Below are 71,306 nucleotides of genomic sequence, written 5' to 3'. Positions count from 1 at the left end.
TAAAATATAAAGCTGAAAAAATGTAATTGGAGCCAGGCTATTGATCAAGTAATTGCGATTAATCACAATTAATATCGATTAATAAAAGAAAATTGTGAGATTAGTTAGTAGCTATAAGACCCTTTAGATTTACACAAAATGATAGCAACAGTGATAACTGTTTTATTAGACACTAGTTCAGATCAGACAAATGAGCTACTTACTAAAGACAGCCTGTAACATCCTCCTCTCCTGTCCACAGATTGACTGTTCAGAGAATCTTTAATATTATTTAGATGAATTACAGTGGCACCTGAACCCACAGTCAGTGAAGCTCTGCAGCCAGATGTGTACAGCTGTGTTTGACTGATCAAAGTGCACTCAAAGGCAGCATCATAGTAATAATAAGTTTATGCACTTTTTTCTTCTTTTAATGTTGTTCTTTTTTTTCTTTTTAGGAATTATGCATTCTTCTTATTACAGTGACTTTTCTAAATCACAAGAGCTATGTTGTACACCAGATTAAGCGGACAGTTTAAAAGATTTGTTCAGCAGTAAAGTAATCCAGTGAGAGTTATCTGTATTTCCACTGCTACAAAGGAAATGAATAACTGTTGATAACTATTTGGCAAACAATTTTTCAAATTAAAAGCAAATAGCAGTGTATGCAAAGCAGACAATCTTTGTGTCGAATGGCTTCTTTATGCACATTCTAAGCACGTGGGTTTCTTTAAATTTAGAAGCGATGAATTTAACTGCGCCTGTGAAATTACATCATTTGCTCGCATTATGTTTTTTCTCGCGTGCGAACTATGACATAAAAATAATTTCATAGTTTATTTCTAAAATATGCAAATAAAAAATTGTGGTTCAAAACTGAAATGTTTTCTCTTCATGTTAAACAGACCTTCCTCTCTGATATCACCACAAAAGAAACTTTTGTGTGAACATGTGTGTGTGTGTGTGTGTGTGTGTGTGTGTGTGTGTGTGTGTGTGTGTGTGTGTGTACGGGTTCGTACTATCCTGGTGGGGACCAAAATCTGACTTTTACTATCCTGGTGGGGACTTTCTGCACCGTGGGGACCAAAATCCAGGTCCCCTCGGGGTTGAAAGCAATTTTCACACTCAAAATGCGGTTTTACTGTCAGGGTTACAATTAGGTTATGGTTAGGTTTAGGGTAAGGGTTAGGGTTAGGCATTCATTTTTAATGGTTAGGGTTAGGGTAAGGGGCTAGGGAAAGCATTATGTCAATGGGATGTCCCCACGAGGATAGCAAACCAGACATGTGTGTGTGTGTGTGTGTGTGTGTGTGAAACAGAGGTGAGCATTCTTGCTAATTATCTAATAATCTTGCACAATGACAACCATATTGATCCACAATTCTCTAACACTGCATAGACTAAAATTGTGGTTTTAAAGTAAAATAAAAAGATTTTTCTTCATATTAAACAGAACTTCCTCTCTACGATCACCACAGAAGAAGTTTGGATTGGTTTAAATGACAAAGAACAGGAGGGAACATGGAAATGGGTAGATGGGACTCCACTGACTCTGATGTAAGCCTTCACTTGGTTCAGTTCATTACTTTTATTAAATTTCCAAAATATTTCCCAAATTTGTTAAACCCACAGATGCATGCAGATTGTTCAGCTTGCATATTGGTTGAGCCAAATGGCTTCCCAAAGCTTAAAGATGCATGCAAATGACTTGTTTTTTGCCACACTGAGCCAAGGCAGTAATTATATCAGTCAAGATGTCTGTGTAATCTGGGCTTATGTGTTTGTCTGTATACTTTGTGTAGTCCTGTCTAACAAACACCATGTACTGAAAAAAGTAAAATAAAATATATATTATTTCCATTGTTATCTGTAATTTGGTGATCTTATTGTACAGTGTGTTTATAAAAACTCAAAGCTGCTGATGGAAAATTTGTTTGACAAAATTCCTCACACAAACACCAAAGGCTCATTTTTTTCTCAATAATAATAAAATAATGTTGTTGTCACTGACCTGCTAGGTACTGGGGAATAAGACAACCTGATAATGGTGGAGAAGATAATGATGGAGAAGAAGACTGTGTTTATGTCAGAACGGAATGGGGAAGGTTTTGGAATGATCATTTTTGTTCATATTCTCATCAATGGATCTGTGAAAATACACCAAACCACAGTACAGTTTCTTTAAGATCATTTATTCATAAATGTTTTGTAGTTTTATCTATGATTATAATTCTAGATTTTAATTGTTCTGTTTTATTTTATAATTATGATGTGTTTAGTTGTGGCTAAAAATTTGCATTTGTTTTTTCCTTTTATCTTAGTGGAGACTTCAGAAAGTGGTTAAGTTTGGGGTTTCTGACAGTTTTTTATTGTGGTGTTTATTGTTTAAATTGTTGTATTTGTTAAAAGTTTTCTATTAGTTTTACTACATTATAAATAATGACACGCAAGTAAATAAACTGTTTAGATCTTTGTGATCAAGTCTTTGGAGGATTTTAATTAATTAAACAGAATTCATTGTTATACAGTTCAGAAAAGATCATTCATAAACTGAAATGTTATTTGTTTGTAATTTCTTCCAGATAAAACATGTCCTGTAGGATCGAGCTTCAACCATAGCTGCTATCTCATCTCTAAAAGCTCTGCTTCCTGGGATGCAGCCAGAATGGACTGCAGAGACAGAGGAGCAGATCTGGTGGTTATTAACAGCCCTGAAGAAAAGGTATAGTGTTTATGTACGTGTGTGTTATTGAGCTGTAAAAAAAATTCAAACTACCATTTTTAATGTAAATAGCCTTTTATTTCAGACTTTTTTAAGTGTTAACACATTCAAAATAAAGTAAAAAAAATCATTATGCATGATGTGTATGAGCGTTTTAAAACATGTTTAATGTTCTAGAGCAGGGGTGCCCAATCCCAGTCCTCGAGAGCTACCGTCCTGCAGCTTTTAGATGGATCCTTGTTCCGACACACCTGAATCAAATGAATGGCTTGTTATCAGGCATTTGCCAAACTTGATGGCATGCTGAAGAGGCAATCAAACCATTTGATTCAGCTGTGTTGGAGTAGGGATACATCTAAAAGCTGCAGGACAGTAGCTCTCGAGGACTGGGATTGGGCACCCCTGTTCTAGAGTGTATCAAAGAAATCTGTTTAGACAAAAATTGTATGGGGGGAAACAACTTGTCAATAGAAGAAGCGGAAGAAGAATAAGGAAGTGTGGCAGTGTAGCAAGGATAAGGAAAACATGATATGGGAAAGATGCCTGCAGTCCTGTTTCACTGCAGGTAACATGTACGTGTAACATTGTAGTGACAAATAAAGGCTCATCATCATGATGCCAACAAATGCAGGGGATGCAGCATACATTGCAGGAGAGAGCATTTGCTATGAGGCAAGGGGCAGGAGTGACAGGCAGTCCAGTAACTTACAGAATACTATTGCACTATGTTTCCACAGCACATGATTTTTAGTTCTGATATTCTGTGTTTTAGTAAAAATTATGTTTTAGTAAAAATATGAGTCCACTGACAAAATATATTAACATTTTGACTACATTTGTTTAGACAGTATGAATAGATTTTGGTGCCAATGACATACTGATTGTTGAAAAAACATATCACAAATCAATTACAGATTTGAATGACTGCTATTGAGATTTGAGTGAGTGTTTTGCTGTGTGAGCTGTCAGGAAATGCATCTTCACTGTTGCACAAAATGTGTCAAAGCATTAAAGAAAATTCAAAGTTTTAATTATTGCTGGCTTTGGATTTTTAAAAGAAACTTAGATAAAATAAACTGCATGTTGGGTCTAACACTTAAACCCCACTGACTCACAGACCAGTCACTTGTGTACAAAAGCAAGACTACAGCGCTTTCTGTCTTTAACTTGCTACAAAGGGAGAAGCTCCTTATCTGATCTAAGCCAACTACAAACTCGGGCCTTCCCTCGCAGCCCTTCAGTGGCTACACAAACATCTCATTAATCATGCGACAGATAAGACACTCACATGTGAACATGTGTCGTGTGTGTCTGCAACAGTGAACATGTGTGTGTGTGTGTGTGTGTGTGTGTGTGTGTGTGTGTGTGTGTGTGTGTGTGTGTGTGTGTGTGTGTGTGTGAAACAGAGGTGAGCATTCTTGCTAATTATCTAATCATCTTGCACAATGACAACAATATTGATCCACAATTCTCTAACACTGCATAGACTAAAATTGTGGTTTTAAAGTAAAATAAAAAGATTTTTCTTCATATTAAACAGAACTTCCTCTCTACGATCACCACAGAAGAAGTTTGGATTGGTTTAAATGACAAAGAACAGGAGGGATCATGGAAATGGGTAGACGGGACTCCACTGACTCTGATGTAAGCCTTCACTTTGGTTCAGTTTATTTCTTTACATAGGAAATTTGTTAAACCCACAGATGCATGCAGATATAAACACAAAGGCTTACATGTCAGTGGTTGACTGCTAATAGCGTAAAGATGTGTACTAATGACTTGTTTTGGGCAAGTGGGAGCAAAAGAAGTTTATTATATCAGTCAAAACAACAATTCTTTTGTTCAGAGCTGGTGTGTTTTGCCATCTGCACACTTTATGCAAGCCTGTTTAAAAACCACCTGAAAAGAAAAATGTTATTGTTATTTGAAATTTGGTGATCTTAATGTACAGTGTATAATATATATACACTGTATAATTCTTAATAATAATAAGATAATGTATTTGTCGCTGACCTGGTAGGTACTGGGCAACAGATGAGCCTAATAATGGTGGCGAAGAGGACTGTGTTTCTCTCAGAAGTGAAAAAAACACTTGGTTTGATCATCGATGTTCATCTTCTTGTCACTGGATCTGTGAAAAAGTTCCAGAAAACAACTGATTCAGAAAGATGATCTATTCATCAATGTTTTGCAGTTTTTTCTTTGATTACAATAATTGTACTTCTGTATTTCAGTTTTATCCTAAAAGGCCTAGATATGTTTTTTTGTTCATATATAAGTGGTTAAGTTTTGGGTTTCTGTTTGATTTTTATTCTACTGTTTGAATTTTTGTTTTTGTTCTTTTTTCTTGTGATATTGCTTTTATTATCATTATTATTATTTTTATTGAGTGTTTCTGTTTTGACTTTATGGTTGTTCTGGTGGTAACTGTCAGTTTGTGATCCTTATTTTTGTTTCAAGACTCAAGTCTAGTTTTACTTCCTGCAGGGTTTCTCAGTTCCTCCCTGATTCGTATTTCTTTGTAGTTGAGTGTTTATATTCATGTCTGTGTTCATTATTTTCCTTATTTACTGTTTTACTTTGAAACAAATGTCTGTTTCTGACCTGCATGAGTTTTAATTCCTGCATCTGTTTTCCCCTGATTTGAACATTGTTTTCATCTGTGTTGTTACTGCAGGTGTCTCGTTTCTCTTCTGTTTGTCACTCCCTGATCAGTCATCGGTATATAAATAATCTTCTCTCCCTCTCAGTCCTCATCAGTTTGTTCAGACTCCCTGACTACATTTTAATAGTCAAAAAATGCCTCCCACATCTTTGTTGTATCACTGTTCCTTAACTTCAGTGAAAAGCATCATGTGGTAAAGGAAAGGTGTCAAGGAGGTGAAGGAGAATTCACCACAACAGCAAAACAGCAGACATAGAAAAGCAAACTGAGCTACTGTAAACCTTAAATACACTTTGATCTCTTAATATAACTCATAACTAATAATATTAACTTTATGTTCTATGTTCTCCACATAAAGCAACACCTAGGGATGTCACCCCTACTTGCGGCCTGTATATTGACATGAAGAAATATAATGCAATTTGGCTCTTGAAGTTACTTTTTTGTTAGAGAGATTTGTTTGTTGTTAAGTACAATGTTAAAATAAGTTCTTTTAAAAGCAAAAAAAATATTTAATATGGGGGCAATATGAGCAGAGAGCACAAACGTTGGCTGTGTTAGTTCAGTGAGAATTATTTGTAAAGAAAACCGTTTTCACTAACAGTCAAAAACTAATATGTACACTTCTGCATTTTGATTTTGTTAAATACAAACAAAATTATTGCAGAAGTGCTGCCATGTGTCTGGCCAGAAAGACAGTAGTTTAATGAAAGGCTTCAATTAGTTAAGAGTGAGAGAAAATTGGATCCATGTTTGCAGTTTTGTCCTGTTATACAATATTTGAAATTAAAAAACAAACAAAGAAAACACAACATTTTTGAAATATTAGAAGGTGTTTGTTTGTTTGTTTGTTTGGGGTTTTTTGTACTATTTGAACACTAAAGAGGCCCTCCAATGAGATGACAGTGGCTGTGTCTCAATTAAGAGACTGCACGCTTGAAGTACGCATTTTGAGTGCGATTACGTCACAGCCAGGCGACGAAGGCTGTCCCAAGTCATCGACTCCTTCAAATGCGGCCGACAAATGCGTCCTTCATTTCCCCGAATTTGAAGGATGGGTCGGGTGTGTCCTTCGTGGCCCACCATATCCCAGAATTCATAGTGCGGCCCAGCCAAATTTCAGCTGCCAACAATGGCGGCTGCTACTAAGTTTTAAAATTAGTCTTATTAATCTTTCTGGGTCACAAAATAAACTTTTAACATATTTTCAGGCGAGAAAGTAGCTGTGTAAATTTCAAATATCTGCTTGGTTTATCAAGACATCGCATATTTGCAAAAGTGCGCCGACGTTTTCGGAGACGTCTGTTACCCACCCGCTCAATAGTAAGCCGGGGGGTTCAATTGGTTGCTCGAGCCGGCGAGAGCAGCTGACTCCCGGCTTCATCGTTTTCCCCCACTCTTTCGCTACTCAGGTTAAACATGATATATAAGTCACTCGGATGACTTAAAAATGTAATTATTTGCCTTTTTTCGGTGTTTTATTTGTTCCCGAGTAAATCGGGTTGGCTGAGATCAAAGTTATTAGATTATTAGATTAAATAAAACTTTATTAATCCATCGGGTGGGTTCCTCTGGGATTTTCACACAGCTGAATAAACGTCAAACAGAAAACTGATTAAACAGAAGTGTGAGACGGTCGAGAATTTACGCCAGTGTCCTGTTATATTTTAGATAGCAAGGAGCAGACGGCCGAGTTTAAAAACTCCACCGACACAGCGGTGACGCAAATCTGAAGGCTAGACTGTCCCATTTCACAGCCTCGCACTTTCGGCCTTCTCGGTCTTCGAAGGACCCGGCCCACGTAGACCGCGAAGGCCAGGTCCTCCGAAGGATGCAGCCGACGTTTTGGGACACAGCAGAAGTGTACTCCAAATGCGCTGTCGATTTCCCCAAATATCAAGCGCGGTCCGGTGCACGCTTCGTGGTCCCATATATCCCACAATTCATAGCGCGGCGTTGGGTGTGGATAATTTTGCCGCAAAATACGGCAGAAGGGAGCGGCAGAAGAGTGAACTGTCAAAAGTAAGTACTGAATATGTCACTTATTTATGTGCGAATGTTTAATAATGAAGAACATTAAAACGTTACTGTTGGCCACATGTCGGCAAAGTTATGTGACATTAGTGATGTTTGTACTTTCAGCGTTAACTTGGTTTTAAAGCCTCTACTTCAAAATATATATATATATAGTCGACCTTATCTTACAGAGAATCTGATGATTTTATGGATAATTAAAGTCAGTCATATATCCACAAACACAACAAGCTGAAAGTCAGTGATGCTGCTCGGTTTGCAGTCCTGAATATCACGGCACAAGCAGGATTCACTGCACTGTTAATGTTAGCTATGTTATATTGCTGCCTCTGTTCGGTGGTGTCGAGCCAAACGGACTTTAACGTGTGTTTGAACGAGCTGACGGTTCACTCGTCAAGCTGAAAGAAAGATGCTTTAATCACAGGAGTCACACATGTGTCCACTGTACCATCTGGGAACTCTTGGTGTTTAGCACTCGTAATAACACAAACACTAAATCCTCCTTCTCTTGTGCTGTTGAATCCTGCAGCTTATCACACATTTGATTTCCATGTGTGACGACTACAAGTGTCCAGAGTGAGGACAGACTGAGGGACCCACTGCTGCACATCGTCTGTGAGGCTTTGCACCCCTGATGATCCACCAGGACAAACTCAGCAGTGTGTGAGGAAGAGGAAGAGCCAGCACCAGCAGCTGACAGATGGAGAGAATAGACAGACTGTTCCCTTTTTTGTGAAGGACTGCTAGGAAAGTTTAAAATAACTAATTGTCTGTCCTGAATCAGTCTTATTAGGTAATGTTCAAATAATGTTATCATTCCAGTGTTTTCAGTGTGGGAGAAAGTACTCAGGGCTTTCAAGTTAAACACTATGAAAGGCAGAAACAAGTTTAATGTTCAGAAACCTAAAGTATGTATCAGCAGCAGAATGGAGCTAAAAATAAATGTTTGTTTCAGTTCTATGAAGCTTTGAGTATTTTGGATTAGTAGTACTGCTGTCAGGGTTCCTGGGTCGGTGACCCAGTGTTTTCAGTTCTGTCACGTTTTGTTTCTGTTGCCACATCAATGTCTTCACTTCCTGTTTTGTTCCCATGTCAGCTTGTATCATTAGTCAGATTATGTTCAGCCCTCTACTCACCCATTTCCAATCATTGTCATCATTCCACCTGTGTATTTAAGCTCCTCTGTTTCACCACTTCTCTGTCGTGTCATTGATGTTCCTGAGATGTTGATGTTAATGTCGTCTCTCCGCATGTATGTTCAGATCAGTCAGCCAGCCTTTCAGTCCTTCAGTCAGTCAGTCCTTCATTCGTCCATCCAGTCAGCCATTTCAGTTCATGTTCTGTTCATCCAACCTACTTACAATAAACACCATTATCCTGCACCGTGAGTCCAGCGTTTGGGTCGTCTCTTCCTCGCCTCCACACACGACACTCCTGACAGAATGACACGACCCGTGCCAAAAAGACACGCTTTTGACCCAGCGGACTCGGACCTTTCCGAGCGGCAGGACGCAGCGCTCTCCATTTGGGCGGAGAAGCTCAGGTGGAGACAACGGCTCTTCTCAGAAAGGGAGCACGTCTTTGAGGGGACTCGTCTGGCTCTGGGCGGGCCTCGGAGACGCCGCGGTCCTCCACCTGCTGCCTCACCTGCACCGGAGCATTCGCCGCGGAGAGTGGACGTTTCACGCCGCGCTACGGCCGTTCCCTCTCTCGCGGGTCCGCTCCTCGCTCACACGCCATCTGCCTCATTCACCGGACCTTCAACCTCGCCCTGGCACAGCGGCTCCGCCTCCCAGATCGGCTCAACAGAGGCTCCCGCGCCAGAGGCTCGGATGTGTACACCGCCCACTTCCTCCTCCCGGAGAAAGCGGCGCACACGCCGCCATAAAATGGCCTATTTCCAGCAATTCCCGGTGGTGAGTTCCAGTGACTGTTTTCCACCCTCATTCGATTCCTCGTTTAAGACCACCGATGAACCCATCTCTGATTCATGGGATGTTTCCCTCCTGGAGGATTCTGTGGACTGGGAAGATTTTTTCTGTTCTGCTCCCCCAAAGACTGTAAATAGTGATGGCAGAGAGACCAGACTAAAACCCGTTAGACCTGTCAGTGTCACTAACCCAGTTGTTATTTCCACTCCTATCAGCCAGCCTACACCCACACCTGTGCCAGCTCCCAGGAGGAGGGCAGCTGCGACCCAGTCTACCTCCACACCCGCTCCTGTTTCTCGGGTGGGGGTGACTGGCGTCCAGCCACCTCCCGTGCCTGTCCCAGCGCCTAGGCTGAAGGCAGCTAGAACCCAGCCTGACCTCCCTAGAGTCTCGGAAGAGCTAGCCTCTCCATCTGCTACTTCACCTCTTCATCCACCTCCTGATCCAGCCTTTCACGCCCTCGCATTATCACTGGTTAGGCTAGCTGAGGTTTCTCCTGCTCAGGCACCAGCTTTACTAGCCCAGGCTGTAGCTTTATCTCCGTCACTAGCTCAGTCTGTAGCTCAGCCATTAGCCACGCTCACCTCAGCTCCGTCGTCAGCCACACCCACCTCTGTTCATCCCTTAGCATCCCCACTCCAGTCAGTTGATTCGCCTGCTGTTCAGCCTCCAGCCCAGTCAGTCCCCTCCCCTGCTGTTCAGCTTCCGGCCCAGTCAGCTCCCTCTCCTGCTGTTCAGCTCCCGGTCCAGCCAGTTCACTCTCCTGCTGTTCAGCTCCCGGTCCAGCCAGTTCACTCTCCTGCTGTTCAGCTCCCGGTCCAGCCAGTTCACTCTCCTGCTGTTCAGCTCCCGGTCCAGCCAGTTCACTCTCCTGCTGTTCAGCTCCCGGTCCAGCCAGTTCACTCTCCTGCTGTTCAGCTCCCGGTCCAGCCAGTTCACTCTCCTGCTGTTCAGCTCCCGGTCCAGCCAGTTCACTCTCCTGCTGTTCAGCTCCCGGTCCAGCCAGTTCACTCTCCTGCTGTTCAGCTCCCGGTCCAGCCAGTTCACTCTCCTGCTGTTCAGCTCCCGGTCCAGCCAGTTCACTCTCCTGCTGTTCAGCTCCCGGTCCAGCCAGTTCACTCTCCTGCTGTTCAGCTCCCGGTCCAGCCAGTTCACTCTCCTGCTGTTCAGCTCCCGGTCCAGCCAGTTCACTCTCCTGCTGTTCAGCTCCCGGTCCAGCCAGTTCACTCTCCTGCTGTTCAGCTCCCGGTCCAGCCAGTTCACTCTCCTGCTGTTCAGCTCCCGGTCCAGCCAGTTCACTCTCCTGCTGTTCAGCTCCCGGTCCAGCCAGTTCACTCTCCTGCTGTTCAGCTCCCGGTCCAGCCAGTTCACTCTCCTGCTGTTCAGCTCCCGGTCCAGCCAGTTCACTCTCCTGCTGTTCAGCTCCCGGTCCAGCCAGTTCACTCTCCTGCTGTTCAGCTCCCGGTCCAGCCAGTTCACTCTCCTGCTGTTCAGCTCCCGGTCCAGCCAGTTCACTCTCCTGCTGTTCAGCTCCCGGTCCAGCCAGTTCACTCTCCTGCTGTTCAGCTCCCAGTCCAGCCAGTTCACTCTCCTGCTGTTCAGCTCCCGGTCCAGCCTCCCGTCCTCCAGTCTCCCGTAGCCCAGTCTCCTCCCGTCCTCCAGTCTCCCGTAGCCCAGTCTCCTCCCGTCCTCCAGTCTCCCGTAGCCCAGTGTCCTGTTCCTCAGGCCCCTATAGCTCCGTCTCCTGTCCCCCAGTCTCGTCCTCTCCAGTCTTTTTCTGTTCCCCAGTCGCCCATCCTCCAGCCTGTCCAGTCTGTCCTCCGGCCTTCCGTAGCCCAGCCAGTTCAGTCTGTAGCCCAGCCTCCTGTAGCACAGCCTTCTGTCGCCCAGTCACTCATCCACCAACCTGTTCTGTTTCCGCGCCCGCTGGCCCGGCCGCTCCTCAGCCAGGGGTTTCCGCGCCCGCTGGCCCGGCCGCTCCTCAGCCAGGGGTTTCCGCGCCCGCTGGCCCGGCCGCTCCTCAGCCAGGGGTTTCCGCGCCCGCTGGCCCGGCCGCTCCTCAGCCAGGGGTTTCCGCGCCCGCTGGCCCTGCCTGTCTCCAGGCAGAGGCTTCCGCGCCCGCTGACTCTGCAGGTGTTGCTTCGCCTGGTCCGGCCTCGGCTTCGGCTTCTGCTTCGCCTGGTCCGGCCTCGGCTTCGGCTTCTGCTTCGCCTGGTCCGGCCTCGGCTTCGGCTTCTGCGTCGCCTGGTCCGGCCTCGGCTTCGGCTTCTGCGTCGCCTGGTCCGGCCTCGGCTTCGGCTTCTGCGTCGCCTGGTCCGGCCTCGGCTTCGGCTTCTGCGTCGCCTGGTCCGGCCTCGGCTTCGGCTTCTGCGTCGCCTGGTCCGGCCTCGGCTTCGGCTTCTGCGTCGCCTGGTCCGGCCTCGGCTTCGGCTTCTGCGTCGCCTGGTCCGGCCTCGGCTTCGGCTTCTGCGTCGCCTGGTCCGGCCTCGGCTTCGGCTTCTGCGTCGCCTGGTCCGGCCTCGGCTTCGGCTTCTGCGTCGCCTGGTCCGGCCTCGGCTTCGGCTTCTGCGTCGCCTGGTCCGGCCTCGGCTTCAGCTTTGCCTTCGCCTGGTCCGGCTTCTGCCACGCCGTCACCCAAGCCACGTTCTGGACGTCAACGTCGGCGCAGTCTTCCTCGCGGCCGCCCACCTGAACTCCTCAGTGGCCGCCGCCGCCTTCCTCGCGGCCGCCCACCTGAACTCCTCAGTGGCCGCCGCCGTCTTCCTCGCGGCCGCCCAACTGAACTGTCTCTGCTTGGACTCCGTCCCTCCGTCCTGGGCCCCCTCCGCCCGCCCTGTTCTGGTCTTTTTCTCTTTCGGCCGTCGGGTGCCGGCCTTTGAAGGGGGGGGTACTGTCAGGGTTCCTGGGTCGGTGACCCAGTGTTTTTAGTTCTGTCACGTTTTGTTTCTGTTGCCACATCAATGTCTTCACTTCCTGTTTTGTTCCCATGTCAGCTTGTATCATTAGTCAGATTATGTTCAGCCCTGTACTCACCCATTTCCAATCATTGTCATCATTCCACCTGTGTATTTAAGCTCCTCTGTTTCACCACTTCTCTGTCGTGTCATTGATGTTCCTGAGATGTTGATGTTAATGTCGTCTCTCCGCATGTATGTTCAGATCAGTCAGCCAGCCTTTCAGTCCTTCAGTCAGTCAGTCCTTCATTCGTCCATCCAGTCAGCCATTTCAGTTCATGTTCTGTTCATCCAACCTACTTACAATAAACACCATTATCCTGCACCGTGAGTCCAGCGTTTGGGTCGTCTCTTCCTCGCCTCCACACACGACACTCCTGACAACTGCTGTGTTTGTTGCATCATATTGTTGTAATTGTTTGTATGCTTTATATATTCTGAGGTAAGTTCATCTATAGTGTTACATCATATTCTATAAGGATGTTATGTGTTTGTATACTTTCTGCCCAGTTTGACCCATTTAGCAGAAGTCAGCCTGTTTAAGGCTCTGATGTCTATTCTGTATGACTTAAAGCAGTTATGACATGGTCTGATTTTCTCACCCAATAAAGGAATATTTAATATATCGGTCTACTCTTCATTTTATCAGAAACAGTTATCACAGCTCGTACATTTTCATTTTCTTTCACAGCCACAGACATACGGCTGTATCGAGACCTCAGCTGTACCAAGACCATCTAGTAAGTAAAAGAATCTTAAAATCAATACAAAAATGAACAGCCAGTATAAATTTGCTAAAACTGGAGTGATGTGATCATACCTTCTAACACCTGTTAAAAGATATGCTGCGGCATTTTGTACTAACTGCAACCAGTGGAGAGATAAGTGTTTGGGTTTTTTATGAGAGAAGACAAATATGCTCAAATTATAGGTTTTCACAATTTACTATCAAACAGAATGTCATATTAGTTTTACATGGCATCATAGTCCTCCGTCTCTCTGGCTGAGAGACAAAAGGCTGCTGCACCCAAGCAGTAAACACTTCTGGTATATAAGCATTTACAGATCATACATGTTTAATCTACTAGAGTGTACAGACTTTTGGTCAGCAGTTGGAGGAAAGCCTTTAGACCCCATGTCCCCCTATAAGGAAATGTCATTTCTCACATCACCATAGCAACCATCTTTTTTCCTCCGGTCAGGCCTGTAGAGTTAGAGAAGAGGGAAAAAGAGCTTTCCCTAACACCTGATTTATAGAGTTTTTGGTCTAATGGAGCCAAAGTAGCAGTCTACTCTAAGCACCATACAAAACAGAAAACACCGTGACACTATCAGTTTAAAGCACCCAAGCGGATTCTTATTGAACAAGGGAAGGTGTTTGTGAATGAAGTAAGTAGCAGTTACAACATGCAAAAGATAAATCCATAATTTACAGTGTAGATTATTCAGCTATAATTGAGCTCATTGACCAGTGCAGTTTAATCTTATTTTACCTGTATCATTACGTTTTCTTAATACAGATCAATAAAAAAAGTTGCAAAATTCTTAATATTGAAAGAGGTCTCTGTGCCCCATACGACATACAGACAAATGGGTTGTTTGAGAGGATGAATGAATGGTATGAGTGGTATTATGCAATTTACACTTATAGCTGTGTAAAATTAGAATGACAAGGTGGCTTTTAAAAGTTATTTAACCGATTAAATATTATGGACAATAGGGACAACATACTAAATGCTGAACCAGAGAAATCTCAGTATGTTTGAAAGTCTCTTGCTTTTACTTTACTGCATTGCCTCTCTTTCACACATAAACTATATCACTGCCCCAGTCCTCGGCAGAGCTGACCACAATCTAGTCCTGTTAACACAACATGAGAGTTGTTAGAAGGTGGGGTCTCCCTGAAATTTACATTTATGAACTAAATGGAGTGAATGAGGAAACTATTTCTTCAAAAGCTTTTGGTTTCAGACCTTTGCTACCTTCTTTACCACACAGTGCTTTTGCCCTTATTCCCCTCAGTAAACTCTGTGTATTACAATCTTCAAATTAGACTCGTATGTATATTGTACAGGAAACATTGTGTATACAGTGTATATAGTGTTCTTATATTGTTTTTCTTTTTTGTATATTGTTTACTTTTGCACATTTGTGTTCTTGCTGCCTAATTTCGTTGTGCAAGCAACTGTACAATGACAAAAAAAAGTTCAAAGTTCTAAGTTTTTAACTAAATATAGGATTATATATATCAACCCTGAAATATAAAACACAAATATATGCTGCCTTTGGGTCATTTTTAATTAAATGTTTTGTCTAAATTATTAGATAATCATTAAATGTTTTATTAGATCTAGGTAATTTTGAAGCCAAAACACTTGATTAGGGCCCTTTTTGGTACATTGTCACATGTCCAACAAATGTTGCCCAGTAATCCAAGTAATTCAACTGTCACGATGTGTGGAGATGAGAGGAGTGTGGACCGAAGTGCAGGCACTGACGAAGGACTTTTTGCGAGTGAGCTTTATTTACAGTGAGGAAAACTAAACACAAACAAAAGCTGAACATGGCAGCGGCAAAACTGAAACAAAACATAAACTGGGAGAAACTAAAAATGATACAAAGGAACAAAAGCCTGGGACCAGAAACCTGGAACATTACAACCTGAGGCGGGGAACACGGAACATGAAGACAAGCGATAAAGGAACATGGAGAAATACAACGAGTGAAATCCATAAAAAGTTCCTTTAAGATAAAACACAACAGAGTATAAGAGAGTATACTTTAAAATAATTTTGGTGAACTGCTGCTTTGCTTTGAAACTGAAAATCTTTAAAGCTCATGTTGGTTTGTTGTATGTATAATCTGGCACCTCTTAAACAGTAACCACAAGCACTTCTACTAGAGGGGACTGTTGTGCTAAACTTCAGTCAGTGCTATGTGGGAAAGCTGTTTTTCACTTAAGGCAGCTGTGTATTGTAACCAGGGCTAAAACTAAAACTAAATGAAGCAAAATGTGTCAAATTAACTAACATGTTAGCTGTCGGGGCTACTGCTGCTGCACTATCACAAGCAGTACCTGCAACAACTTGTAACAAGCCCTTGCAGTCACAGGAGTCTGCTGTTGTTAGCACTCGCCATGAATAAATGCAAGAGGAGGGACAGCAGTCCAAACAAGAGTATGAGGAAAAAAGAGTAAGCTGAAATTAACATAGTAAGAAAATAGATGGAGGAACATAATTAGGAAAGGAGAGATTCAAGGATTCAGGTAAAATGAATGGTGACTTTGATCGTGAGCGACTAATAGCTAACAGGTGACTTTTAATTGTCACATGCTGGAATGCCACAAGGAGGTCATTAGAAGGAAGTGAACATGATTTATTGATGTATTTGGCAGTTAGACTCTGATGGTCATCACAGCAGAATGGAATCCCAGCTTTGACAGGGATTAGGGCAGGATCCCTCTGTGTCTAGACGCTAGTGTGGAGATGAAGATGGAGGCTTGAATGAAGCCTGAATGACGAGGGAGAAGCGATGATGGGAAGGAGGGTTGCACAAGGTTTCTGCGAGGAAGAATGACAGAAGCACAGTGTATGCATTAATGTAAAACACTAACACAGTCACATTAATAGCTGCATTTAGACATTTCTGGTTTGTTACAGATTCAATAGAAAAAAAATTGGTTGCTGTCTGCACTGCCGATAAAGAAGTCTCCCAGGGAACATAATATCTGCTCCATTTCTCCAGAAATAAATTCAGTGGTGGGCTGAGCCACTAGTGTGTTTAGCCAAACAAAGACAGCAAAGGCTTCAAGATGCTGTAGTGTAACAGGCACTGTGTGTATGTGTTTGCACGTGTGTGTGTGTGTGTGTGTGTGTGTGTGTGTGTGTGTGTGTGTGTGTGTGTGTGTGTGTGTGTGTGTGTGTGTGTGCATGGACATTTTTCTGTGTGTCTCTGTGTATCTGGGTCAAACTGAACACCACACAGGAGTTAAGCCTTTGTGTTTTGTAATTAGAGAAATAAAGCTGTGCTCTTAATTCAGTTTTGTCTCAGAGTCCTGAACTCTGGGTCCTCACTCTGCCTGTTACACTCAGCTTATTGTGACAGAAGATAGTGAGCAGTAAGATCGACCCAGCAGAGTTGGTGAGAGATCGGCAGCGATCGATAATTTCTTTTATAGAAGAAAATAAGGGGTGGGGGTCTCAGCAAGCCCCAGACCATGCGCCCCCATAATATGGGACTTGGCTCTTGGGGACCCTCAGTGTCTCTGAACCTCCTCAGCTGCTGCCCTCCCTCGGCCCGATCTTCCGGTGATGAAAGTGGGCGGTCTCTGCTTCACATCTGCTGCTCATCTGCTGCCTCTTCATTCGTCTGCTCTCTTCAACCACCGCAGAAGTATCTGAGCGAAACGGCAGAAGATGGGGTATGTAGAGGTTTTTATTTCAGCCTTTTTGAGCCCTTGTATTTTTTCAGTGCTTAAAAACTAATTAAAAAAAATCCGGAGGGCCTTCTTTATAAAATTATCATTGAATACACACTTGAAAGGTCCATAACCATTTTTAATGTCACTTCAAATTTTGTAGTTTAAACCACAAGAGTATGTTACTACAGTCTGTTTGACATGCACTTCCTTTTACATCTTACATACAAAAACCCCAAAACAAAACATGTTACATGTGTTTATACTTTTATAAACAAACTGCTAAGTGATCTCATACTTAAAACCTGAGGAAACGCTCCATTTATTCAATCCATTGTGGATTGTAAATATATGCAAGTACAACAACATTCTAGAGTTTTTGATTTGTACTGTAGTTGTAACTGTAATTGTAACATAGGTACATATTTTTTGGAAGTGCTTGACTCAGTCTAGTAGATATCGAAAATCTCAAACACATCCCGCTATGCTTCATCAGGAAAGTATTTTACCAAACTAGCAGATAGTAAAACTAATGATAACATCTAAAAAAAATGTATTTTCTTTCCAAGGTTTTTTCTCATCTAGTTTTAGTTTTCTCTTAGAAAAGTTGCGAGAGAGATAAAGGTTATCTTATTTTAAAAGAAACTTAAAATGAATGTGGAATGTGTAAAAAATGAAGCAACATGTTAGCAGCTGCACTGTCGGCAGTAATGTCAGCGAGCTAGTAAGCCTTTGCAGTCACAGCGAGCTGCTGTTATTAGCATTAGCTGAGAAAAAGTGCAGGAGGAGGGATCGCATTTTCAAGACCAGCGTGAGGAACAGAGGAAAATAGAATCAATGTGGTAGGAAAATAGATAAAGAGACTTATTTAAGAACGGAGCAATTCAAGTAAAATGAACGGCTATTTTGATCATGAGCAGCTTCTAATAGCGAAAGTGTAACTTTTAAGTATCACATGCTGCGCTGGAGTGAAACTAAGATGTCCTAACTGAACAATAACTGTACCAACCTGATAAAAAAGAAACTTCAGTATCAATAATCAAAAAATTTGAAACATATAGGGAGAGAGCACAGAGCAAAGGACTGATTGTACTGGACGAAAAATACCAGGGCCAATTTCTTTTGTGTCCCATTCCAGACATGTCTGTCACTTTGCTGCAGAAACTGTGACTATATCCTGTCATTCATACTTGCTCAAAAATCATTGAGTGCCCATCTTATTAACAGATACACGACTAATATTGCCACAGATATCAATATAATAGTGCTTCTAAAAAGTTGCATTTACAACAAATATCTAGAGGAAAGAGGACGGAGAGGATCTGGAATACAGTCAGAACAATGTGTAATAAAAGGTTTTGTGTAGCTGAAGGATTACATGGAGCCAGAATAAGACGATATGGAGCATTTCACTCACTAAGGTTAGCTTGACACAGAAGTAACAGTCTTAAAAATATCCATTACACAGGGCTGACAAATCTTTAACAATGGAAAAGGTAAATAACTGAGAGTAAAACAGTTGAAAATAAACTCCTGAGAATTTTCTGTATTTATGTAGATTCCATCATATTGAGAAGCCAATTAAGCAGGCAAGGCAAAAAAAAAAAAGAAGAAAAAAAAAGAAACTATTATTATTAATATTTATTTTGGAAAGGGATCCAGTATTACATTAATATGTCTAACAAAAGTATACGTACTTCTAGTGTCTGGCATACAGCTTTTATCAGAATCAGAATACAGAATCAGCATACTTTATTAATCCCTAAATTAATTAATCCCTGAATGTTATGTAAACATTTCCGGTATCTGTCAATCTCCCTGCCAATCAGCTTGAACATTCAGTTAGACTTTGGAACTGATTGTTCCTTCAGAGCTGGTTGTCACACACTGTAAAATGTAATATTGTGTTTAATTAAAAATATTAAATAGGCTGAACTCAATTTTTATCAATTTGTTATTAGAACTCAATTTAAATAACTTACCAGTACTTTTTATGCAAAAATGCTGATAAACTCGATTAATTTGAGCTGTCCTAACTTAGAAAAACTAAGTAAGCTGGAAGTTTTGCTTCTCAGGGCGGAAGGATGAAAGATGTGTTTTGAAAATGCCACGTGACTACCGTCCTCCTCCCTCCCGGATCAGTCCGCATGTTCATGGCGCCAGCATTTGTTATGGAATATATTGAGCAAACCTGGAGATATTATTGTTGTCATTGCTGTGGATCTTTACTGACTTGGTGAGTAAATGTTTACTCTTATTCAAACTGATTTTGTGGCTTCTCTTAGTTTAGCACCAGGTTTATAATCTTGCTAGCTAGTTAGTGTTAGCCTAGCGTTGCTGCTGCCGCTGGGCTCATGTTACTTAAAAATTAACACCACAGCCTTAAAAACCTTACATAAAACTATGTCGGTGAATTTTTTTGTTGATTGTTTGAAATAAATAAGTGAGATAAGAGCCCAGACAAAATTCTTTGGGAGGTGCAGCCGTTAGGGGTGGGTGTGGGGGGTGGATAACGGAGCTCTCCGAAAACGTGGAAGCACTTTTGCAAATATGTGATATTTTGATAAATTAAGTAGATATTTGAGCATTACATAGCTACATTCTCGCCTGAAAATATCTTAAAAGGTTATTTTGTGACCCAGAAAGGGTAGTCTGGTGAAAAGGAGGATCGCATTTGTCGGCCATGGTTGTCGGAGCCTGTGCGCACTTGTAAGCGCGGCAATGGCGGAGGAGCACTGCTGAAAAACGTATTACTTTTTCTGGGTCACAAAATAAACTTTTAAGATATTTTCAGGCGAGAATGTAGCTGTGTAAATTTCAAATGTCTGCTCGATTTATCAAGACATCACATATTTGCAAAAATGCTCCGACGTTTTCGGAGACGTCTATTTTTTCATGCTTTGTGGCAGCTTTAGAACATCTGTGGCATCTATTAATGCCAAATCTAGCCTTTATTTAACAACATAAGCAAACTCTATGTTACAATGATTGCACAGCCATTAAGGATCAAATCAGTTTCTGAAAAATGTTCTGTTTTTTCTCCCTCTGCTTGCTTCTTTCTGTCTTTGAGGCTCGGGACCAGCACTCCTGTTGTTGGACAGGAAGACATCAACTCAGTGGTAAGTATTTTGGTTTTCCAATATATTAGCAACTGTCAGTGACATTTATATTAATCAGGCTGAACTTTAATCATACTTTAGATCAGCCTGTTTTACTTATTGTTTTGTTTGTGCTTTGGTTTGGGGAAGTTGTTTCTTTACTGATCTTTTCCTGTCTTCTGTTATTAGACTTGAGATATGACTGCACTGTGCTGTTGCTGTGACTCCAGTTAATTCTACAAGACATGCTGTGTAAGTAAACAAACAACAACAGTTTGGTCTGCATTTCTTGAAAGTTCACATCCCCCAAACTTAGTTTAGAGGGTCTACACTGTATGTAGTGAAGTCTGCAAGTTTTCTAACAGCAAAATTTGTTTTGTGCCCAAATCATTTTGCACATCATTAGAATGAAAGTTATTGCCCATGTTTGCATAGCCCTTTTTAAAATGATGCTTTCATGACAATATTGTGTGTTGCGTGGTGGTCACGGCTATCTAGACTGAGAATTTGGGACATTGAATGTCACCTCTCCGGTGGGGAGGGAGCCTGAGATTGTCTAAATTGGAGTCTGTTTTATACCAAATGCAGAAAAAAATGTTTTAAGAAAGCAATTAAGTTCATGTTCCAAAAAATATGATTGTTTGCTTGCAGGACACCAGGAGAGATGAGTCCTCCATCACAGATGGTGTGGTCAGTGAAGGTGGTCACCTGCAGGTTCAAGCTCATTGCATCTCCAACCCACATCCACTGCAACTGTACTTAAGGGAAGTTAAAGACTTTCTTCTGCACCTACATTTGGATCACCTCGATCCATGACAGTCATTCAGGCAGTAATGCCTGGACTGGAAACAAGCCATCCTTAAAATATTACAACATTCCAGCTCCTGTGTTGGAATGAAAAACAAATGTGTTGTTTAAATTAGAGACTGCACTTGTGACAGAACAACAAATATTTTTTTTTGATTATATAAGTAATGTTAGTACAAAACAAACTTGTGGTAGGCCTAAACTTATTTTCAGAATAATTACATCTGAGACTTTGTTTCATTGTAAGATTATAACAGTGATGGCAATATAATTGTTTGTTGTTCAGCAGAACAGTGTCCAGTATGTTGGCTGTTGTACTTTGTTGTGTTTGAAAATAAAAGTTGGGCTCATTTTAACATCATTACAAAAATTGTTGTTAATTATTTTTAATCATATTCATGGTACCACAAATTGTTTTTTCATTTAGTTGAACTTGAAATGTTTGTCAGTAGGTAAACAATTAGCATTGTACAGTCAGAAATATCAAGTTATTGTTAATACTGCAGACTTGCAATGAATAAGTTGTCCTAACAGTCATCCTAAGTAAGCTTTACTTAGTTTTTTTGAGGCAACGAGTTTCCATAATTTTTTTGAGTTCTGGGAACTAACACGGCTGTGTACATTTTGAGTACAGTGTACTCAAAATGAGTAAGTTGCCCTAACTTGGTCATCTTACGTAAACTTGATCCAATTTTTTTGAGTTCTGGGAACAAATGAGCTTGTACAGAGTACTCAAAATAAATACGTTGTCCTAACTTAGTCATTTTTAGCTAAGCTTTACTCAATTTTTTTGAGGCAACGAGTTTCCATAATTTTTTTGAGTTCTGGGAACTAATTAGATTTTACAGTGCAGTTAGTGAGCTGACAAAAAACTCAATACAAAAAAACAAATAAAACCAAGGACAGTCACAAGGAGAGAGCTGATAGGAAGCAAAACTCAAAGACAGGCACTAGAGAAACCATCTGTCAAAGTCAAGAAACATAAAAAATCCTAAGACCCGAACTCTTCCACGGCATGCATTTTTAATTTCTCTTTGATATTTGGGCAAATTGGGGCCCGATGAATGTAAAAACAAAGAATTACCAGATTTTTTCTTTTTACCTTATTTTTGTTTTTAAGAAAAATAAGAGCCACATATGAGGATATTCGTTTAAAATTTTGATAGAAGAGTAGCAGTATAATGTCCTCATAAGTGGATATCAGGCCCTTGTAGAGCAAAATTGAGTATTTTGGTCTAAATAACCCAAAATGTGATGTCCACATATGTGGATGCCAGGTCCTAGAAGGTTAAATATGAATATAATAAAATTTGGACTAAATATGAGACATGTTTAGTCTAAAGGGAAGGGAATGCCAAAGTTTACAGTTCTTGACTTAACTGTAAAAAAAAAAGTTGGACATCTGTATGCTTTGATCAGATATGACGTGATCACAATATATACACACCTTGAGAATATGTCCAGTTTCAGTGGTGACATAACTGCACAAACTACATATGGAATATGTAACTTCCACTGAAACCAGTGATACTTTGACATTTCGCATGTCCCCTGCTGCAGAGCTCTCAGAGATAATTCGTATCTGCATGCAATGGAGGAAATATATTTGAAACCTGATAACCCAACATCTTCAACAAATCACACGGGTAAGAAAGAAGTGACAGAAACAGGAAGAGGTTTGTTGATATCTCTTAGTACTCTTGTATATTTTGGGGGATTTTCAGATTCCTGGTTTTCCCCCCCTTTCCTCTTTTCAGGTCGAAGGAGCTCTAAGAGGAGTTTCTGTTTAGTTGGTATTCTCTCTCTTTGCCTGTTGGGTGCTTTCCTGCTGGCTCGACTGATCACTTTTGGTATTTACTGTGAGTTGGATTGTTCATCAATATTTCTTCTAATTTTCAGTCCCAAAATAATAAATATTTTTCTAATGAAATTCTACTGAAATTTAACAAACATGGTAATATTCAAATCAAGGAAGTCTCACAAGTTCAAAATTTGTAAATAATTTTAAGATGACGAGATCACAGTAATAATGGTTCTTTATTCACATGCCAGTATAAAACCGACGAACATATGTAACATGTTTCAAAGGCAAACTTTTTGTTTAACTCTAAAATAAATCTGAAACAGTCTCAGGATGAATGCATGAGGTTTTTTGAGTTTCAAATATGTGAATATTTATCTTTATTTCAGATCATAACTGCTTACATGATTCAGCTGATCATCTGGCAGAAATAAAGAAACAACTTTATTCTATGACTGAGGAGAGAGACCTGCTGACTGAAAAGACCAAAGAGCTGAAAACACTGCTATGTTTGTCCAATCAGTGTGAGTTGTAAAAAGCTTTAGTCAGGAATTCGGTGATTCAGTTTCCTAGCAAATTTTTTCCTGCTTAACATAAATTACTATTGGGAATCATTATTAATATGTATTTATATGAACAACTGTCAATACCTTTGCATCTATGCTTTTCAACATATAGCTTAATTGCATTACACTGTTAAAAAAAACATCTTAAAAAAACGGTAATATTCCGGCAGCTGGGGCGCCAAAATACTACCGTAAAATCACAGAAAATAACTTCCTCATAAAAATACGGTTATTTCCAGTAATGACAATACAGTTTGTTGCGCTAATTTTACATGGGATTCTGCTTTTCCAAGTGCTTTTAGACATTAAATTAGGAACATTTTAACGTGATCAAACAATGAAATTACCTATAAAAAAGGTCAATGAATGTGGCAATATGAATCATAATACGTAAATGTACAGGAATATACAGTTAACTTAAATAATAACGGATTGCATGCCCTGGGACAGACTGACAGAGGCAAGGCTGCCATATCGCACCATCGGCCCCTCTGGCCATCACCAGTAGGGTAGGTAGGTGAAGAGTCTTGACCACGGACACAACGACCGAGAGTGTCCGAGCCGGGGCTCGAACCAGCAACCTTCTGATCACAAGGCGAACTGCCAACTCTTGAGCTACGATCGCCCTACTAGTGATGATAATAATACTTATGTGATATAACACAACCTTATAGGAATCATGTTATATACTTTTCCATAGCATTACATTTGAATTCAACAGTTCAATCTTTCAAATAACGAACAGATATTTGTGAAATCATGATACATTTCTGAATGTATTTTTACAATCTAAATATGCATATGTACAAAAAAATATATTTAAAAAACAAGTAAATTGTGTTTTACTATATTTACAGTGATGTTATGTTATTTTACCTTTGACATGTACAATCACAGTCTCCTTATGTAAATTTAATGATATTCTAGAAAGACAGTACAAAACTGTAAAATATACAGTAAGATACTTTGAGATTACTATTTTTTGGAACAGTGTAGTGCATCTTATACTCATTACAAATTCACATTTATAAGGAAGTTATGACTGAACAAAATGACTGTACCGTCATTATTTAGTAATTTCAAAACTTTATGAATCCAAAATAGAACTTAATGTTTGTTAATGAATTTTATTCATTTTTAATCAAGTTTTCATGTGCAAACTTTCATTGTAGCAAAACAACATTTAACAAATACAACGAGCATTAAACCCCAGAAAGTTGATTCTGTTCATCTGGACGTAGCGTTTTTAGTGGGAGAATCTTTTTGTCACTGATCCAAGTGACTTCTTCTTCAGTCTCGGCTGATTGCAGGTTTCCCCAGCTTTATCAATAATGACCTAAACTAGTGCCACTGATTAAAAATGGGCCTTCAGGTCAGGTTCATGGTCATTAATATGCCACTGGTAATGACCATTGATCAGTGTGCACAAAAGAAAGCTGAAGTGTTTGTGTTAGCTGCCAGTTTTCTTACTCCTGTATTTTCTCCTTTTTAACTCTATATTTTTAAAACTGTTAACTATTCAGTTGCTCTTCTATTTGGTGATGATTTGTGTTTCAGTAGGGATACATCTATTCACTATCATATCTCTTTTGAACTACATGTTTCACCTTCCATCAGTTTTACCCAGTTATTAGACGTTTTCAGTTGAAAACTCAAAACTTTAAAGCAATAAAGTTTGAGTGAAATTAGCACTTTCTTTATTTGAACTCTATTAAATTTTCAATTACTAAATATAATAAATTATTATTATTATTAATTATAAACATTATATATATTTTAAATATGCATATAATGTCCCAATGACAGAAAAAGATTGACATATTACAATAGATTTCTATACTGACAATTTTGACATCAGCACAAACGTTCTATAAAATTAACTTAGATACCATTACTGGAGATTTCTTGGACTTTTCTTTTTGGACTGTGGGAGGAAACTGGATTACCCAGAAAGAACCCATGCAGGCTCAGGGAGAACATGCAAACTTGGTCTTTGCAGGTCTTGGGCAGATGTCTGGATTTGAGACCAGGACCTTCTTGCCCTGAGGAAAAAGTGCAAGACACCACCATGCTGCTCAGGGCGGGTTAAATCATGCAGGGACCATATCATCAGCAACGTGGTCACTCCAGCCAAGACCATAACATTTTAGTGGGAGAAAATAGGTCACAGCACATCACTTTTTTTGGTAAACAAAACAGGTTCACTTCATCTTTTGAATCCTCAGCAGGAAATGCGTCCCACACACTTTGTTTTTAGAATAACTTGTGAGAGTGGAACTGTTCTCTGTTAATATAAAATAAATTAGGTATTAAAACTGTCACCATGTTAAATACAAGCAGACAAATATAACAGTCAGTAAGTGAATAGACTGTGCAAAGATCTTTGTGATCAAGACTTTGGAGGATTGAAATTAAATAGAGATTGAATGAGCATCGTTATAGAGTTCTTAAAGGAGCTTTTCCTGACATGCTGTTTTTAATTTCCTCCAGACAAAACATGTCCTGTAGGATGGAACAAGTTCAATCATAGATGCTATCTCCAATCGGAAAGGTCTGATTCGTGGGATGCAGCCAGAAAGAACTGCACAGACGAAGAAGCCGATCTGATAGTCATTGACAGCCCTGAAGAAAAGGTACAGTGTGTTATTGTGTTTGTAAATAAACACAATAGTTCAAATTCTTATTTTTATTTATTTATTTATTAATTTTTTCCTTCCTAAAAGTGTTTATTATGAGCATTTGAGCGTTTAATCAACACATATCTAAACACAAAAACCTGAAATAACTGTAATTCTGTCTCAGTGCAGAAAACAACTAACTGACATTTTTCTGTGATTCTATATGGAATTTGTCTTAGCTGAATAGTTTTATTCTTCAAAAACTTTGATCAATATGTGAATTTTAAGACATATTTATAGAACTAAAATGTATAAGAGGAATCTGCGTAGACATAAATTTTAAGGGTTATATGGGTCCTTATTTAAAGAAAGAATAATGAAATGTGGTGGTTTAGCAAAGATAGGAAGAACAGAATATTATAAAATGCTAAAGAATGCAGGGGATGCAGCATACAAAGGTTCTTCCACTGTTACTTTGCAAGAGCAACAGTTACTACCAGGCGGATGGGAGTCTGTAGCCAAAGTGCCGGAGCAGCAGAAAGTCCAGGGATTTGAAGCATTGTTTTGCATGGTAAATGATGTCAGACAACTTTTGTACCACGGATTAGCAAGTCAGTGGTGTCACTTAATAAGCCATTTTTGAAACTTGGCAACGATGGAAATGACTGTACAAAAACCAACACCGTGGTCCAAGAGTCTGGCAAAAAGCAATAGACCAAGCACTTGGTATACTATCGCCTTGACATCCTCTATTGTTGTGTTGTGTTGCATACAAATGCAGCACTGCTATACAACCTCACTAATATTAAGGTGGTACTCAGTCAATAGTTTTTGCATGGCGTCAGAACTACTGGGACACCCCTGCCTGGAGGGGAAAACAATACAGGAACGATTTAACTGAAACTAGAAACAACTTGGTAAACTTTACTGTGTGATGCAACATTAATGTGACAACTTAATACCTTTTCTGGTCCTACAGTGTAAATAACCAGATAAATAAAAAGATAAGATTTGAGTGTGATAATTCATTTAAGTTAGCAATGTAGTGCTTACCTTCGCTTTAACCATGAACAATTTCTTGTTCTTCACTTCCCACAATGCAGCATTATTTACCCATCCAGATTGTATATCACAGAATAAAACTGGTTTAAAACTAAAATAAAATGTTTTATCCTCATGTTAAACAGACTTTCCTCTCTACAATCATCAATGAACAAACTTGGATTGGTTTGAATGACAAAGAACAGGAGGGAACATGGAAATGGGTAGATGGTACTCCACCGACTCTGATGTAAGTCTTCACTTTGGTTCAGTTTGTTACTCTAATTACATTTCCAAATCAAATTTGTTGAATCCACAGATGCATGCAGAATTGACATGAATGAAGTAATAAGATAATGTTGTTGTGACTGACCTGCTAGGCACTGGGCATCGAGTCAACCTGATGATGGTGGAGATGAGGACTGTGCTTGTGTCAGGAATCACGGCAAAACTTCTTGGATGGATTTTCGATGTTCAGCTTCTTTTCATTGGATCTGTGAAAAAACACTAAACTGCAGTACAGTTTACCGACAATGATCTATTATTACATTTTTTGCAGTTTTTTTTCTATCATTCTATTTTAAGTTTAGTCTGTTTTATTCTGTTATACTTTCAAATGAATACCATATGTGCATCTACTGGGAGGCTAAGGGGTAGCACTGGCAGCTGCCAGTATTTTTATTCTAGTGTTTAAAGTGTTGATTTTTGTGTTTCTTGAATTTTTGAATTGTATTTTTATTTAATTGGCATTGCTTTATTTTCTGTGATAAAAAAATAAATAGTTCTAATAAGAATTATTAGAAGAATAATTATAATTATTGAATCTCAAGAGAATAGATTTTGCACAGATCTTTATGATCAAGCCATTGGAGCAGTCCAGTTTATAGCTAGCTTAAATATATTGTTTGTAATTTCTTGTAGAAAATACATGTTCTGAAGGATGGAGCAAGTTCAACTGTAGCTGCTATATCCGGTCTCAAAGCTCTGGTTCCTGGGATGCAGCCAGAAAGGACTGCAGAGACAGAGGAGCAGATCTCATGGTTGTTGACAGCCCTGAAGAACAGGTACTGTGTTTATGCATGTGTGCGTTATTGTGTTTGTAAATTAATACTGAAATTCAAGCTCCTTATTTTATGTAAATAATGTCGCCCTCTTTTAAAATACATGACAACGATTCAACACATATATCATATCAGATCATAAACATAAAACCCTAAGTTGTTCTGTGGGAAACAACTCATATGACCACATAGTTTTCTGTGATTGTGTAAATGACATAATGGAACCTTCAATTTAACAAGTGTTACCACAATTAGGATGAAATAAAAAAAGATGAATATGAGGATTTCAAATCAAATTTATTGTACCAGAATGAATCAGAGAAATATCCAAAAGTTGAATCTGTTCATCTGGATGTAGCGTTTTGAGGGAGAAACGTTTCGTCACTCATCCAAGTGACTTCTTCAGTCTCAGCTGACTGCAGGTTTCCCCAAACCTTATAAACAGTACATTTGCATCAGTGGGCTGGTTTCACTCATTATGCAAATGTACTGTTTATAAGGTTTGAGGAAACCTGCAGTCAGCTGGGACTGAAGAAGTCACTTGGTCACTTACACTAATGACTTGTTTAGACAACATAGGTTAGAAGTTGCTATATCAACTAAGACGTCTTGCTTTGATCTCCATATGAAACTTTGTTATCTTAAAATAGCCCTGTCACTACACACCAAACATCTGATTTTTGTCTCAATAATAAAAACAACCTAATATTATGGTTATGGACTTACTAGGTACTGGGGATCGACTCAACCTGATAATGGTGGAGAAGAAGACTGTGCTCATGTCTACAGTGGTGAGGACATGAGCATGAATGACTAACTTTATGTTAGTCAAATGCTACATGAAAATGGACAATGAGACAAAACATTTTGAGCATGCAATTTATTGAAAACAAAGCTTATACTGAAACAGGCTGTTTTACAGCTGATCTAAAGTTTAGGACCACACCTCCAAAAAAAAAAAAATTGTAAACCCCACAAAACAGTAATCAAAGTTCCGAACATGAACTCAGTAATGAGCAGCTCCACCGTTATTGCTGATCACCTCAAAAATTCATTGCGGAATGCTTGATACAAGCATTTCCACGAGATGAGTGAGAACACTTCTCCAAGTGGTGCAGACAAACTGCAAAAGAAATTTCCATCGTACCATCCTGGTCGGAATAAATGGGAGGCATAGTGCACTGTGTGCAGAGCTGGCACAGACGTTTGTGTGTCTAACAAAGGTACCGGAGATCTTGTTGCTTACATGGACACGGAAAAACATAAAAAGGTTGTGTGAGGCGAAAATTCATTTAGTAAGTTGACTGAGTTCTTTGTTACACCTGGAAAAACGAGGATGCTGTTGTATCTGCAGCTGAAGGTGCACTGGCATTTCATACTATGAAGCACCCCAATAGCTACAGATCCATGTGTAACACCCATCCCACGTTCTATTGAGAGGGGCCCTGGGTTGCTGTTGTTACTTTCCTACTGATACTCCCTGTTTAATGCTTATGGTATAAAATATGCAATAAAACTACACTATATGGAAATAAACCACACACAAGCAGGTCAATTATAAAGTTAACTCCACTTTAGTGAATGATTAATTAACAACAACACAAAAGAAAATAAGTAAAATTAATAAAGTTTGTTAAACAATGGTAAGGTAACTACCTCAACAGAAACAAAATAATCAAATAATATTGTGGGCCCCACACGCACTCTCACCGACACACACACACCTCAAGTGCTACAGTCTTTTTGCTAGCAAACCCCTCGTTGCAAGCCTGAGTCGAGGCTCGGGTGCGTTGGGACCTAAAACAATATGGTCGCTTCACTTGTTGCCAAGCAGTAAAATAAAAAGCACGTGCAAACAATAGTACTCACACCTCCAGGCAGTTCAAGGGGATAGCAGGGGAAACTGGGTCAAGGCCACCAGCAGGCTGCGGCAGCAGCACTCACAGTCGTCCTCGCCACGTGCTCCCACGTGAACACATAACTTCAGCACACCAGCAGAAGGGACCTCTCTGACACGCCAGCAAGACGTCCGTCTCCTCCTACTGAATCACACAACCCCGCTAAATGCCAGTTCACATGCGATAACATTCAATCTTAGCCAGTGTTGGGAAGGTTACTTTTAAAATGTATTCCATTACAGAATACCGAATACATGCCCCAAAATGTATTCTGTAACGTATTCCGTTACGTTACTCAATGAGGGTAACATATTCTGAATACTTTGGATTACTTAATATATTATCATGCTGTTTACAACTACGTGAATGTGATTTATTACTGTTACAGAAGGTCCGCGGCTCCGAACCGTAGTAAAGGGACCGCTGGCTAATACGTCGGGTTCGTGTCGGGCTCGTAGCTGAAAACTAGCTTTACTTTGTTGTCTGGGTCAACTTTGCTAGCGAGAGACAGAGAGAGGCGTTGAAAGGCTGCTCCAACGGAACTTATTTTTTCCGGAGGAAAACACGAACACAGTGTACAGTTGAGTCTTAATAGCTTACTTACAAATGGGCTCGTCAGGCACTCTTCTTGGCTGCAGTGGTTATTATTATATTTACATGCTTCCAGCTCCCGTTTTTGCTCCGTGACAGCTCGGACTTTTCCTTTCTCTCCCTCCCTCGCTCACAGACACATAACGTGTATGGTAGTCCATTCTCGCTGCACCACGGACTACACTGCCCATGAGGCTACATTCTTTAGGGCCATGCCTGTAGCATTCTGCCTTTTAGCTTAGCACAACAACAACAACAACAAAAAAGCGCTCTCTCGCCCAGGAAACACGCAGAGAGAGAGAGCGTCACCCTGTAACCATGGCAACCGTAACGCTGCCGCCTGGAACAACAGAGCGTAGCTGTCAAACAAACCCAAACAATCCTGACCCGCCACAATATGAAACAGGAAAGTACCGCCGTGTAATCCATTTATTTCAACAAAGTAACTGTATTCTGAATACCACCTTTTTAAACGGTAACTGTAACGGAATACAGTTACTCATATTTTGTATTCTAAATACGTAACGGCGGTACATGTATTCCGTTACTCCCCAACACTGATCTTAGCATTAGCTTAATAAATAAAAACAGAGCAGAACAAGAGCTTAACGAATATGCTAGGCTATGTTAGCAGCTGTGCTAGCGGCTAATCACGGTTAGCCCGTTTAACACAATAACATAAGGCACGAGTGTCAGACAAAATTCACATTTACCTCACAGTAGGCTACGACAGATCTCCACTCCAGTGCACACAGCTCCCCACTTACTCCCACCCCCTCTACCCGAGACTACTTCAGTGTTCACTGGAGCTGTAGTACATATCAATAACATTTCAAAAATAATGACATAAACCTCAAAATACAAATAAAAAGGCTGTGCATTTAACTGACACACATCACATACCATCAGTGGCGGTCCTAGCCTGTTTGGTGCCCTGGGCGAACACTCCCTCTGGCGCCCCCACACGCAAAACATATTAAGGATTGTACATTAACATAAAACTGTTGTCGGAACCACACTGAACTTCACCACAGAAACATACACACACACACGCACACACACATATGAAGAGAGAGAGTATGCATAGTATGCAAACGGCCACCAAACAGCCATCATAATTCATCATACTATGAGAACAGGACAAATCAACAACTGACAATGACTAATTAATATTCAAATCTGTAACATAATGTATTGTTTGGAGTTTAGTCTGTTACTGTTACTATTTTTACCATTTCTTCTTGTTGCAACTGTAACCCACATAATTTCCTTAGGGATTAATAAAGTATTCTGATTCTGATTGTTTCAGGATGACCTGCCATTATCCAATGACACATCTGCTTACCTGTATCTTTTGCTCGTTTCTCCTCCTCTTATTTTCTGTTTTTTTCTAAACTGAGCACCTGATGGCTTTGAACTTTTCTTGTCCACCTTCCATTGATTTTAATTTTGCACTCCAGTATGAACACCCATCCCCCAACCTGAGGATCACCACAACATAACCTAACAGACCTACACCTTAGTTCACAGATTCACTTTGTCTAGGGTTTATTTCTGGGATTTCCAGAGGTGGGTAGTAACGAGTTACATTTACTCCGTTACATTTACTTGAGTAAGTTTTTGAAAAAAATGTACTTTTAAAGTACCTTTTTTGCACGATACTTTTTAGTATCGTGCAAAAAAGGTAGTATCGAGTACATTTGGGAAGAAGAAACGGTACTTTTACTCCGCTACATTTGCAAAATTCGACTCATTACTTTTTTAAAAAAATAATTAGTTTAACACATTAAATAATATGCCGCCAGTGGAGTTTCCTGTAACTTTTTTACCAATCAGATGTGGCCATGCAGTCACATGACCAGTTTGAAACTGTGGCGGGCAGAGCGGCCCAAGCGTTTCACAGTAGCGGACACACGGAAAGAAGAGCCAGTTGTCTACGCTAGAGCTGAAGAGGATGAACACCCTTGGCCTCATATACTAAGAATGTTTCTCTTAAAAGCAGTACAAAAGAACAGCTATGTCTTCAGTGAGAGCCAAAACAAACCAACTTCTAAGCGTGAAACAACTCAACTCGTGTAACCTAAGGAAACGGTAAGTTTTCTGTAAATATCTTTTTAGCTGTGGTTAGCTGGATGTCAGTCTTATGTTACAGCAGCTGTGTCGAGCTCGAGCTGCGAGTCATATTTTCGGCGCTACGTTGTAGTGAGACAAGTTTGTGGGTTTTTTGTGCAGCTTCGGCTGTCCTTTTAACTGCTCGCTGGTTAGCTAGTGTGAGCTATAAGCTAACAGCTAGCCTGGTTAATGACGCTAGAGTTCCACGCACATGTAAACAACTCGTCTCTACTGTTTTAACTGTTAAAACAGAAGGCAATACTGCAGGTGACAGGGTTTATTATGTGAAGCAGCAGCTTGTTTAGTTTAAACAGTCTGCATTAAGCTGGGCATACACTGCGATTTTTTTCAGTCACGTTATTCAGCTCCTGCTCAAACTGTACAATTGAATCTCAGGGGTTAGAAGTTCATAGGTCACGATGCAGGGTCTCACACTATACGGCCTGATGCTCTGATGCGACCTGAGTGCTCAAACTGTGCGTCCATAACATGAAGCTTATCATACAAAATCTGTCCCTCGCTCTCCCTCTTTCTGTCTTTCACTCACTCACACAGACACTATATAAATATTATATTGTTCAAATGTGAAAGGTATATTGCACGAACATGAAAAGTATATTGTTAGAACAATAAACTTTTGTGTTTGTGCGTGCGCAGTGTGAGAGGCTGCGTTGAGGGGCAACAGGATTTCAAACAGGTTTATCTTGCGACCATACGATTGATGATTGGGAGCTGGTCGTGAGGTGTTAACTGCTTTTCGTTACCCCATGTATACTACACGATGCACACACAATTAAGGCAAAACTCGGGCCGATCCCCAAAACGGTTGCGCGACTGAAAAATCGGCTCAAAATGGGCCAAAAATCGCACAGTGTATGCCCAGCTTTTGGAGGCTAGCTCCAAACAAACATCCGCAGCTTGGCAGTGTATACAGCACTATAATGACCAGACCTAATTCTTTTGAAAACCATACATCTTTCCACAGGTCTCAACTTCATCAGACATCACCTAGACACAGAGCTGGATGAGGCCAGCACAAACGGCAGCCTAACCGACTAAGATGATGGATCCATGGGGTCAGGAAAGCCAGAAGCAGGGGAGCTGGAGAGGTACCTTTCATGTCCATTCACTGGAGGTGTGGATCTATTGCATGGCTTTCCTCACATCAAGAAGCTGTCCATCAAAATCAGTACAGCTCTTCCTGCATCTGGAGCTTGTGAAGGACTTCTTAGTCATGCAGGACTCCTGTTCACTGCTTAACAGTTACAGCTTCACAGAAAGAACCTTAAGAGCAAACTGCTGCTGAAGCTTAACCATTACCTCACTGAGTGAAGAAATGGCACATTTTTGCTAAATATGCAGAAATAGATGCACACTTATACAATTTATGGTAAACTGAGCTGTCTTGTATGAACATATGTTCAAGATGCCGCGTTCTAATGTTTTCTCTGAGGCTGTTGTGCCATTTGGAGCAAAAATGAATCTAAAGTTTACAGCATATCTTGTCACTGGAAATTGTTTGCACTGTTCATATATTTATATTATTTACTGTAGGTATTGGTGAAAAAAGCTTTATGTTGTGAAAAACTGAAATCTGGAAATTAGAATTGTTGTGCCTTATTTTGTTGATGTTTTTACATATATTCCTTTTGAAAATACTAAAATTTGTATATTTATTTATTTTTATTTGTCTGATAGCATTTATTTATAAAATAAATCGGACATTTCAAACAGTTACTCGCTACTTGAGTAGTCTTTTCACCAAGTACTTTTTTACTCTTACTTGAGTAACTTTTTTGACAACTACTTTTCACTTTTACTTGAGTAATAATATTTTAAAGTAATGCTACTCTTGCTTGAGTACAATTTTTGGATACTCGACCCACCTCTGGGGATTTCACACAACCCAGGATTCAGATCATGAATACATAATAGGCTTGGATTTAAGACATTATGAATGAAATGTGCTCTATTTGGCAGCAGCCGCCCCCCTCCCCTTTCGACGTGTTGTGTGTGAGACTTTAAATCCTCAAACTGTAAATTATATATTTTAAATTGTTATTGATCCCTTTACCCCTGGTCCTAAAGTGTATATTTATTTTCTTACTCTTCTTATATTTATTGTTTGTTTACTTGCACTGCTGTAACTGGAGCCTCGTCGTCTCGTCTCTCTCTATATACTGGACTGTACTGTAGCGGAGATGACAATAAAGTTTACTTTGACTTCAGCAGCGAGCAGGCGCACCGAGGGCTCTCGCGCTCACTTTTCACGTATAGAATTTCAAAAAAACATCGGTGCAAATTATAAGTCTGTATCATAATGTCTGGTGTTTTCGTGTTTGTTGTTTTGTTTTTATTTTGCGAGTTGGTTATTAGATGCTGTTCCAGCCAGCAAGAGACTCCCTCGCCGCCCCGCCCTCTCCTCCCTGTGCTGCAAGCAGCCGGCGCACCTCGCAAACGGAGGGCGCCCTTACTCCCAGCAAATGGGCGATAGAAAACCGATCGGTGCCTATGCCATTCCCACTATGCGCTGGCATGACGTCGGGGCAGCATGAGTACGAGCAATTTTAATTTATTTTTTTGCCGATGCCCGTGATGCCGCCCCCCACCATGATGCTGCCCCGGGCAACCGCCCGTGTCGCCCGTATCAAAAACCGCTACTGCATACCATACAGGCATTTGTATACACATTATTGAACACAGTGAACATTTGCATTTAACTATCAATAATAATGAACTATTTAAATAATGAGCTACTTATATAGCCAGGGCTACACCTGGATTGCACTAGTGTGTTGCTTAAAAAAATAATAAAAAGAATAAAACCATTTCCAGACTTTGACACAGCAAAAAAGTTCAGCAGTGCCCACACCAAGACTGAAGCTATTGTCAATGGTGTGACAGTGCTACACTCAATGGAAATCACTCTTGAAGTTCTTAATGGATTCCAGTACTGTGGCATTTCTCAGACTTAAGTAACCATGGAACAGAGAAAATATTCCCGATCATACTTTGACTGGAAGAATGGTAGCGTGCAAACAAAATTAATTGAGGTTAGAAATGCCAAATGAGACAGCAGAAACCATTGCACAATACCTCACAGGTAATTTTTCTTATACAGATGAGGCATTATTTCTGTAACATTATTTAATTCCAGAGGTTTTTAAGTTTGTTTTTTTAGGGTTTTTGCACTTGTTGACTTGTAAAAGCTTATATGACATTTGTTACTTCACCATTCATTAACCGCACAGATAAGGCATCTTTTAAATATGTTAAAATTTTCTTTAAACAAACAGTATTATTAAAATTCTTCATGACAGGGCCAAGTGTCCTCTTTTTTGGAAATCAAAATGTGGTCACCCTAGGATAGATAGAGTTGGGTGTCATCTGCAAGAGTACATGAATGGGAAGTAGGAATTCCTCCTCTCTATACTTACACTCCTCCCCAACAAATGCCAAGTCATCATCTCCATATTGTGTGTCCCACTTTTCGAGTTTCATTGAAGTGTATCCAAGTGCACAAGATGTAAAACAATCTATTAGTTTTTTAAGCCTCTTACCGAGTCCCCGTCAAGATGCCATTCATTTAAGAGACTAATAATTTTTTGAACTTAAATTGTGCTAACTTCAACGCAGTAACATTACAAATAAAACATATTAGAACTCATTTTTGTTGGACACAAGAACAACTCGAGCATCTTTCTTTCGGGAGCCGAACTAGGGCTTACAAGCTTGCCGTGCCCCTGGGGACCAGTGCGAGGTTGTGCGGCAGATCCCAGCGTGTAGGGTCCAGGCACTCCCACGGCGCACACTTTGCTATCCGCACAGAGCGTTTCCGGTGTGGCTTATGCAGAAGAGACAATACAGCTCCCGGTAAGCATGTCTGTTGTAGCCTGCCTTTTGTAAATGTCTCTTTGATTATTCAAACAGTGTTTAAATTGTGACCAGTGTTGCCACAGTTACTTTGAAAAAGTAATATATTACAGACTACTGATTACTCCTTCCAAAAGTAACTTAGTTACTTTACTGATTACTTTATTTTTAAAGTAACTAAGTTAGATTACTAGTTACTTTATTAGTTACTTTCAGAAGCTGCCAATAACACTCCCCACTGCCTCAACATAAAAACATCAACCGGTTTTGCCAATACTCACTTTATTGGAAGTGTATTTTAACAGTAATGTCAACAATATATCTCCTGACATTTGAAGTTTAACTTAGAACTTTTTTCCTGACAGAAATACTTGTTTGTATGAAAATAAAGAGTCTTGTTACTTCACTTAACATAAATACTTTTTATAAAAAAAATAAGTCGACTTCATTTAACATAAATACTTTTTATAAAAAAAAACAAAAACAAAGAAAGTCTTTGACTTTATTTAACATAAATACTTTTTATAAAAACAAACAAACAAACAAAGAGTCTTTCTTGACTTCCCTTAAGATACTTTTTATACCATCCACATGTAAGCACTATTGTCCGCTGTTGTAACTTTGGACTAATCTTATGAAAAAAAAAGAGACTGCAGGTCCAACTTAAATTGCCTTACTTCCTTGCAAGTAATTGATTTAAGTTAATCAACTTGAAAACTTTAATACGTATTTTAAGTGACTTTGATAAACTTAATTCAATTACTTGTAAATAGTTATTTAAATTGGATTCCCCATTCTCTTTTTTTCAGTATATGTTGTCATCGCATGTTATGGGGGAAACAGTAGAGTGGAGCGAGTAAACTAGTGGTTGTACCTCATTAACAGAAGCTTCTCAAACCTTTTGTCAGAAAGTCGATTTCTTTTAGGCGTGAGCACCAAACCTCCCAGACTAAAAGGTCGCTCCACAGGAGCACTTGATGGGGTTGGAGTGTTATACTTTAAAAAAATTGTCTTTATGCTTGAAAACTTATGCAGAATCTGAAGATCGTAGCCTGACATCAGGTAGTCCATGACTTCTTTTTCTGCAGAATAGGTCTCCTCCTCTGGCTCTGCCTCAAAAGTGAAAAATTCCATCTCACCTTGGCTGCTAGATGTAGTAGCACTGGGCACACTGGCAGGGTTTTTTGCCAGAGGAGCAGTGGTGCAACACTCTGCTGTCAGAAGCTGTTTTACTCGCTCCCTCCTTCCTGCATCTCTCAGCCATTGGAGTTTGAATTTTGGACAACTGGCAGCTGCGAGAAGGGCATCTTTGTTGTCCAGCACACCGGCGAAATGAGTCTGAATAGCCTAAAAAACATAATCGATATTTTTATGCCTACAATTTATTATGTTATTGAATTACTTGCCAATCATGCCTAATATTAGATCAGTATTATGGATTTATTTTGTTTTAGTTTTAATTTGTTTTAATCTTATTTTGCAATGATAATTAATATTCTGTTTCATGTTTGTGAATTGTATGAAGCAAAAAATTTGACTAATTTCAAGATGGAGCGTACCTGTACAATGGCATCTGGAAGGCCTGCAGTCATCCTGGAGAGGTCATCTTTCACAGCCTGGGTGTTCTGCATCAGAACTTCAAGTGTTGGTAGTAAAGTTCCATATGGACAGTCGCCTTGTAAAATGTCCAGTGCTGCAGTCAGAGGTTTCATGGTCATGCAGTACTCATGCAGGAACTGGTATTCTTGATCTTTGAAGCACTTCAGTCCTAGCTTTGTGCACAGAGTATTCAGCTCACCCATGGGGATTTCTGCAATTCTCTTTACAGCATCAAAAAAGGAATTCCACCTTGTGGATGTTGGTGTTAGGAGCTTTCTTTTGCTGATTTCTTCCACCGTTTCTGATGCAAGTGTAGATCTACTCGATTTGGTCCAAAGAGCCGTGCGTTTTGCTGTGCTGCTCCCATACACAGCCCTGCTCTCTGCATTGGTTGTTAAATGTTTCTCCACATCACATGTGCAAATTATGTTGATGGTGTGCGAAGCACACCTGCGGTGCGGGGGAAGAGACAGCTGACCATCACTTTCATTCTCAGCCGAGAGGATTTCTGACAGATCAGAAAAAGTGACATCATCGTCTTTGGGGGTGGACTCTTCCTCCTCCGTCTCATCATCGGACTCCGTGACAGGATGATAAACTTGAAACGCCTTAACAAAGTTGGATCCATTATCAGTAACTGTTGCAACTGCTTTGTTGAGGAATCCATAAGAGTGAATGTTTTCGATTTCTGTACCAATGACATCATACGTGTGTCTACCACGAATTCGCCTACATGCTAATGCAACCTTGTGGCGCTCTAATGTGGTTCTACTGATCCAGTGGAGCGTTACTCCCATATAGCTTCTGTTGTTAGCAGTCCAAATATCCGCGGTAGTTGAAACAAAGTCAGTCTCATTCAGTGCGGCCTTCAAATTTCTCTCCATTTCTGTAAACTCCTTCTCCAAGTAAGAAGTAAAAGTCATTCGGTGAGGCAGCTCGGCATTAACAGAAGTAGGGATCTTTTTTATTATGGCACGAAACGAGGGCGAGTCAACAGTGTTTATAGGTAGCATTTCTTCTACAATATACTGCGCGACCAACTTCTTCAATTCTTCATCACTTACTGGTTTTGCACCAAAGTCCAACTTTTGTTGTTTGCGGGGTGTAGGACCTTCTGTGGAAGTCACGGCTCTCTGCTTCGGACCACTTGGTAGGACTCTCTCTGTGAGTTTGACTGTGTCGTGCTGCGACTCCAAATGTTTCTTTAAGTTTGACGTAGTGTTTTTGAAGGTAGATAACACTTTTTCGCCAACACAGAGTGTACAACGAACCTTAATATTGAAATCTTTAGTTGACAGAAACTCAAAATAGTGACCATATTTCCAGCTAAAGAACGAACATCTCTCTCCCTCCATTGTTGTTTACACTTTTTTACGTCGCTGGCTGCTTGTGAGCGGGAAACGTGACCTGTCGCTTATGTGACGTTTCACGACACGTATGCGTTTGTCATCCGCTGAGACAAAAAGAAGAAACCAAAAAAATAGTAACGCACAGTGGTTTGGACAAGTAACTTTAATCTGACTACTGTTATGGAAATAGTAACGCGTTAGATTAGTCGTTACTTAGTCGGTGGGGGAGGTTGTCACATCTTGCAGGAGCTTTCCTCTCCTCAGGAATTCTCTCTGCAGGAGGGGGAGATATAGGAGAGGTGGAGGAAGATCTCAGCCTGGGCGTCTATTGTCTTGTGTAGTCTGGAAGATGAGTGGATGATGGGGTGGGTGCAGTTTTCTCTGTAGTGGGGTCGGGTGGGCTGTCCCGGGCTCTGTGGGGCCGGGCGGCGCTGCTGCACTGGGCCCTGGTCCGGATGGGCCTGGGCCCCCTTTCCCTGGCGGGTTGCAGAGCATGGGGGTGCCTACTGGGGTCAGCGGGGGAGCTGGCCCCAGGGAGGGGTCACTTGCCCCTCCCTTTCTTCCCTCCCCATCTCCAGCTGCCTCCCTCTTCCCGCTCCACCACAATCACCCACACATGCAGGGCCTTGGGGTAGGGGTGTGTCACCAGGGTGCAGAGGAGGCATCCCCCCCCTCTGTCCCCTTCTGGCTGCCTCTGCCTCAATTTTATCTCACAACTTAGACATTCACATTACTCACACTCTCATAAGACATACATATAGGATCTTGGGGGTGGGCTCACAACACGGACTCCAAATTACCATCAGGGTGTACACCTCACCCCTGGCGTCGTTGCCCACCTCTCAATTTTAAATACACGTAGACATTGAGGGCTATCAGGAGGGGCTATGCGCTTACCTGCTGCTCTCTGGCAGGTAGCTCCATGCCCTCCTGGGTTTTAATTGCACCTTAGAACACATATACATCAACACTACATATGAGCGGGTAGAGGGAGGTTTGGAGTCTTCTCACACCCCCGGTCTCTGCGGCCTGCTGGAGCGGGGGGGCTAGGAGGAGGAGTTGGCCGTCCGACTGGGGTCTGGTGTGTGGGGCCTCCCTGCTGCTGCGGAGTCGGGGCAGTCTGCTTCTCCCCACTGCAGGGAAAAGGGTAACACCACCTGGGTCTGGGTGCAGTTTCCCCCTCCAGGGGCAAGGGTACCTAGACCCGGTTCTTAGAGTACGCTTGGGGAGTGTGATTGTGTGTACAGCGTCTCTTTATGTCTGTCTCCACGTTGGTTGAGTGTGGAGTAATTGCCTATGAGAGCATGAGGGTGGGAATGGATGTTTGTATTTGAGTGTGCCTGTATGTCTGTGTCTATATGTCAGGTTGGGTATCAGACGCCACCTCTCTGGGGACATCTCAGGCCCTCCAAGGTTTGGAGGCCTATCTCCCCCCACCACTTCCCCTGCCGGTGGCAGACGCCCTCAGACATCGATGCGTTGGTGGTTCTTTGTGTCCGGGGGTGGGCGTCCGGGTACACACCGGCTCACTCCTTGGTGGCTGCTTATCCGGGCCTGGAACCTGGGGCTCGCTCGGGCCACTTCGGGGGTGGGGTGCCCTCGGCCTCTCGGCCTGGGGCTCGGTCACTCAGGCACAGCTGGCTGCCGGCGGAGCTCACGGGCACGTCACTGCAACCCCCCCTGGCTTCTGCTCCGCGGCTGCTGAGTGACCCCTCATCTGGGACTCTCCTCAGCTCTTTCTGGGACAGTGGCGCGGCTGCCCCTCTGTTGGTCTTCCTTGGTCTCTTGTGTTCTGGGGGCCTCTGGATGTCTGGAGTTTTGATCTCCTCCATACCTGCTTCATGCCCTGGAGGATGGGACTGTGGCCCCCCACACTCTCTAGCAGATCATTACATTAAGGAACCTTTTAAATACAAGCGCGCTCATGCTCACAGGTGTACACACAGGTGATCACACACACAAACTACACCCTTTTTGGCTCCTACCTCAAAGCACACTGTGCGCTGTCGATCTTACGTGCTGCACAATAATGTTTAATATTAAGTATTTAGTGTTATATTCCCATATATCATTGTGATGTTGTTTATTCTATTACTCTCGTTTTCTTCTGCTTGTTTTCTTTTTTCTTTCTCAACAGGTGATCCAGGTGATCGATATATGTATTTTTTGTCTGCTTATTTTGTTGGTTTTTGTTTTTTTGCCCTTTATCCCCGTCCCTCTTCTCCGCTGTTTTTTTTTGTTTTGTTTTGTTTTTTTCCCCCCTCTTTCTTTCTCCCTTTTCTTTTCCCCTGTCCCGTATCTAGCAAGTAAAAAAAAAAAATAATAAAATAAAATAAAATAAACAATAAAAGGTAAATCAAATGGACCATTACGGCAAGGCTGGGATGGTCCATTTGGTAAAGTAAATCCGTTGGGCATCTTTCTTCGCCTTTAGACAACAATTCTGATGGCAAAAGAACCAAACGGGACAGGTTTAATGAAAAAAAAAAAAAAAAAAAAAAAAAAAAAAAAAAAAGATTAGTCGTTACTGAAAAAGTGGTCATATTCAGAGTAACACGTTACTAAACAACGCGTTACCGACATCACTGATTGTGACTCGTTTGTTATCCAAAAACATTTTATCTATGTTACTGATTTAAAATATACAGATATATATATTTCAAGTTTTTAGCTTAAACAGACTCTTGAGCATATTCATATAGCAAATCCACATAACCAGTGTGCACCCTAATGTACATCTTTGAACTGTATGTTAATCAGTACATGAAGCGTACCTCTGAAAAGAGTCCATCATTTGTGAATTTACTGATTTGTTTTTTAACTGCAGTTTTCACAAACTGCGGATGATGAAATCCTCTGTATTGTAGAAAATGTCTTTAAACTATCGCTGTTCCTACTTACTGAGTTCCCTAGCTACTTCTTTACTATGTGAATAAACAATTTGAACAAGAAAGGATTTAAAGACACATTGAAGCAAAGGCAAAAAAATTTGTAATAAAATTTATGTGACCGTTCTTCCGAAATCTGGCAGAGAGTGAAAATCCAAGAGCTGCTGCAATCCTCTGCATTAATGATCTTTCTGTTTCTCTCTTTCTGCGTGTGTATGTGTGCTCACAGAGAGGAGGTCACAGCAGGAGTTCCCTGAATTGACACGTATGAACCATAAAGTCAATTTGGACTGAGGAGCAGTTGGTAAACTACATTCAGTCTTGACAAAATTACTTTTTTATCCAAAGCATGCACAAGAAATCAAATCTCTGTATCACAATGATTTCAATAAAGCCTTATTATTTTATGGGGGCAATATCACAAATTACCGTAGATCATTAATAGGGAATAAAAAAGGAGGATCACATCAACAATGGGAGACAGAAGTCTTGACACGTGCTTATAACTTAAAACACAAAAAACCCAGTTACAGCTGGTCAGATTTATGGTATAAACCAGACTTTCACAGTCTGCAACTTTACAGGGTTTTTTTCTGCTTTTGTTCACTCCTAGTGTGATTAACAAACAACAACCACAAACACAGAGCCCACTAACTATTAGCTGCTTTTTCCCCTAAACAGTCAGTTGACTGAGAGAAATGCAATCCATTATTGTGAACGCTGAAGGAGATGTGCTCCGTAGTCAAACTTATATTTCCTTAACTTACATCCTATGTTCGGTTTAATTCCGGCATCCCTTTGATGGAAAATTGGTTAAACCATTGCTCAACTTATGTCTGAATGACGGCAGATAATTCTGATGAAAAGGAAACTGACCCCGTAAGCACTTTGCAGCTGAGTCGAGGGCTCATGGAAATCAGGTCAAGGAGGTGTCCGGCGTGAGTGCGCGTGCGGCCTGACATTCCATTTGGGACATCTGACAGACACATTAGTGCAACTCAGAGTGTGAGCAGCAACTCCTGTATAGTAGACATAAGAAAAGTAATGTGTAGTGCTTCTTTTTTTTTTTTACAACCAAGATTCCAGGGCACATGCTTATATGGTTTTCTTTTATTCAAAAACAGGTTAGTTTAGTGATCGTGTAACTTTGTCCTTGACCAAAAGGTCAAGGACAAACCGGTTTGAGGAGTTGGTTCCTAATGCTGTCTGGTCCAGATATTTGGGATGGTTCAAATGCCGAGTCAAAGCCACCAGCAGGCCTCCTGCTCAACTCTTTCCAACACCTCCCCATACTCATCTTTCTTCAGATTGTCCACAAAGTTTTCAAATATAGTGAGCAGAGGAAAGGCGTACTCAATCACATTCTCGCTAAGATTCGGAAACCCATAGAAAAATCCGCCACTGTGCATCGAAAACCGGGGAGCCGGAAGAGCCGTGGTACATGAGAGTATTGTAGGTGACGTAGATATTTTCATATGGGTCGTTTTTGATCTGCTGATTGATTTCACAAAGACTGCAAAATTCCTCGCAGTCTTCTAAATTTTCATTATTCTCAGCGTTCTCTCGCCTCTCTCACTCCTCCTCCTGGGTGTCCGACGACACAGGCCTCGCCGTCTGAAGGCACAGGTCCAAATCTCTTAAGGAGCCCTGGCTACACTTTCTCTGTTTCCAGCTTAAGTATGACATAATCGAATTTATCGTTGCCGATGAACACCTTAGCGCTGACTGAGGTTGTTCCTGTCTGATTCTTGGTCTTCAAAGTTAAAGACCACGGTAACGTTTACAAATTCACGCCAGTTAGGTGTGTTTGATTTAACCCAGTAGTCGAATAAGTGGGCGTTGGTCAAGACAAAGTTGTCAAATAGCACAAAGCCTGTGCCTTGCTTTATGAAGGAACCAGTTATGAGACAAACTGACTCGCTCAGTTCGAGCAGCAACATAACACTGCGAATTTCAGTAAAAGGCTGTCAGCTCTTTCCAAAGCTCTCCTTCCTGTATTTCAGTGCTTCCTGAAAAGAATTTTTAGGGAATCTACTCTCCATCCATCGTTTCAGACGCGGATACTGCTGACAAAGTAGATCGTAAACCTCCTTATGGTCAATGCTGCTGCCCGTTTCTTTGATTGCCGTTTTTAGACTCAATCCGTTTTAAAGCCTCATTTTTTTTTGAAAACTTCTCTCTTTTTTGGCATTTAGTCCTCCCTTTGTACCGATGTAAAAGACAGAATAGCAATCTCTCGCCTTAACCATCTTCTTATATTTACTGAAAGGCCTCCGTGCAAGCTTGAACATGTTGCGTGTGCCGTCTGAACTGGATTTCAGTCTGAACTCATGTCCGTGTTGGTCCTGCAGAGAATCAGAGTTGGAAAAGTTGTTAATGTAGCAAAAAAGCAAAATGTAATGCATTTTGTTCATAATCTCATTAAAGCCATGATCTTTTTTTATCGCTTTCACTGGAGTGGGTAAATGAGTCTGCAAAGTTAAAAAAACCGATTTACATTTATTGTTTATTACTTTTATCAGACATCATCCAATCTCATTTATACACATTTAAGATATAAAGTGGAAAATATCCTTTTGTTTGCATTTGGAGACTCGGCATTTGAACCATCCCAAATATCTGGACTCGGTAAGAGGCTTAAAAAACTAATAGATTGTTTTACATCTTGTGCACTTGGATACACTTCAATGAAACTCGAAAAGTGGGACACACAATATGGAGATGATGACTTGGCATTTGTTAGGGAGGAGTGTAAGTATAGAAAGGAGGAATTCCTACTTCCCATTCAGGTACTCTGCAATGTGCATTGTGTCCTTGTAACATGTTTACTTTTTTTCAAAATAAATAGCTGTGAAAAAACCCATCAAAGTTGAGGTAAGTATTCACCACAGTATCGTGTTTTTTTGTTTTTTTTTATTAGGGTCAAATTTCTCTTTGGGTAAAAAATTAAGCCAACATCCAAGTGTCAAAGGTCGGTTCTAAAAAACAAGTCAGTCCCTGAAGCTTATTTGTGCCACAGATGCTAATTCAGTGACTGTGGGAATGTGTAAGGAATGTTTTGGGACCTGTCTCATCTTAAAAAACTAACTTTGTTGTTACATTACAGCAATATTGAGGAAAGATTTAACGGCTGATCATGGAGCTGAATGAAGGTCAAAGGGAAAGTCCCTGCCACGCTTCCGGTTATGCTTCCATCCGGCGTAGTCATCCAGCCGGTTCATGCTATATCGCCCTTCCTGACCCGGAGTGGTATAACGTTTCGTAGAAAAGTTTGATCGATTCTCTCTCTCTCTCTCTCTCACTCTTACAAAAATAATAAATTCTCTGGGTTTTTTTTTCTCATACGTTTATGGTACCCGACGGAGGAAGCATCCCAATCTCTCGGAGGTAATTGACCGGGATGAACCGACGGTCGTCTGACTCCTTCTTGATGTGCGTAAAACAAGGTCGTTTTCTTTTAGGGACTCTGTCTATTTTCTGTTAATGAGAAAACCCGTTGTAAAAGTAGCTCAAAAAATGAAGAAAAACTCTTTACTTTCGGTCTGATAAGGAGTGGCTGCACAAAACCAAAATACCTCATCGGGGTGTTTTAATAAAATTATTTAGGACAGAGTTCTGAATATGTGCTTTTTTTTTTTTTTTTTTGCTTTTTTTTACTCGGGGTTATTTTACGCGTACAAGGAGTTGAGTGAGCGGCCTGTATGAAATTCTTTGCTAGGTTACAAGCATTAAGAAATACTAATATTGATTAGAGGGGTTGTTGACTCCTCCTTGGTGTGTGTAAAACAAGGCCGTTTTCTTTGAGGGTTTCTGTTTTTCTGTCTATTGAGAAAACCTGCTGTAAAAGTAGCTCAAAAAAATGAAGAAAAACTCTTTACTTTGATCTGAGAAGGAGTGGCTGCACAAAACCAAAATACCTCATCGGGGTGTTTTAATAAAAATATTTGGGATAGAGTTCTGAATATACGCTTTTTTTCCACTAAGGGTTACTTTACACGTACAAGGAGTTGAGACCTGTATGAAATTATTTGCTAGGTTACAAGCATTAAAAAAATACTAATATTGATTAGAGGGGTTGTTGACTCCTCCTTGGTGTGTGTAACATAAGGCTGTTTTCTTTGAGGGTTTCTGTTTTTCTGTCTATCCAGAGTTTTCTGTTAATGAGAAAAAGGACCTCAAAAAATGAAGAAAAACTCTTTGCTTTTGGTCTGAGAAGGAGTGGCTGGACGAAACCAAAATACCTCATCAGGATATTTTAATTATTTAAGTAAGACCGATTTCTGAATATGTGCACGGTGATCTTTTCACTAAGGGATATTATTTTTTTTAACACATACAAGGATGTAGCTTGCCTCCACGCAGCGCTATATAAATGCAATCCGTTACTAGTCGGATAATCTTAAAGGGTTTTTTTTGTTTGTTTTTTTTTAATTTTTAATTTTTTAAATTTATTTATTTATTTATTGTGTCTGTAATAAGGAAAATATAAGAAAGCAAAATAAAAACCGCTATTGGAAAAAAGAAATAGCTCTTTACCGAGAAAAAGGATATCAAGATCACATTGTCATAATATTTAAAACAGAATTCAAACAATGAGTTTGTCTGTGAAAAACTAACTGCCACTCTGTCTCTCTATACAGCACTGACTCAACAGAAATCTGCTGTGTCACCCCCCTGAACTCTCCATGCCCCAGGAACCCTCCCTCTCTGATCCCCCCAGGAACCACCCCTCCTTTTTTCCCACCGGATGCAATTAGACACTTCCGGAGTACCCCCCTCCCCTCACCGGATGCAATTCGTCGCGCTTATGGATCATATTACACACATCTGGAATCGATTAGTCACTTCCGGAGTACTTCCGGTAGGGTCAAAAGGTCAAGGCTGGGGCCATCAATCAAATTGATGACACAAGGTGGGTACCTATATTTTTTAGCATGGAACCCTGTGGAACACCATAATTAACCTTAGTGTGTGAAGAGGACTCTCTGTTTACGTGAACAAACTGGAGTCTGTTAGACAGATATGATATAACCTGTTGCTGCGCAGTACCTGTAATACCTACAGCGTGCTCTAATTGCTCTAATAGAATATTATGGTCAACAGTATCGAAGGTCTAGCAGGACAAGCACAGAGATGAGTCCACTGTCAGAGGCTATAAGAAGATCATTTGTAACCTTCACTAAAGCTGTTTCTGTGCTGTGATGATCTCTGAAACCTGACTAAAACTCTTCAAATAAGCCATTCCTCTGCAGATGATCTGTTAGCTGTTTGACAACTACTCTTTAAGGATTTTTGAAATGAAAGGAAAGTTGGAGATTAGCCTTTAATTAGCTAAGACCCCTGGGTCAAGTGATTGCTTTTTAGGTAACGGTTTAACTACAGCCAGCTTGAAGGCCTGTGGCCCATAGCCAGTTATTAGAGACAGGTTGATCATATTTAAGATTGGAGCATTAATTAATCGTAGAACTTTTCTGAGCTGTCTTGTAGGAATGGGGTCTAAAAGACACGTTGATGGTTTGGAGGAAGTAATTACTGAAGTTAACTCAGAAAGATCAATTGGAGAAAAAGACTCTAAATGAATATCAATGTTACTGAAAGTAGATGTAGATAAAATTACATCTGTGAGATGATTATAAGTAATTTTTTCTGTAATGGTTAAAATTTTGTTTGTGAAGAAGTTCATGAATTCATTACTAGTTAACGTTTAAGGAATGGTTGGCTCAACAGAGCTCTGACTTGTTGTCAGCCTGGATACAGTGCTGAAGAGAAACTTAGGGTTGTTCTTATTTTGTTCAATCAGTGATGAATAGTAAGATGTTCTCAATTTACGGAGTGCTTTCTTACAAAGCAGCAAACTATTTCTCCAGGCTAAATGATGCTCCTCTAAATTTGTGTTACACCATTTCCTCTCCAGCTTACGAGTTACCTGCTTTAAGGTTTGAGAGTTATACCAGGGAGTTAAGTACTCCTGATTTGATTTAATGTTAGTGTGGCAGCACTGGTTGGACCAGTTGGAATTACCTTTAGTGATAGATAAATAAATAAAGTGAATAAAATCTTTTAATATTACTTAATGTGTCCTCCTCTGTTATTTTGACTGCTGACAGCATTCAAAGTACAGAGGATGACCACGGGCTTAAGGGAAACAGCAAGCTGATAAAACCCTGAACATGATATGATAATAATCACATGTGCCGATATTTAACAGATAGCAACATAGCACATGGTTTCCTGGCAATAGCCAACCATACTTTGATAACAAGCATGCACACAGTATAAACAAAATACACAGTAAAATCACATTATGCAACAACAGCTCTGCACTACTTGAGTTACAACATACAGTCGTTAAAAAAAAATTCACGGGGATGATATGAAGTCCTGTAAAAAATTAAGTAGACACTAAAATTCATTAACTTGTTGAACCACATTTAGAAGGAATGGTTTGAAGCAATTATTTTCTGTATGTATATCAGTCTGTCAGAGTGTTTGATTTTGGTTTTCAAAGCGCTTTCTGCCAGTTTCTCTATAAATCATTAAGATATTCACCAGCAAATTTAAGATGGGCTTATACATGGGGAGTGACCTAGCAGGCACTGCAAGATTTCAGTCCATTACTGTGTAGTGTGTTACTAATGGTGTGCTTGCTGACTGTGGTCCCAGCTGCCTTCAGATGATTAACATTTTAATTTTGGGATTATCCACCACCTTTCTCATGATCATCATCCCCATCAGGGGTGAAGATCGTGCTTCAGACGGGGGTGATAGATCGTCATTTTATATTTGTTCTATTTCTGATTTGAACGCCAACAGTTGTCACCTTCTCACCAAGCTAGTTGCTGGTGGTCTTGTAGTCCATTTTAGCCCTGTGTACATCGACAATCTTGTCCCCAATGCCCTTTGACAGCTCTTTGGTCTCGCCCAAAGGCTGGAGAGGTTGGAATGGAGAAAAATGAAATTGATTCTGTGTTCATTTGAGATGAGGATTGTCTACAATTGACTGAGTGATTGCAATTGCAATGTGTGGCATAATACCTAGAATGTTGGTTGGGTGGTATGGGATCAAATACTGATTTCATTCAATGACACGCAAGTCAATTTATAACTTTTATGTAATGTGCTTTTTCTAGAATTTTGGTTAATATTTTATCTCTCTCTGAGCCTGAAGCTCAGTCATCTACTCCACCACCAGCTCCATTCTCACCTCAACCATCACTTTGGTTATTAGCTCAGCTCAGTCTCCTGTTCAGTTGCTCGCAGCTCTGCCCGCAGCTCAGTCTCCTGCTCAGCCTTCAGTGCAGGCTTTAGCTCTGTCTCCAGTTCATTCTGCCACTCAGACTGAACTGCCACTATTCAACTGCATATACAGCCTATATATACTGGCCCTGCATCTGCTCCTGCTGGAGGCTCAGGTGAGCCAACCCAGCACTCCGCGGCTCCCACGCCACTGTCTGCCTCATCAGTTCTGGAGAGCTCGACCAGCATTTCTTCGTGTCCGCTGGGGGTTCTGGAGAGCTCGACCACCACTTCCTCATGTCCACTGAGGGTTCTGGAGAACCGTGCCAGCCGTCTTCTGCCTCCGCTGGAGGGTCCAAGGGGCCCATTCAGCCGTCTTCAGTCTTTGCTGGAGGGTCCGAGGGATTGCTTCAGCTGTCTTCAGTCTCCGCTGGAGGGTCTCAGGGATCGCTTCAGCTGTCTTCAGTCCCCACTGGAGGGTCAGTGGGATCCATCCAGCCTTCAGCGCACCCACCCGATCCATCATCTGTGGCTGCCACTCCACTGTCTGGTCCTGCTTCGTCTGGTCCTGCAGCCGCCATGTCACTTCCTCGTCCATGTCTGGTTTGGCGTCAGTGGTCACCTTCCAGGCCACTGACTAGACTTCTTCGTCAGCGCGGACAGCCTCTGGACCAGCTCAGGCTTTGTCTCAACTCTTGAAGCTATTAAAAAAAATCGTCTGGTTTCCATGGACTCATTTCACTTAAGGCACTCAATATAAAGTCAGTTACATTTTGGATTTCAAAATAATAACCCATTGAAATCTCTTACAGGCACTCTGACATGTCATCAGTTTCATTTTTTGTTGTTGTTTTTCCTGAATTTAGCGTGGCATTATATTGAAACTTCCTGGTTCCACAGTTTGGAAAATGTTATATGATTACAGTAACACATTACTTTGTAATGCACTAACACTGTTAACAACAATGATGTGTTCTTTCAGTTAACATCAGTGTTGGGGAGTAACGGAATACATGTACCACCGTTACGTATTTAAAATACAAAATATGAGTAACTGTATTCCGTTACAGTTACCATTTAAAAAGGTGGGTGTGATGGCCAGTGGGCTGGCCTTGTGTTTTGCTTTTTCTTTTACCTGTTTCTTGCAGGTAGGTGGAGCTGACCCAATTACTGATGCAGCACACCTGAGTAGACCAGTCCCAGTGTATATAAAGACACCTTGACTGAACCAGCGGAGGCTCTGACTGGCTCTGTCTCTGGCTCTCTGGCACCCGTCTTGTTCATTTGGAAGTTTCAGTTATGGCTGTTAGGTCCTTTAAATTGTGTTTAAGTTACTTTACCTTATTTTCATTAAATATGTCTTACAGCCTTTAAAAGCCTGTGTGTGGTCTCCCATTTGTTTGTCACTTCCTATGAGCCGGGTTGTGACAAATGGGGGCTCGTCTGTGCAATTATCCTGGTTTGGTAAGCTTTCTAACATTTGATTGGGAGCTGGTCTGTTTGCAGCTGATTGCAACTGGTGCTGTTTGATTTCATCTGTTTGGCTGGCTTTGTCTGGTTGTGTCTTGGCTAGGACTTGCCTTGTAGGCAATTGTTGAGTTAATTGCTGATGCGTTTGGTTGTTTGTGGTGGTTTGATGTTCTGGGTTTGCTGTGTGTTTTTTGGGAGGCCATTTTGTTAGGGGGATTGAGTGGAGGCAGTCATGTTAACACTGATGTTTTGCTATAGGCTTAGGTTTGGTGGAGCTAGTGTTGATGTGCTGTCTTGTGTCAACTTTGGAGCGTATGAGCTGTATTGATTATTGACTGTGCATAAGTTAAAACCAGTGCTTTCCCTGTTAGGTTGAAGGATATGGAAGAAATATAGTGTCATCAGAATCCAACTATTTTTAGACATTGAATTTTTATCCTCCAAATTTCCCTGCAAAAAAATTCACCTGCAAAAATATTCACCTGCAAAAGTGATTACCTTAAATGACTCAAGCCAGAGCAATCAGCACTAGAGCGAGTCGAGCGGCTCTCAGCCAATTAAATTACGCTGTTTGATCACATGACATCGTTAGCCAGCAGTATGTCTCCTGAAAAGAGAGCTGTTTAGAGGTGAGGGATTAAGTTTTTCTCCTAAATAGAGATCATTACAGAACGCCTAGTCCTACTTAAAATCCCATTCATTTTTCTTTTATTTTATCATCTACTCGAACTGAGGAAAACGTTTGACTAACTCAAAGAAAATTTCCGCGCCTCCCCTGCCTGTCTGCAGAGGCAGTTTTGAATTCAGGAGCGGCAAGATGGCAGCGACAAACCCTGGCGGTTCTCCGGTAAGTATGTTTTATCTTCAAGTTTGTCTTTTGAAACGTTAATTTTATTTAAATCCGTTGGTCACGTATGAAGTACACAGACGGGGTCTTTGCTCAACTCGTCTGATGCGTGTCTCACTAAGCGCTACATGCTAGCATCCTGCTAACCGAGCTAACCTTTACATGCTGTGCTCTACAAAATAGGGTACTCTGTACAAAACCATACTCCGCAGATATTGATAGATAGACGAACACTGCAAATATAATGTGGGAAACGAGAACGGCATTTGGTGAAGGGGTAAAATACACCATGAATAAAGCCATAGAGTGAATGGCTGCCATGGTTGCAGAACGGCCTGATTTAATGACAAGAATGGGGAAGAGTGAGGTGAAGTGAACCAAAGCCACAAAACACGGTCAGGCAAGGCGGGAATAGGGCAGTGATATGTCCGTCAGTATGAAGTTGGCGTGTGCTTTGGTGAACAAAAACTCGAGACCGGTATCAGGAAGATGGGAGACTCGTGTTTCACTGGAATAGTGGTGAATTAAAACATCATTTGTTGGGGAAACTTAGGTGTAAATGCATCCATACAGGCGAGACAGAGGCAGACCAGGCAGTGAAGAAAACAATGCAAACATTAGAAATATTAAAACGGAAATATGGGATTAATATAACATACAATTAGGGAAAATTGAAGGAACACAATGTAAATTATACTGTAAAGTCATTAAAACAGCATAACCTGATTAAAAGAAACATGTAATTGGGTAGGATGGTGGTGGTGATGATGATGATGATAATAATATTAAAAAACATGTACAAGATGGGCATGTATACTTGTACCCAGAATTTAACAACTATAAAATTGTGGCATGACAGTACCTTACCCCATCCATTATATCCACACTTTCAGAAAAGGATATGGTCAATATCTTTACAAATACTATCTAAACTTAAACAGATAGCATAAGTTAAACGGGATATTCCCTCTGCGCTCTCCTTGAGTGAATACATCAAATTAAACAAATAAGTAGTCTATGGCATTTAAAAGTGGTTACCTACAATTCTGAAATGATAATACTAATTCTTATTGATGATGATATTGTATTTGAAATCCTGGTGTAACACTGAACCCGACATCATAAAATGATTACCCTTGTAATGTCAGGGAGCTACAACCAAGGAGGGAAAATATTACTATCTCACCCCTTGTATCCAATTACATAACAGCACTGCTTGGTAAAGGTGTTGAATTAGCTGGGTCGCTCAGTTTGGGCTAAATTGTGGGTAGCCTGCAAGGGCCTCAACTTCTCCATTCCCACAATGTGCAACAAATGGGCACAGCTGATCTTCAAGATTGGAACATCGGCCAATTACTTCCAACTTTAACGTATTTTTGCAAAAATATTCTTAAAATTGTCTCTTTACACAGATCATAATGATACAAGATGGCACTTGTGTAATTTCCTATAAATTCAATAAATCTAAATAATTGTTACCAACCTGGTAAATCCTGAAAAATGTTTTAACAGCTGTGTTAAATTAAACTTCATACTGACACATGCTGGAAAGTGCATTCATGAGACAATTTTTTTTTTTTTTTATGCCTTCTAGAGCAGTAGCAATCAAAGATTTTAAGGATTCTTTTACATTTTTTAAAAACACTCTGATTAAGGCATAAGAAGTTCTTTATTATCAGATCTAAGTTTGTTTAAAGCTTCGAATGTTTTGGGGTACTTTTCTTTATTTTCAGGGTTCGTGGCAACCACGGATGGGAAAATGTGGAGGTTGCACGGCTGATGTTTACTGTTCGTGGCACAGGAAGAGGCAGTTTCATTTCAGGAATGAGTGTGCACAATCAAAGGTTTGTTCTCATAAAATACTGTCAACCTCAAATGTTTCTGACATAAGATGGAAGGTGTTGCAGCTTTATTTCCATTATTTAAAAATACATAAACATTTAAAGGGTATAGTTTTATGAGAAAAGTTTTATAGTAAAATGTCTTTAGAGAAGAGTGCCCTATCCAGGATAGGGCACTCAGGATATATGAGGTATATGGATATATTGTCTCATATGTGTCAGGTGTGTTGTTGTTGTTTCTTTCAATTTCCATTATTTACCCCTCAAGGAAGAAAATATTGGACAGGTCCTACAAACCCCAAAGAGCCTTCAGGACTCTGCCCTATTTTTAGTTATTCACACACCTTTTCCAGTCTGTTACTTCCTTCCCTGAATGTTCATTCTGTGTTAATGGTCTGGTTGTCATCTCATGTATTGCCACTGATCATTACAACCCTTTTGGCACCTTTTAAGTGATATGCCTGGGTCCTTCCTACATGCCCTGATAATGTATTATTACTGTTGTCATGCACACATTTCATGTAGGGTTAGAAACAAGCAGGGAATTTCTCATACACACCAAAGAAAGGCCATACCTAATTTAAATTTTTTTTATATATTATTTCAGAATAGAGCGACTGTGGAGAGACCTCTGGGTGGCCGTTACATGCATTTACTACGATGTTCTTCACAACCTTGAGGAAGAAGGCCTTCTTGACATTTCAAATGCTGCACACCTCTTTTGCTGCCATTACATCTTTCTTCCTCGACTGGAGGATGATTTTAATACATTTTGCAGTGGATGGGACAACCATCCACTGCGAAACAGAAAACAACATGAGTCCCAACCAGCTGTGGGAGTTGGGTCACAGATATCACCCTGTTCCTGTTCCAGAAAACACACAGGTAAAGGTGCACATTTTTAGTACTCATTGATTCTCTTACAGAGAATGTGATGATTTTATAATAATTAAAGTCAGTCATATATCCACAAACACAACAAGCTGAAAGTCAGTGATGCTGCTCGGTTTGCAGTCCTGAATATGACGGCACAAGCAGGATTCACTGCACTGTTAATGTTAGCTATGTTATATTGCTGCCTCTGTTCGGTGGTGTCGAGCCAAACGGACTTTAACGTGTGTTTGAACGAGCTGACGGTTCACTCGTTAAGCTGAAAGAAAGATGCTTTAATCACAGGAGTCACACATGTGCCCACTGTACCATCTGGGAACTCTTCTTGTTTAGCACTCGTAATAACACAAACACTAAATCCTCCTTCTCTTGTGCTGTTTTGTAGCAGTGTATACACCTGAGACTGTCACCTGTCTGTCTGTCCTGCACTCTCTCTGTTTCTTTCTCTCTGATTGTGGAATAAAAGTATGAACATGTATTTATAAGTTACACTTGTGTTTGAATCCTGCAGCTTATCACACATTTGATTTCCATGTGTGACAACTGCAAGTGTCCAGGGTGAGGACAGACTGAGGGACCCACTGCTGCACATCATCTGTGAGGCTTTGCACCCCTGATGATCCACCAGGACAAACTCAGCAGTGTGTGAGGAAGAGCCAGCAGCAGCTGACAGATGGGGAGAATAGACAGACTGTTCCCTGTTTGTGAAGGACTGCTAGGAAAGTTTAAAAGAACTGTCTGTCCTGAATCAGTCTTATTAGGTAATGTTCAAATAATGTTATCATTCCAGTGTTTTCAGTGTGGGAGAAAGTACTCAGGGCCTTCAAGTTACACACTATGAAAGGCAGCAACAAGTTTAATATTCAGAAACCTAAACTATGTATCAGCAGCAGAATGGAGCTAAAAATAAATGTTTGTTTCAGTTCTATGAAGCTTTGAGTATATTGTTGCATCATATTGTTATTGTTTATATGCTTTCTATAGTCTGAGGTAAGTTCATCTATAGTGTTACATCATATTCTATAAGGATGTTATGTGTTTGTGTACTTTCTGCCCAGTTTGACCCATTTAGCAGAAGTCAGCCTGTTTAAGGCTCTGATGTCTATTCTGTATGACTTAAAGCAGTTATGACATGGTATGATTTTCTCACCCAATAAAGGAATATTTCATATATCAGTCTACTCTTTGTTTATTAGAAACAGCTTTCACAGCTCGTACATTTTCTTTTTACACATATATGTAAGCATTGAGCCAAATTTAGTAATGCCAACATATTAAACGAACAATATTTGTCTCATATATAATACATCTACATATACACTGTCAAAGATGCTTGTCTTTGAGTGAAGATTTAAGGTGATAGGACTTATAAATAACTGGAACTTGAATCTTTACTGAAGCTCAGTATTAGACAGAGTTCACTCACATGAATTTCACTCACATGTGCTGTACCAGTGTACCTGCACATGTGATGTGACAATAGAAGTGATTTGATTTGAGAGTTCAAACTCACTGCTGTAATAACTTATAATGATTAATATGATAACTATAATATTGGCCATATCATATTTACACTGACTTTAGTCTCATGAACAACATTGGCTAATTGTTATTTACTAGCTAATCTTAAATGACTGTTAAGTACAGATATGAAGGCCAACAATCATGTTTTACAGTCCTGCGGTCTCAGCCTCAGATACTTATTAAATCACACAAAGCTCGTGTAGAAACAAACACACGAACAAAATATGTTCTCCTTCATTTCTGTCAAACAAAGCTGTATGAAACGTTTCCAGCGGTTGGTGTTATGGTTGCTAGGCAACCTGGGAAGCACGACGGCGGCTAGACCGTCCCATTTCACACAAGCCTCGCACTTCCGGCCTTAGCGGTCTTTGAGTACGCGGCCCTTGAGGATCGTTGAGGCTGCGTACTTTAAGGCTGCAGACCCTGAATTGGGATACAGCCCCTGAATTGGGATACAGCCTTAATCCCTCACCTCTAAACAGCTATCTTCTAGGAGACACACTGCTGGCTAACGACGTCATGTGATCAAACAGCGTAATTTAATTGGCTGAGAGCCGCTCGACTCGATCTAGTGCTGATTGCTCTGGCTTGAGTCATTTAAGATCATCACTTTTGCAGTTGAATTTTTGCAGGTGAATTTTTGCAGGTGAATATTTGATGGTGAATTTTTTGCAGGTGAATTTTTGCAGTTGAATTTTTTGCAGGTGAATTTTTGCAGGTGAATTTTTGGCAGGTGAATTTTTTCAGGTGGATTTTTGCAGGTGAATTTTTTGCAGGTGAATTTTTGCAGGTGAATATTTTTGCAGGGAAATTTGGAGGATAAAAATTCAATGTTATAAATTCAATGTCTAAAAATAGTTGGATTCTGATGATACTATATTTCTTCCATAGGAAGGAGTGTTTCTCTCTTGAGACTCATTCATTGACATTTCTGTTGCGGTGAACACGGTTAGAGCAGTTGTCTCGGGAGCACGTCCCCGGAATTGAGGAAGTCGCTGTTTGTGCAGTTGCCTTTCTCTTTCTGGTGGTTTTTAGTGCATAAGTACCCACCATAAGTAACTGCATGAAGACTAGGCTTCAGTTAAGTAGATTTTGGTTAGGCAGTTAGTGGGGAAGTGTATGGAGTTAAATCAGGGCCATAATGTTTGTTTAGTTAAAAAAAAATTTGAAATCGAAAATATGTAAACTGAAAGCAAAAGTCACATTTTTAGAGTTTACTTTGAAAAAGAAAGAGTTGGATTTAAAATTTTCAGATTCAGATCTTTTAAATTAATGTACAAAAAAAAATTCTTCAGGTTCGGATTTTTCTCTCAGCTTCAATTTTTTTCTTTTCACTTTCAAAAAAAAATTCTTCAGGTTCGGATTTTTCTCTCAGCTTCAATTTTTTTTTTCACTTTCAAAAAAAAATTCTTCAGGTTCGGATTTTTCTCTCAGCTTCAATTTTTTTTTTCACTTTCAGATCTCTATTTTTCAGTTACAGACTTTTGGCCCTGTTTTGGCGTGGTGGGCGTGGCTACACAGAGAGGGGCGGGGAATCATGAGTGACAGCAGATCGCTGCAGGCTCAAGATGGTCCATTTTTCATGTTGCCTTCAGGAAACCTGGGAATGAACATAATTTATCAAACACCTCCTGCACTGTATTATTTGATAATGTTTAGAAAACATGTCATGCATAACTGCTAAAACTCAGTTACTAAAGCTCTTTCAAGCAGTAATGTGTACAAATTACGCCGTAACTGATCAATTATGAGACGTTTTCCCAGTCACTACGTGAGAAGTGGTCATTTCCCATGCTCTCAAAGTAGCGCGCATTGTATCGGGTGGGGGCTGCTGTTAACTTGTCCCTCAGTGAACGATGGCGTCGTCTTCCAACAACACTGCCGGCGCGAACAATCAGGTGAGTGTTCAAGTTTGGAACAATTACACTGCAGTCTGTGAATACTACGAATTTAAGAAGTGGCTATTGTTACTGTTAATTTTTCGGCTATTCTGTTTTTTTTATTTTATAACGTTTTTTGCTGAAATGCTAGCTCAACAGAAACGCCTCGCTATCATTTTCGGCTGAAACTTACGTCCTAGTTGATCTGTAAGCTTGGAGAACAACAAAGTTAGTGAAGTAACGTAAAATTCTTTGTATTTAATTTAGGAGCAGCGAAAAAGAGAGATGCTTCAGCGACTACTGCATAAAGTTTCCCAGGTCATGCACAGACAACCCCTCGATGTGGACTATTTGCAGTTTGTTATCGACCATGAGATGGTCCTTTTAAGATCTTTGTCCGATCAGGTTGAGATCCCTCAAAGTATTATAAATGCTCTGATAGAGCTGTCAACTGTGCTCAGTATGGAGGACGTCAATGAACAAACCCCCTCTCAGATGTCAGTGTCAGAAGGAAAGCTGGGACGTCCAAATTACAATGTATCGCCTGTACAGCTCCAGATACTGACAGAAATGTTCTTATCAATCACCCAAATTGCAAAACTTCTTGGAATATCTGTGAGGACAGTGAAACGTCGTTTGCATGAATATGGCATTTCCATAAAGCAGTGCTACAGTACAACAAGTGATGAAGAGCTGGACAATTTAGTAAGATCTATAAAGACAAGAACACCTCATGTTGGATACAGGATGATGAAAGGGATGCTTCAAGCCATGGGCCACCATGTACAGTGGAAGAGAGTGTACTCGTCGATGCACCCTGTGGACTCTGCTGGTATTTTCTCAAGAATGACAAGGCTGGGATTTGTGGTCCGAAGGACATATTCAGTGCAAGGTCCTCTTTACTTGATGCATATAGACACAAACCATAAACTAATAAGGTAGGATGAAGTCTGACAATACTGCTAAATACTGAATTATGTTTTATACCTGTTAATGCCCTAGTTGTTGTTTTTTGTTGTTCTTTTTACACATTTGGCCTGGTGATATTCGGAGGGATAGATGGGTACTCAAGAAAGGTGATTTTTCACTTTCAAAATTGAGCTGAATGAGATGTTAATTGAAAAGTGAAATACTTGTGTTTTGGTCTACCATAAAACTTACCATATACTGTAATATAGAGATCCTTCTGTAGAACAAAATGTTCCTAATCTGTTTATGTTTGTCAGTATTTGGTGACTATAAATGCTTGGTAAACTAATTCTTCAAGTTGCTAAAAGGATTTTTTTTTTTTACCCGTTGCATTTGGGTGAATAGTTGATTACAAGTACTGCTACATCTCATGGCAGCTTGCTACCTTGGGAATTATGTAGCCTGCTTTTTTTCTTGTACTTAAAAATATAAAATAAATGTACCAAGCTACAATACCTGATAAACATGTTTCTATCTTTAATTATAGTAACTCGACTTGACCAAGTTTCCACTTAATGATATTTACATCTCTAGATCATGTACATGGGTGCTGCTGCCAACAACAGAGCATCAACTGCACGCGCTTTCTTCTTGGAGGCTGTACAAAAGTATGGCTTTCCATTGAGGTAAAATCTACACAAAATTAATTTTCACAATGATTGTGCAAATGTGTAAATATGATTCCCCCCCCCCCCCCTTGATTAGCAGTGTAATTATTTTGACATGCAATATGTAAACTGTAGCCTATATGATCAGTTGTTTATATATCCCCATACAGTTGTTTAAATGGTTCAAACATTTAGAATTCTTGAAAGGTGTGTTTATACAGAGCTGCACACTGTTGAATGACCAAAACAATAAACTTCAAATAACCAGTCTAAAGTAAAACTATATTAAAAACACAAAGGCTGCAATAAATTTTAAGAGTGACATGTTTTTTTTAGATTTAAAACAAATTGTACTGTCGATGTTTAATTTTGTTTCAGAGTTCGAGGGGATCAAGGAGTGGAAAATGTTGGAATAGCAAGATGCATGTTCACCATCCGGGGCTGTGGAAGAGGAAGCTTTCTGTCAGGCAAGAGTGTTCACAACCAAAGGTATGTGTAGTATTTGTATAAATGTCCCATGGAAATAAGAAAAATGTTCTTATATATTTTTCAATTCAGTGAATTTCTGGGTAAAATTCTGAAAACGTTGCCATATTTTGATGTTGAACAGAATAGAGCGCTTGTGGCGAGATGTGTGGATGGCTGTTTCAAGCGTGCACTATGAAACCCTTCACAACCTCGAGGATGAAGGCCTTCTGGATCCAACTGATGGTGTGCACATGTTTTGTGCCCAACATACATTTCTTCCACGTCTGCAGAGGGATCTGGATGTCTTTAGACAGGGTTGGGATAACCACCCTCTAGGGACAGAGAGGAATCTGTCCCCACAACAACTGTGGACACTGGGACTCCACCAGAATCCAGTTGATACTCCAGACACAGTGGAGGTACTAAAACAAATCTAAATTATACAATCCCTCTTTAATCAAGTTTCAAAAAGTGCACTTGGAGATGTTGAAAAAAACACGGTGTGCTGTCACTGCAGACTATCAGCTTTAAGTTGAGGGTATTTGCATCCAAATCAGTTAAAAGTTGTAGGAGTTACAACAGTCTGCATGTGTACCCCCCACTTGTTAAGTTACCAAAAGTAATGAGACAGAACATTAATCATAACTGAAACTGGATCGCAGAGACTTCAGCAGATGTTGGGCTTCATACCTGCTGATGCTCTGTCAGGCCTCTACTGCAACTGTCTTCACTTCCAGCTATTATTGAGGCATTTGCCCTTCAATTTTGTCTTCAGCAATGAAACACTGCTCCGTCAGATTCAGGTCAAGTGATTGACGTGGCCACTGCATAACATTCCACTTCTTTTAACTATTTGTTTTTTTTCTGCAGAATGCTTTAGTGCTGCCTCATGAGTTTCGAAGCATTTGGCTGAATATGAGCAGATATATTGCCCAAAACACTTCAAAATTTATCCTGCTGTTTTTGTCAGGAGTTGCTTCACTAAATACAAGAATATCACATCCCTGGCCATGGAACATCAGAGAAGCCAATTGTTCCATTACTTTTGGTCCCTTAAGTGGAAGGCACATATGAAAACAGTTCAAATACCTCTGCAGTTATAGCCAATCTTGTTAGTTCCATTTAAAATCCATTGCGTGGCATATAGAGCCAAAAGTAGAATTCCCATGTTCCAATATTTATGGAGCTGACTGTTTGTCTTGAATTTCCCAACACTGTTTTTGAATTGTCATTTGAAATATCTTTTTTTTTTTTAAATCATCACAGGAAATCGAGGATGCGTACTTGGATGTCAACTCTATTGGTGAGCTGGATGGGAGCAATCCTGGAGTAATTCTTCCATCTGTTGAATGTCCTCTATCTGAGGAGGACATGGCAAGACTAAGAGACACTGTCAATGTAACAAGGCCCTCTCAGTCACATGGCCGAGACATTTATTTGGATGTACTTAACTTTGTACTAACTCACCGTTCCTAGGCGGCAACATTTTTATTTTGAATTTTCAACCCAGAGAAGGTTCATGAATAGCTCAGACTTTTATTTGATTTGATATACACATACAAATGAACCTGCCAGGAAATTTTTATGCCACTCATTAAAGAACTCTGGCTGTCAATCTCCAACTTTGAAATGTGCTTCCTGAACATTAAATGGAAGGAGCAGCATTTTGAGTTACACCTCAAAACTATTGATAGACAATGCTATGCTTTACACATTGTTAAATTCCTGGCCAAGATGAAAAGCCTCCAGCAGAACCATTCTGAATTGACTATAGGACTTCATATGTTTCACAGGCAGGACAATGGTCTTAGCACAGGATGACACAACAGGATAGCAGATGCTGTGATTTCCAAAGTCAGCTTCACAATTGTGATTAAATTTTACCACCACAGCAAAGTCCTTCTTTTCTGAGGGGAGGAGAGGAACATGGCCTTGACCATTGCAGAAACCTGGCAGGTGTGATAGATCTTGGGCCATCTTCGTCAGCTACATGTTCTTGACCTTCTGTTAGGATAAGAGTGAATTTTAAGACGTTTTGAAGAAGCCTGGCCTCTTGGACAAAAAAAATATCTAAATATTTTAATTTGATACAAGTGTAACTTTTGTCACAAAAACCTTAGAATATAATTTTGGAATGTGACAACTATAAACTAGACAAAAATAACCATTTACCTTCTGACTCATAAAGCAAGTCCTGAATGAAGTTAACCAGGTCCAGCTCAACCTGATGCTTGGAGGTTCCCTTCTCACTCAGCTGAGGGTGAATGGACGCCATGACAAACTCGGCATTAACCTATGATGATATTAGAAAGCAAAGCAACCCAACGACTTGATTACTTCAGGGCTGCAGTATTCAGGCCCTAGAACTTTTCCACAGTTTGTCACATTATAGCCACAAACATAAATATATTTTATTGGAATTCAACATAAAAGACCAATAAAAAGTGGTAAACAATTGAGAATTGTAACAAAATTCATCCATGATTCCAAACATTTTTTTACAAATAAATAACTGAAAAGTGTGGTGTGTGTAATTATTCAGCCCCCTCAGTCAATACTTTTTAGAAACACCTTTTGCTGCAATTACAGCTCCCAGTCTTTTAGGGTATTTTTCTACCAGCTTTGCACATTTACAGACTGACATTCTTGCTCATTCTTCTTTGCCAAACAGCTCCAGCTCAGTCAGATTAGATGGACAGCGTTTGTGAACAGCAGTTTTCAGATCTTGCCACAGATTCTGGATTGGATTTAGATCTGGACATTGACTGGGCCGTTCTAACACATGGATATGTTTTGTTTTTCTATTGTTGCCCTGGCTTTACTGTATGTTTAGCAATCATCAGGAAATGTCTATGGGCAACTGACTACACTGAGACCAAAGGGGGCTGAATAATTACACACACCACACTTTTCAGTTATTTATTTGTAATAAATATTTGGCATCATGTATGATTTTTGTTCCACTTCTCTAATGTACACCACTTTGTGTAGGTGTTTCATTTAGAGTTGAAATAAAATAGATTCATATTTGTGTCTGTAATGTAACAAAATGTGTAAATGTATGTAATACATACATGTAAAACTGAAAATACGTTTGTACTCACTTTCACATCTCCCCCAAGGACGAAGAGAGGCTGGCAGATTTCTGGGTATTGCTTAATCAGCAGGTGGAGGCCATACAGCTGCAAACCCTCCTTGAGTTGTTCCAACATTGGCTGCAATCTAAGCACAGCATGGAGTGTAATGGCTCTGTGGGTACCAAAAAGAGATTAAACAACATCTTCAGATGCTATTTTTCTTACATTCATATAGAAAAACGAAAACATGTCACAGCATACCGGACAATCGGTTCCTTGTTTTGAACCGAGATGGCTCCAGTGAATCCACAGTTTAAAATCTCATCAGTAAGGCCCTGAAGTGACTGCTCAGTTGAAGATTCCACCTAAAAGTAATTTAACAGATGAAATTATATAGCTGCAATGTGTACTAAGGCAATATTTTTACTAGTTATACAGCACCTGGTCAATCAGTAACCGCAACTGTGAATCTGCCACTGTATTTTTATCCAGCTGTGTTGGGTTGATCTGCCCGTTGCAGAGGTAACTGTAAGCCCACTGGCTGAAAAATGTAGGGGCAGGACCTCCTTGTGCCAAACTGACGGCCAGAATCTCACCAACAGTCCTATTTATACAAACAGCATGAGTGTATTGCTTATAGTATAAAACATGACAGTTTTCCCTTTCTTTAAAATAAACATGCCTGAAGAGTCCACTGTCAAAGTCAGTAAGGGAATAGCGTGGACTTTTTTGGTGTGGTGGTCCTTCAAAGAAACGAGTCTCGATTCCGGCGACCATTTCCATTGAGAGAAGAAAGTTATGAATTATCCGATGTAAAACATTCATTTAGAGCTGGGTGAAATAAGATTTTTTTCATATCACAGTATTTTTTTCATTTGAGGCAATACTGATATATATATCATAATGTGTCTCACTGATTTTGAAGGCTTAACATGACAGATGTACTGAAGCAACATCATACATCTGTTCCAGATATGTAAAAATTCCATTCAAAATGAAAATACTGATTCAAAAAAGATGCCCTGCGATGGACTGGCGACCCATCCAGGTTGTACCCCGCCTCTCGCCCTGTGACCGCTGGAGATAGGCACCAGCACTCCCCGCGACCCCACAAGGGATAAGCGGCCAAGAAAATGGATGGATGGATGGATGATTCAAAAAATAAATCATAGTATACAGAAAGGTGTACTTGAGACAATAATATTGACACCTTTTATCAACACCAAACCAGTAAGCTCATAACACAACATAGTCACATCACAGCCATGCTATGGTTAAAAAAAAAGACTATTTTCCTTGTGTTACCGGTGTTTTGGTTTTCGACCTTGGTTTTCTCATTTTTGGTTTTGGCCAAGAACTTTCATATCAGTCCATCCCAAATTATAAACATGATTGATGTATAGTTTAGTAAAGGAGAAATATAATCATATTTACAACACAACTGGAGCAGAGTTCACTTAGAAGATAAAATGTATATTACAGAAGTATAAAATTTAGGGATTAGTCATTTCTTCAACATAAATAATACGAATGGAAAAGTAATTGATCTCTTTAAGTTCACCTGTGAGAAATTCTTTTCGAAGGGCACCAGTGTCGATTCCTGCTTCCCCAAAGAAGGACACCTTCAACATGGCAGTGGGTGAATTTTTTTTTTGACGTTGCCACTGCAGAAGGCCTCTCTCCAGAATGTTTGTTCTTGAAATAAGGATGCTGAACTGCTTCTCCACATCAACTCTTTGACAAATCGCATCCAACACATCGTCGACACTAAAAAAATCAATAAATGAAAGAATAAACACTCTTTATTCAGTTCAGAGTATTAATAGTCATCTGTGTGTGTGATGTTTTTTACCTTTTCATATGGTCCTCTTCTACTATGTTCTCCTCAATTTCATCCACGTCTATTACATTTTTCTAATAAAAATAAAGAAAAAGTTGTTTAAATGGGAAATTCTCAAGATGTTATATCCTATATATTTTAAAAGCCATGCTTTTTGAACTACCTTTCTCCGCATGTGCTTGCATGGATTTCAAGGAAATAAGGTGCAAATTTCAAGTTACAGATAGGACACTGAAGTTTCTAAAACAGAAATGAGAGTTAAAATATTGAATAGAGTTCCATTGTAGTTATGTTAATGGTCTATACTCATTTCTATTAAGATATTACTTCTTCATCCAATTCCTCTGTGTCGGTGTGCTCTTCAGAAGGCTGCACGGACACTATTTGGACCTCGGTTTGACATGCCTATCATAATTAATAGACATATAACATTGCTGATTAAGATAAAAAACAAGTGGGTCAATTTTTTTATTGACATTTCAATGCAATGCAATTTCATTAAAATAAATGCATATATTGTTCTAAGATGTATGTACCTCTGTGTCTTCAGCTGAAGACCCAGACTCTGTGCACTCCTGCACATGAAGAGCCAAAATATGCAATGGCAGACTTACTTTGCATGTTTGGCATTGTGCTTTGGGCATATTTTTAAATTCAACTGCATCAGGAGGTAACGGAGTAAGGTCAAATTCTTGCTGTAAAGGTACTATATACAGCAAGTTTTTCCCATTTCCTGTCATACTGCGTATTAGGGTCCCTGTGTAACCTTCAGAATCAGGAGGGACCAGTGTCAGTTTCCTTTTACCCTGACCACCTGAAAAAAGTAGAGCCCAGATCTAGTTCACATAGGTGCAAATTATGTGACTATCATGTAATAAACATTTGTTACCCCTACCTGTAGCCTTGTAGAGCAACCATCCTCCAGTCAGATATTCACTTTGAAGAAGTCCAAATAACTGCAGAACAAGCTCAATATTGTGATGCCTGCAGACTTGATGATCTTTACAGAGACATATAAGTCTAAAAAACTATATATTTATTCCTTTAACCTCTTCATGGTTCATGTCCCTGGACTTTGTGAGATGTCTTTTACCCAGTCCTGCCTGTGCAAGCTGAAATTCCTCAGAGGAGGTAGGTGTTGTTACTGCATTACAGTTCAGCAAGTATACATAGAAACTGAAAGGCTTCCATGCTTTAAAAGGTGGTGTCACAGGGATCCTTGGATTATGCATCTTTCGTTTTCCAAGAAAACTTTTTTTTCCAAAGAAACCAGGGAAAGATCTGAACGGAATTAGAAAAATACATGAAAATGACAGTACAGTTATAACACACCAAAAAGGTTAAAAACTTTTTAAATAATTTTTTTTCATATTTAATTTAAAACCTTGCCATCTCTTGATCTACAGAGGGAGGTCCCTGTTCCTGCCTTGCTCCCTGTGCTGCCTGGTGCTGTCCCTGAGAAAGATTCTGAGTGAGCACAGTAATAAGATTCTGTGCAGCGGCTTCCACTGTAGAATTGTAGTTCACATTCTAAAAAACACATATATAAAAAAAATAATAGGTAAAACATAACAGAAATTATGAAATATGTTAAACATAGGGATGCACCGATACCGGTATCGGCCTCGATACCAGATTTTCTAAAGTACTCGTTAAAACTCCCCCGATACCATGGTTTGAGAAAGAAGACTGCATCCTAAGCCCGATTAGTTATGGAGTCTTTTAAAATGTTTTCCATATTTTTGGGGAAGGATCAAATTGTTAATATTACTTTACCTTTCGAAGTAAGTTTCAGCCGAAATGATAGCGAGGCGTTTCTGTTGAGCTAGCATTTCAGCAAAAAACGTTATAAAATAAAAAAACAGAAAAAAAAATAACAGTAACAATAGCCACTTCTTAAATTCGTAGTATTCACAGACTGCAGTGTAATTGTTCCAAACTTAAACACTCACCTGATTGTTCGCGCCAGCAGTGTTGTTGGAAGACGACGCCATCGTTCACTGAGGGACAAGTTAACAGCAGCCCCCACCCGATACAATGCGCGCTACTTTGAGAGCATGGGAAATGACCACTTCTCACGTAGTGACTGGGAAAACGTCTCATAATTGATCAGTTACGGCGTAATTTGTACACATTACTGCTTGAAAGAGCTTTAGTAACTGAGTTTTAGCAGTTATGCATGACATGTTTTCTAAACATTATCAAATAATACAGTGCAGGAGGTGTTTGATAAATTATGTTCATTCCCAGGTTTCCTGAAGGCAACATGAAAAATGGACCATCTTGAGCCTGCAGCGATCTGCTGTCACTCATGATTCCCCGCCCCTCTCTGTGTAGCCACGCCCACCACGCCAAAACAGGGCCAAAAGTCTGTAACTGAAAAATAGAGATCTGAAAGTGAAAAAAAAAATTGAAGCTGAGAGAAAAATCCGAACCTGAAGAATTTTTTTTGAAAGTGAAAAGAAAAAAATTGAAGCTGAGAGAAAAATCCGAACCTGAAGAATTTTTTTTTGTACATTAATTTAAAAGATCTGAATCTGAAAATTTTAAATCCAACTCTTTCTTTTTCAAAGTAAACTCTAAAAATGTGACTTTTGCTTTCAGTTTACATATTTTCGATTTCAATTTTTTTTTAACTAAACAAACATTATGGCCCTGATTTAACTCCATAGAAGTGCTGATTTCACTTGCATTTCAAGGATCAATACTTTGCTGTTATGGCTACAGTTGAGTCTCCATCGGAGGAACTCTTAAACAGTTATACTAAAGAACAACTATTGAAACTTGTTGAACATTATAATGTCGATGTTGGGGATAAACGGTTGAAAGATGAGAGTAAAGGAGTGTTGAAGGCTGCATTAGTAAAGATAGGCGTGTTGCCAGGTAAAATACAGGCTTTAGTGGCAGAGGTTGATCAGTCTGTGGTCTCAACTGCCGTTGCTTTGTCTTTTGAGCAGCAAAAGGAGTTGTTACTCTTACAAATGGAAAGAGACAAGCTGAGCATTGAGAAAGAACGTGTGAGGCATTCTTTAGAAAAGGAAAAGATGGAGCTAGAGCAGTATCGGCTAGACCTAATCAAGGCGGGCAAGTTATCAGGTGGTGTTGAGGCTAAAGAGTCTTCTCCACAAGGAGTTGAAACTTTTGATGTTGTGCGTAATTTGCGTTTGGTGCCGAAATTTGATGAAAAAGAGCCAGATGCCTTTTTCTCCCTTTTTGAACGCGTTTCCGAATTGAGAGGATGGCCAGAAGCTGACTGTGTGATTATGTTGCAGTCTGTTTTGACTGGAAAGGCTCAGGAAGCTTATTCAGCACTCAGTGCAGCTGATTGTCAGAGTTTTGCTACTGTTAAAGATGCAGTTCTGAAAGCGTACGAGTTGGTACCAGAAGCTTACCGTCAACGTTTCAGATCATGGAGGAAGTCTGATAAGCAGTCGCATATAGAGTTTGCGAGGGATTTAACTAAACACTTCAACAGATGGTGTTCTGCACTTGGAGTGACGGCTTTCCAGGATTTATGTGAGTTAATGGTATTGGAGCAGTTTAAAGATTGTGTTCCTCCTGAGGTTGCCACTTACATTGCCGAACGGGAAGTGACAACAGTTTCTGACGCTGCTAAATTGGCAGATGAATATATCTTGGCACATAAGGGGCAGTTTGGTAGAAACAGTTTTTCAGTTGGTGCTTCTGCTAGAGTTTTTGGTCAAACTGAATTTATGTCATCGGTTCCTGCGAAGGCCAATGGTGCTATGAAGCTGTAATATTTAAAGAAATTAGGTCACTGCTGAACTGTATATAACCATCATCCTTAACATTACATTAATTATCATTTCATCAAAGTGTTTATTGAAGCTGCTGGCATTATGTTATAAGTTATATTATAGGGGTTATCATAATCAAATATTAACATGTTTATTACAGGTGCAGTTATAACTACTTTAAAATGATTGAGTTAATATATATATATCATAACTCAGAGCCTGAGTATATGGTTACAGTAAAATAGTAGCTGAGCAAAGGCCTGAATGTATTCAGCTTCTTGTGGTATTTGAGTTTGCTTAGTTACAGGTGACGAAAGGATGTCCAGTCCATGGGGACCTCAAAGGCCTGAGATCTTCACCATATTTGGATGGATGGGGAACTTCTGTGTCTGCAGTTATCTCTTAAAATACATGAATGTTCTGTACATGCAAATTATGTGACTGTAAACGCAAGAGGGGGCGTTACAATACCCTGATGGGATAAAAGCAATCTAGAGTGTATTTTGGGCAGAGATGTACAACTGATGTTTTGCAGTTTGCACCTCTCCACGCTGCGTGCATTCATTAAAATCAATTGTTTGACCGACCTCTTCTGGACCATCATTGTTTTACTCTCGTCCTCAATTTCGAACCCGTAACATTTGGTGCATTGGCCGAGGGTTGAGAGAGGGAGAGAGTTGGAGATTGAGACCGAGAGGGTCCGAGGTACTCAAACGGCCAGACACGAGTCAGTGGTCGAAGTGAGTTGACATAAGCCGGCTTATCTAAAGGTAAGGCACTACCTGTTGAATTATTTCCAAACTGTGCCAGATTGACGATTACAAAATTGAAAGTCTACTCACTGAGAATTACTGGTAAAGGTCTGTTTTGATTTTGGTGAAAATCTCATGAGAATTGAAGTTGAAGTAATGATAATGTAAGGTTAAGTGACAGTACTGATTAAAGGAAAAGCAGTTGGACTGCTACAAGGATTTAAGTAGTTGGACTACTGAATATGAATAAGTAAAAAGTAACGGAAATAGGTAAAGGACAAGTTAAAGTAGTTGGACTACTGAATTTAGGAAATAGGTCATTTGAAATCTGTATATGGTCATACAGTTATAATTGAATATAAAGCTGGGCTTGGACATCAAGGCAGTCGGTTTTGTGGTTTCATAGGATGTCTTTAAAAACATAATTAAATTTCTGTAGGACGGAACTCTGGGAGTTCTAAGAAGTGCATTGTTCGGAGGTGACGCTCCCAACTTCCTGGGGACGCTCAGGATTTTCCTTTGGAAGGGATAGTCCGATTGGCAATCGTGGACAACTGAGGACGGTCCAAAATAGCTACTGATTGGATCAGTTGACCGTTTGGAACGGTGTTTGCACTTTTTTGGGTAGCAAAGGTTGGACCTTGGGCGTTGGACGCTTTTAAATTGACTTAGGAACTTTAGCAATTAGACCAGACACAGGTTGGACCTGATACTGGGTTATTGACAATAAAAAACTTGGAGTTTGTCCCTTGGAGGGTTAATTCAAATTTTGTCTAAATTCTGTAGGTTATGCACTTTAAGGCCTTGTAAATATTATTTCTTTTATCAGACGTCTCTGTGTTATAATTTCTAGATATAATTTCTATGTTTGTATATAGGCTCTGTCTGCCACGGGCACTGCAGCAAGCTGGTTATTTTGAGAGTGTGTCTGTGTCTATGTAAATGAGGTGCCTGTGACTTTTTACAGTGACATTTCCTGTTTACTAATGAGCATATGATGACTGACTGCAGAGCTTGGGTTAAGGACGACTTATTGGTGTTTTAAGGGAAGAATTGCTTTTATTTCTACTTTGTTGGCACTACGGTTGTTAGATACGATGACTACTTTATGATACATGTAGAATTGGAGTATGGGTTTTGCTTTACACGTCCTTGAACGACGTAATACTTGTTGAAAGTAATAGGACATGTGTTTTATTGACTCTTTGTACTGACACCGTGTTTTTTGACTAACATTTTATAACAGTTTGTGTAAATACACATGTTGGATTCAGGGTATTGTGTAGTTGAATATACATGGACAGGGGATGTTTATGACGTAACCTGTCGATGTCACGCTGTGGTTTCAGATACTTATTACGGCTTTTTAGTAACTTCAGTAATAAGGCGATCAGAAGAAGCATTATTAGATTTTGCATGTAGTAGTATTGTTATATTTCGGGCCCTGGAATTATACTGTAGGCAGGATAGAAATCTAAATCCCACTGACGCTGCTTGAAAACACATAAGTATATGCACTTAGTACACCCACTCAAGAAATGATTGTGTGACTGATGCTGCAAAACTGACCTAAAGAATGGTGATGTGTGTGGATAATGTTAGTTGTCCTGATATGTGAAAGAGCGCTATTAAAATGTGTGTGAGTGAAATGAAGGCATATTGCTTTTAAATAAAGATTTAGTAGAATTACTGATTATTTGTAGACTGTGAAATTAAAAAAAAAAAAAAAAAAAAAAAAAGTCTCTGCAGAAGCTGTAGAAACAGGAAATACTGTGCTGCTGTGTGTGTGAGAGGAAGGTGTGTGAGTGATTGATGAGGTGAGGGGAGCACCCAGAGAAATAGACAGACCTTAAATTCCAAGAAGATTAAGCGAATGCATGTTTTAAGAAAAGTAATAAAGTAATAAAATTATATTAATTACAGGTGTTAGAAAAGAGACAGACCGAGAGAAATAAATGCATGAACTAACAATTACATTAATGAAGTGAAAACGCACGTACACAAACTGTTACATGTGAAATTATTGTTGGAAAGTTTAATACACACATGAAATAAAGAAAGCAGTTTACACTCCTTTAATTTCCAGAACCAGTGTGTCCCCCAGACCTGATAACACCCTTGCCCAGTTGGCCCCCGTATCA

At 40.2% G+C, this 71,306-nt stretch overlaps 3 protein-coding genes and 3 long non-coding RNA genes across 7 annotated transcripts in view; 5 read left to right on the top strand and 1 right to left on the bottom strand.

Annotated features, from left to right (window-relative positions):
- The window catches only part of LOC134646086 (C-type mannose receptor 2-like), an 18,064-nt gene extending 12,565 nt beyond the window's left edge, over window positions 1–5,499 (top strand). Inside the window, exons 5-9 of the mRNA XM_063499783.1 lie at window positions 1,433–1,536; window positions 1,998–2,149; window positions 2,562–2,701; window positions 4,242–4,345; window positions 4,722–5,499. Coding sequence (XP_063355853.1) covers window positions 1,433–1,536; window positions 1,998–2,149; window positions 2,562–2,701; window positions 4,242–4,345; window positions 4,722–4,860 — 639 coding nt within the window. The 3' untranslated portion in view covers window positions 4,861–5,499. The remainder of the gene's footprint in view (window positions 1–1,432; window positions 1,537–1,997; window positions 2,150–2,561; window positions 2,702–4,241; window positions 4,346–4,721) is intronic.
- A 13,197-nt stretch (window positions 5,500–18,696) lies between these two features.
- LOC134646224 (uncharacterized) lies at window positions 18,697–20,745 on the top strand. The gene is made up of 4 exons (XR_010096627.1): window positions 18,697–18,938; window positions 19,773–19,821; window positions 19,990–20,052; window positions 20,452–20,745. It is a non-coding gene; the product is annotated as an uncharacterized LOC134646224 (long non-coding RNA).
- Window positions 20,746–25,482: 4,737 nt separating this feature from the next.
- Window positions 25,483–27,690, top strand: LOC134644157 (uncharacterized). Its single transcript, XR_010096465.1, has 4 exons — window positions 25,483–25,607; window positions 26,780–26,883; window positions 27,014–27,150; window positions 27,555–27,690. It is a non-coding gene; the product is annotated as an uncharacterized LOC134644157 (long non-coding RNA).
- Window positions 27,691–51,356: 23,666 nt separating this feature from the next.
- Window positions 51,357–54,272, top strand: LOC134646065 (uncharacterized). Its single transcript, XR_010096616.1, has 3 exons — window positions 51,357–51,557; window positions 53,291–53,401; window positions 54,006–54,272. It is a non-coding gene; the product is annotated as an uncharacterized LOC134646065 (long non-coding RNA).
- A 2,958-nt stretch (window positions 54,273–57,230) lies between these two features.
- Window positions 57,231–61,214, top strand: LOC134646309 (uncharacterized). The gene is made up of 6 exons (XM_063500165.1): window positions 57,231–57,711; window positions 57,961–58,631; window positions 59,197–59,288; window positions 59,649–59,759; window positions 59,881–60,157; window positions 61,005–61,214. The coding sequence occupies exons 3-6, from the start codon at window positions 59,200–59,202 to the stop codon at window positions 61,212–61,214; spliced, it is 687 nt and encodes a 228-aa protein (XP_063356235.1). The 5' UTR covers window positions 57,231–57,711; window positions 57,961–58,631; window positions 59,197–59,199.
- A 397-nt stretch (window positions 61,215–61,611) lies between these two features.
- On the bottom strand, window positions 61,612–64,716 carry LOC134645195 (G2/M phase-specific E3 ubiquitin-protein ligase-like). Of its 2 annotated transcripts, none has more exons than XM_063498531.1 (7): window positions 64,668–64,716; window positions 63,498–64,582; window positions 63,257–63,419; window positions 63,077–63,180; window positions 62,843–62,987; window positions 61,911–62,031; window positions 61,612–61,742 (listed from the first exon to the last, which is right to left on the bottom strand). In XM_063498531.1, exons 2-7 carry the CDS (start codon window positions 63,638–63,640, stop codon window positions 61,612–61,614), a joined length of 807 nt encoding a protein of 268 aa, XP_063354601.1. In that variant the 5' UTR covers window positions 63,641–64,582; window positions 64,668–64,716. The 2 variants fall into 2 exon arrangements, with proteins under 2 accessions (XP_063354601.1, XP_063354603.1); XM_063498533.1 differs by having other exon boundaries at window positions 62,843–62,960.
- Between the last annotated feature and the right edge of the window lie 6,590 nt (window positions 64,717–71,306).

Source organism: Pelmatolapia mariae, linkage group LG16_19 (genome assembly GCF_036321145.2).
Source record: "Pelmatolapia mariae isolate MD_Pm_ZW linkage group LG16_19, Pm_UMD_F_2, whole genome shotgun sequence".
NCBI classification, from domain to species: domain Eukaryota; kingdom Metazoa; phylum Chordata; class Actinopteri; order Cichliformes; family Cichlidae; genus Pelmatolapia; species Pelmatolapia mariae.
Note: the sequence above shows the minus strand (reverse complement) of the source record. Positions and strands in the feature narration are given on the sequence as shown.

What these genes read in the sequence shown, in the direction of transcription:
- LOC134646309 (XM_063500165.1), top strand. Translation starts at nt 59,200, where the DNA reads ATGTACATGGGTGCTGCTGCCAACAACAGAGCATCAACTGCACGCGCT. An exon ending in AAGAGTGTTCACAACCAAAG is followed by an intron (nt 59,760 to 59,880) that starts GTATGTGTAGTA and finishes GATGTTGAACAG; the next exon opens with AATAGAGCGCTTGTGGCGAG. An exon ending in ATACTCCAGACACAGTGGAG is followed by an intron (nt 60,158 to 61,004) that starts GTACTAAAACAA and finishes AAATCATCACAG; the next exon opens with GAAATCGAGGATGCGTACTT.
- LOC134645195 (XM_063498531.1), bottom strand. Translation starts at nt 63,640, where the DNA reads ATGAATGTTTTACATCGGATAATTCATAACTTTCTTCTCTCAATGGAA. An exon ending in TTTGACAGTGGACTCTTCAG is followed by an intron (nt 63,420 to 63,497) that starts GCATGTTTATTT and finishes TTGTATAAATAG; the next exon opens with GACTGTTGGTGAGATTCTGG. An exon ending in TGCGGTTACTGATTGACCAG is followed by an intron (nt 63,181 to 63,256) that starts GTGCTGTATAAC and finishes AATTACTTTTAG; the next exon opens with GTGGAATCTTCAACTGAGCA.